At 39.7% G+C, this 72089-nt stretch overlaps 2 long non-coding RNA genes and 1 other non-coding gene across 6 annotated transcripts; 2 read left to right on the forward strand and 1 right to left on the reverse strand.

The window, feature by feature from the left end:
- Positions 1–21987: 21987 nt before the first annotated feature.
- Positions 21988–48796, reverse strand: LOC116860502. Its single transcript, XR_004381318.1, has 3 exons — positions 48621–48796; positions 22252–22938; positions 21988–22048 (listed from the first exon to the last, which is right to left on the reverse strand). It is a non-coding gene; the product is annotated as an uncharacterized LOC116860502 (long non-coding RNA).
- Positions 23616–31004, forward strand: LOC116860485. 4 transcript variants are annotated; one of them, XR_004381317.1, is made up of 5 exons: positions 23616–23746; positions 24101–24183; positions 24612–24730; positions 25609–25727; positions 30819–31004. It is a non-coding gene; the product is annotated as an uncharacterized LOC116860485 (long non-coding RNA). The 4 variants fall into 4 exon arrangements; XR_004381315.1 differs by lacking the exon at positions 23616–23746 and having other exon boundaries at positions 24003–24183; positions 24445–24730; XR_004381314.1 differs by lacking the exon at positions 23616–23746 and having other exon boundaries at positions 24003–24183.
- A 22189-nt stretch (positions 48797–70985) lies between the features above and the next one.
- Positions 70986–71092, forward strand: LOC116864016. The gene has a single exon (XR_004381906.1). It is a non-coding gene; the product is annotated as a U6 spliceosomal RNA (small nuclear RNA).
- Positions 71093–72089: the final 997 nt, after the last annotated feature.

Below are 72089 nucleotides of genomic sequence, written 5' to 3' on the forward strand. Positions count from 1 at the left end.
TCTCAGTCTGACCTAATTCATACCCCAAATGCTTTCTAAGGACATTTGTAACTACTCTCCAATACTGTATATTTGTCAGTGCTGGTCCATTCCATAGCCTGAGGCACTCTGAGTACACTAAATTGACATTACATTAACTTGTCCCCTCAGAACAACAAACTAGTCTCTGATCAAATAAATAAAACAACAGGATAACATCTGAAGAGGCAAAGCAATGGTATCTATTTAGGAAAACTAAAACCCCACTAGGAAGAATCAAGGAACAACCACAAGACAACTGAAAAAAAGCCTGAGTCCCACTTTCCTCAAAGCAGAATCAGAGTCAGCAGTATAAAAACCGTGGAAGACAATTAAGCAGCAGGCAGTCCAGAGCCATATATTTTTGCCATAGTTGAGATAATACACTTTTGCTAAATTCTGTTGCTGGTGCAGAGCCTATTTTTGTTTTTTAATCATTCTCAGTAGGAAAGTCCAAAGAAGAGCTAATGACCACGGATTAAGATCTACGAAGAACAATTTAAAATCAGGATAATAGGGGAGCCTGGGTGGCTCAGTGGGTTAAAGCCTCTGCCTTTGCCCTAAGCCATAATCCCAGGGTCCTGGGATCGAGCCCTGCATTGGGCCCTCTGCTTAGCAGGGAGCCTGCTTCCTCCTCTCTCTCTGCCTGCCTCTCTGCCTACTTGTGATCTCTGTCTGTCAAATAAATAAATAAATAAAAATCTTTAAAAAATTTAAAAATAACAAATAAAAAAATAAAAATAAATACAATCAGGATAATATATATAGCACAGGGATCAGAAAATCAAATGGTTTTAGTGACCAAGCAGGAACTATGTATGAGAAGACTGTGTGTGGTGGGGAGTGGAGAGGACTGAGGATCAGTGCTCTGTCCACAGGGCACGGACAGTACTCAACTCCAGCCGACTGCTGCCTTACAGAAATGTTAGACTCATGTTGTCAGATTTTCCAGTTTTTTTTAAGAGAAACTGGAAATGTGTGCGTATAGACTATGTGTAAAATCAGCTAATCAGGAAAAAAAAAAAAAAAAAGAAAGAAAAAATCACTATTCAGTCCAAAAAGAGAAAAAGAAGAAAAGAAAGTCAGTGAGCAGTTTCTCTGAGTTATTCCATAGGGAAGGCAACTTAAAGGAACCTGGGAGCAGATCATTTGAGCACTGCTTTCCAACTACATTCACTTCTCCTCTCCCCCCACACCCTGAGACTATGGTGTGCAGGACACGTGTAATTAGGCAGAACATAGCCAGCATCATAGCAAGGCTTCTTTACCTTCAGTGGCCACACAAGAAATACCTGGGTATCTTGTTACAAGGCAGATTCCCATGCAGCAAGTCCTAGGGTGGAGTTAGAGTTGGTATTTCTAAGGGGCTCCCAGAGGTTGTGAGGCTTCTTGTTCACTCTTTGAGCAGCAAGAGTTTATGGCAGGTTTTTCTGACCACGACCTAAAATAAAAATACATTTTACTTGAACCTAGAACAAATAAGCCATATAAACATGTAACTGAAATGGAGACAGAAGTTACTCTAAAGGGGACACTTGATGTTTTTTATTTTATTCCATCGCTCTATCTTATCCTATTGTATTATATTTTGTCTTTTTAAATGCTGGTTGTGACTCATTAAATAGATTTTTATGACCCACTAATAGGCTATGACATAAAGTTTGGAAAACACTTCTATTCAATTTTTTTTCAAACCCCTTCTATACATTTTTAAAATGCACCTTTCTGTCTCTTCAAAGAACAAGACAAGATGACAAAAATTTGTAAATGTTGCCTGAGGAAGGTTAGGTCAGCACAGATGACAGTCATAGCTCACGGGGGTTGAACACTTACTATTTAACAGGAGCACGGTTAACCCCATGTGCTCCAGACCACACAGCAGGATTCTAATCCCAACACAGCCACCTACAAGCTGTGAAACCTTAGTCAAGTTACTTAACCACTCTGTGCCCAGTTCCCCCATGTGTAAAAAGGAGGTAACAATTACACAAATGCCTCATGAGGCTTTTGTGATGATTACTGTATGTTTACAGCACTACACGGATAGGACAATGGAGCGCACACAGCAAGTATCATAGAAGATTTTGCCATTGCCATCGTTATTACCAAGTACTTCATAAAAGTTCTATCACTTAGATTTCCAATAATCCTAAGGAAGAGTATAACAGAACTACTTAGTGGGCCAGTGTGCAGCCATTTCCACCTACTCCTCTGTTGACAGAATTCCTCTTTATTCAGAGTGTCCATCCCTCACAGGTCACTCAGGAGGGAATCCTAGTTGGTAAGTGATGACCATAAACCCTCTCCACTTGCCAGTGATGGGTTAAGAAAGATCCTGTCACTTAATTCTAGCCAATGAACCACAAGGGATTTGGGAAATAGTTCCTCTCCCTTAAAGGAAAATGGAAGGAAAACATCCTGTCTTTTTCCACTGAATGTTATGTCTAGAAGTGACCCCGGAAACAGCCTCATACATTCAGCAACCACAAAGGTGGCCAGGAGAGGACAAAGTGAACAGAATGCTCATGCGTACAAATAAGCACAGTTACCACCCCCATTATGGGTGGGGAAGGTGGGGGATAAAACTGGTATAGGAAGATCTCAAAAATCACACTCTGGAAGTTGCCCGCTCTTTATCCACTATGCTACAATAGCCCCATCTTAAAGAACATGATTCTTTTTTTAAACGTCCTGAAGACATGACTTGATAGATACCAAAAGTATTTCCAGAATCAGGTGTCCATCTCAAGACCTTTAAGGTCAGTTAACATTGTCATTTGCTGGGGGTAAGTAGGCTGGCATCCTGGTAACATATACAGCATTGATATATTTTTTATGTCACACTCTGCTACTTTGTACATGTTTATCACTGTGCAACTAGTCTCTTCTCATTACATTCTATAGATATAGTTTCTGTCTTAACTAGACTGTTGATTCTAAAATTATTCTGATAAACAACCTTAAGCTAAGGTGTTATTGACTAATAACAGATTACACACCCCTGTTTCTAGACTATGTTTTTAACATGCATCTTCCCAAAATGAATTTCAGAGAATTTCAGAGACTGACAGGGATGTAAGACATAGTAAGGAAGAAAGGGGACCACTCTGACCCATGAAAATAACACCCCTTGAGGAGCTGCCTTGCTTGGTCTGTGAGTCTGACGTTTTTCTTCTAAAACCTAGCAGACATAATATTCTCCATGGCAATCTCTCTTATTATTCCAGTGAACACAGGAATGCTGAAATTTACAAGTCCTACATAGGCATGATTTTTAAAATGTACTAAGCCATTTTACAAAGTCACAACAACCTCATTTGGTTTTGTGAATCAAGACTTTGACTCTAAGAAACATACTTTTTTTCACATTTTAACATCTGTGAACTGGTTAGTATCTTGCTATCCTTGCCGGCCAGGCAGGAATCACGATGCACTTGCCACTGATGGTGCACAAACTTGTAGTTATTTCTGGTGGCAACACTTAAAACTCTAAACTCATGTCATTTCAGGACCAGCTGAGTTGCAGCTCTTGTCCAGAAGCCTTCTGATGACACCTTTGGAAAAGATGAAAAAAGCCAGAGCTTCAAGACTTGTAAATAGTGTTAGAAGCTTGGGGGCGGGGGGAATGTATAATAATTATAGTAAGGCTGGTTTTTATTTTTTATTTTTTAAAGCTGCATTAACATCCAATATCCAAAGACATTAATAAGTGGGATTCGAAAGTAAATCTGAAAAGCTGCACTCCAGGGAGAATTTCAGAATACCTTAATTGATTATTTGGTTTCTATTTTCCTTTTCTCTATACAAGAGTAAAGCACTGGGTCACCTGGGTGGCGCAGTCAGTTAAGCATATGACTCTTGGTTTCAGCTCAGGTTGTGCTCTCAGGGTCGTGAGATCAAGCCCCGGGTAGGGCTCCATGCTCAGTGCAGAGTCTGCTTGGGTTTCTCTCTTCCTCTCCCTCTGCCCCTTCTCACCCCTCTTTCTCTCTCCCCCTAAAATAAAAAGAGAATTTTAAAAACAGTAAAGTATGACAAAAATTTATATTTAAGTCTAAAAGAACTTTTCAAATATTAAAAGTAGATTTCAGGTCATAAGTTCAAGTCTCACATTGGGCATACAGCTTACTTAATTAAAAAAAAAAGCTAACTTAAAAAACACAAATATCAAACATAAGCAATAATTCTAAGCGATAAAAAGAATTATGTCATACTTTGGCACTTTTTTCTTTTTCTCTTTTTCTTTTATTTTTTGAGTTAAGGGTCATGTTTATTTCTTCCATATAGAAATTCACATATTCCAGGACCATTTAAATTAAAAAAAAAAAAAAAGGCTATCCTGTATTGAATTACCTTCCTGGCTTTGTAAACAAATGAAATCAATTGATGTTTTGAATGTGGGTCTATTTCTGGACTCCTGATCTTATACATTGACCTAGCTGTCTACATCTTTTTTTTTTTTTTACGTTTTTATTTTAATCACCGGGGGCTTATCACAACAAGTGCACTCCTTAATCCCCATTACCTATTTCACCCATCCCTTCACCCACCATTTTTTTTTTGTTGTTTCTTAATAATGCCTAAAGTAATGGCTGATCTTCAAGTCAAAGACATCTTCAAGTGTATGAATACGATGTTATTCACAGACGAGCTATCAGAATCAGAAAGTCTAAATGATTTACACACACACACACACACACACACACACAGATTTCCACAGGACTAGAAGACAGGTCTTCTCTATGCACTGCAATATTCTGCCTCTCTTTTGATGACTATCTGGGCATGAACCAGTATCCTATAGCTCCCTCTCCTCCAAAAATTCAATTTGGAGACAGTATTTGCCACCCATAGACTTGTTATGTATATTGTTTTTCTAAGACATAGTGTGTATGAAATAGAAAATGACACTGCAGGGGTACTGTTTTCTCTTAAGATAAATCACTCTGAAGGAAGAACTTGATTGTCCAGACTGTAGGCTGGGACTACGATCTGAGAGACACAGCTTGTGTATGTTAGAGGAAAAGCCACATTGAGCACACGTGCTCGGTCTGCTGTGACACGTATGCTCCACCGGGGCCTAGCGGCCCCTGGAGAAGGTCGTGTGCTTTTGCTAGGCTGACGTGCAAAACACACAGTGCAAAATGTTCTGATGATCTGACGATTATGTTTTGGAGTTTAGCTTCAGTGATCACTTGTGTAAAGGAAAGATCAAAATCTTCCCAGATTTTAAAATGTGAAAGTGCCTAAAGGGAATTCTAGTGTGATCCCACAGTGTTTGTTAGCTCAGACTCTTACAAGCTCCTGCTGGACTTGCAAGTAAATATTTCTCTGAAAGAAAAATATCCTGGGGGAAAAGCTGGAAACAATATTAAGAGCTCCTGCACTGTGTGATGGTGCTGAAGTGCTTGGAGTTTAAGAAATGGGCCTAGCAAAGACTGTATTTTGTAGTCTACATTCAGAATGCAATGCTTTAAATTAAAAACAATAAATCTTTCTAAACTCCAGTTTTCTGCCAATAATGATTTGGAAACTGAAGCACAGATCATTCAGTTGAACAGATCTATGAAAGGGGAAGGACAAACAAGATCCAAGGCAATTTTTCCTGCCATGAAGCCTTTGGGAGCCATCTGCCAAAAGGACAGTTTATGGTAACACTGACTTAGGGAAGCTGGGAGGTCCTTAGGAGGTGGAGGCAGAGACAAGCGAAAGCCTTATGGACTACAAAGAGACTAACAGATCCACTCTCAGTCAGAGACCTTATTCTAATTTGATTTTACTTTCTTTGAAGCAAGTTAAGAACTACTTAACAAACTAACTTAGGGCTAGATTTTTTTGTCTGCCTGTGATTGCAAACAGCTAGTTAAATTCAGAAGTTTGTTGTTGTTTTTTTAAGATTTTATTTATTTATTTGACAGAGATCACAAGTAGGCGGAGAGGCAGGCAGAGAGAGAGGGGGAAGCAGGCTCCCCACTGAGCAGAGAGCCCCATGCGATGTGGGGCTCAATCCCAGGACCCCAGAATCATGACCTGAGCTGAAGGCAGAGGCTTTAACCACTGAACCACCCAGCTGCCCCCAGAGGTTTTTTGTTTTTGTTTTTGTTTTTAAGATTTTAAGTAATCTCTATACTCGATTTGGGGCTCGAACCCACAACCCCAAGATCAAAAGTCACACATTCCACCGAGTCAGCCAGGCACCCCAAACTTAGAGATTTTTAGATGGTAATTTACTTAACACAATTTTTTGCTAGTCCTCATTTATAAAGCACTTAGTGGAGTCTCTAATAGCCTTAAACATGAATTATTTTTTGTGTGAATCTAAAATATCCAGGCCCTATACCAAAACATCAAGTTAATTTCTTTCATTTGTACCCATCCTTCAAATAAAGTAATTTGGTATCTTCCCCCAAATAAATAAAATTTCAAAAATAAATAAAGTAAAATAAATTCAGGCCCTATGTTCAAGAAGAGGAAAAAAATAATCATCAGCCAAAATGTTTCTAAGTTATTGTCAGTATTTGTTTGCAATCCGCCTGCTTCCTCTTAAGGAAGTGTGTAAATAATCAGGAGCATATCTCACTTGTTCTGGAAGTTTGTGTCAGAGTTAAAAGAAGAAAACCTTGAGAAGTATCTTTTTTAAAAAAAGCTTAGGCAATAAAGGTTTTGGGGCGGGGGTGCCTGGCTGGCTCAGCAGTAGAGCACACTACTCTGGACCTCGGGGTTATGGTCTCAAGCCCCATGTTAGGTGTAGAGATTACTTAAACATAAAATCTTTTTTTTTTTTTAAAGATTTTTCATTGTATTTTCTTTCCTATAGTGATAGAAGGCTTTTAAAAAATTTAGTTTAAAATATTGAAACATAATATTGATAATGGACAAAAACCCCTTTTCCAAATCAGTGTCTTTTTTTCCTTATTACCCACACAACTTGAAATTTCAATGTTCCCAAAACATTCAGTTTTGTCGTGCTTTTCATCTCAATTATTTTCAGAGAAGGCAGTCTGGAAATTTTGAACATTCCTCAGATAATTTCAAACAAATGAGTATCTATGTTTCATATAGGCCAGTTTTCAACTGGGGTGATTCTGCATCTCCCCTACCCTTGCCAAACTCCAGGGGACATTTGGCAATGTCTGGACAGTTTTGGTTGTCATTACTGGGGGAGAGGGGGAGGTGCTATGGGTACCTAGTGGGTAGAGGTCAGTGAGGCTGCTAGCCATCCTATAATACACAGCACAGCTCCTCTAACAAAGAATGGTTCCATCCAAAATGTTCATAGTGCTGAAACTGAGCAACCCTGAAACAGACATATCTTTGTTTCTCTTTATTTGAAGAAGGGGATGTGCCGCAGGTCCCGTGGGGTGCAATTTAGCACACACACAGAGAGAGAGAGAGCAATTTGACACACACCCTTCCTACCATGTGCACTGTTGGCCCCTTAGACTTTTCCACCATAAATTCTTGTTTGGACTTTTCCAACAGGCTCCTCACTGGCTTCCTGTTTCTACTTCTGCTCTTTCTAGTCCATTCCGTCCCCGAACAGCCAGAGTGCCTTAATGAGAGGTGGTTTCCCTTGCTATAGACCACAATCAGGTCAATATTTTCTGAGACCATGAGGATTCACCTTCTGCCTCACTCTCTTGCCTGAAACACACTGGTCTTCTACTTGCACATTTTGTTCTCAGCCTTCAAGTTTTGCTCCCTTTATTCGTTCTTATTTTTCAGATCTCATCTCCGTTGCGGAAGTCTTCTTTACCCATCTGCACTAGATGAGCTCAATCTGCTAGGAACCCTCCCAGCTCCCCGTACTTTTCTGTTAACACTCTTCATAATTTGCAGTACATGCTTGTGTAAATTTCCTTTAAATATCATCTACCTGCACCAGCTGACCGTTAAGTTTGTGTGGGCGAAGTCACTACCTAATTTTCTTGCTGTCACCTCACCTAGGCCCAGCCCAGTACCTGACAGAGGAGTTCAACTAACATTACTGAATGAATAAATCCCAGATTTTCCCTTCGAGGACAGTTGGCTGACACAACTGATGGGGTTGGAATAAATGTCTCTTATGTTTACCAACATACTAATATGATGCTTGCTGTGGAAGGGGAAACACTGAAAGACACAGTTTACAAAGCAAAAGTTGACCTCAAGTTTAAACTGCTCTGCAAGATAAAAGAATTTACAAGGCTTGGAAACACAGACCACTTGGGAGAGAAGAGAATTGAGGCCTCAAAAATTTAACTAGAAGCAACATGCTGAGGAGACACAGAAAGTCTCTATGATAGGAATTAACTGCTAGATTGTAGGAGAGTCACAATAATGATTTTGAAGTTGTTTCCTGCACTGTGCAGCTCTGTAACCCTTTACTGGTAATACAGATTCCACTCCCAAAAGAGCCTTTGTGCACTTGACCTTGTATCAGTGATGTTTTGTGAAATGGGAGTAAACCAGCCTGTGTCCAATGCTGGGAACGGGATGGAAAAAACACATCAGAGAGGGGCGGAGCCTGAGATCTCAAGAGAGAACCACAAATTGGAAAAGAATGAAAAGAAATGTAGTAAGCCCCTCAAGGGTGACTGAAGATATTGAGGTAGACACTGAGGTTTTCCTGTATTTATAAAAAGGGCTTGAGTTGATCTCCTGTCTATATTAGAGGTTGAGTTGCTCCTGAGCAGGCGACACCTGGAAACTGTCATCTAGTACATAACAACGTGGAATGAAGACAGGGTTAAATTAGATGATATCTAAGGTCTCTTTTTTGAACATTTCCCCTCTTTATTCTAACATATTTAAAGGCTGAAGCATAAATCTGAGAATAATTGCTTTTAATGTTAATATTTGAATGTGTGTGTGTTTCCTCTGGGATGTCCAAGTATTACTTCTTTTGTTCCTCTAACACTCATCTGACAAACAGGCAAATGAAAATCACACTTAACCTTTATTCTGGAGTTCCCAGAAAGGTTTACAACTTCCTAACTACAAGTCACCAAGTGACTCACTATGGCCAGAAATGGGAAAAAGAGTCACAATTTCTTCACATCTAGCATAGTGACTGCACACAAGCAGGGGGAGCAGCAGGCAGAGGGAGAAGCAGGCTCCCCGCAGAGCAAGCCCCATGCAGGGCTTGATCACAGGACCCTGAGATCACGACCAGAGCAAAGGCAGACACATAACCAACTGAGTCACCCAGGCGTCCCCTGATCGGCATTGAAAGTGGTACAGTGCTAGGTGAAACCAGGATGACATCTTAGTTAATGCCACCTCTGTCCTTTGTTTGCTCAATCCAGAGACACATCCTTGAAATCTTTCTCTTATATTCCATGTCTAATTTATTAGGAAACTTCCATGGCTCTGCCTTCAGAACCTGCTTCTCCTCCTCTTCACTGCTACTGACTGCCCTGGTCTACCTTAACTTCGGGACCTCCCAAACATCTTCCCTGCTTTCAGCCCTGCCCTCCAGTAAGATCCTCTCAACACCAAAGCCAGAGTGCTCTTTCACAAACAAAAGTGAGATCGAATCACTTCTCTGCTCAAACCCAGTTAATGGTTCCCTATCTCGTTCACAGTGAAAGCCAAAATCGTGACAGTGGTGGATGAGGCTCCGCAGTCTCTGGCCATCACCGCGACTTCCTTCTCCCCCACCAGAGCCATCTGGCCGCATTTCATCACTTACTCTTCCTCTCCATGACTATTCCACACAGGCTCTCTGCCTTAGGGCTTCTGCCCTGGCCAGTCCCTCTGCCTGGAATCCTGCATGGTCATCTGCCTCATTTTCTTCAAGTTTTTATTCAAATGACAGGCCTACTGTGAAACCCGGTGTAAAACTAAAAATGGCTACTGCCCTGGTCCTGGGGAATCCCATCTCTCTGTCTACTTTCCCATGTATGTCTTCCCGTGGGATTTAATACTTTCTGATATAGTATAGAATTTACTATTTATTTATTGTACTTGCTGTTTGTCTGTCTTCTCTACTGGAACATAAGCTTATCAGCACAAAATGTACTTTAAATGCCATACTGAATTGTTGATGAAACAAATTTGATGATGAAATGAATGAAAATGTGGTCACAGTAACCCCAAAGAATGAGCGCAACTAGTTTTTAACATCAGGAAGTTGTCCACGGAAGTATATGAAAGGTATTATGATTGGGCACATCCATTTTTTGGCATGTAGATGTAAGTGTTTAAAATTTTAGGAAGCTAAATTTTCCTTCCCATGAATCACCAACATTAAAGCATAAATTGAAAAGCAATGAATATTATCACTTTAATTGGAGAATTCCTCATGTCAGCACAATACCCACATATCCTCTTTCCACTGGCCTTTGAGGCCCCCAAAGGAACAGGAACAGTTATAGAAAAATTATAGACAGGCAAATTTTTTCAGAAGCCATCATCCTCCCTGTCTGCTCACCACGCCCTTGAAAATTTTCTTCTCCCAGAGAATCACTCCACCAAAGCCTTATATCCTTGGGATAATGCAGAGAAATGTATTCAGCTGAGTGGCAGGAAGGATTCTATGAGCCAGCACCCCAACTCCTCCACGGGGGGCCACGCATACCATCAGCACCTAAAATGTCATCCAGGACACTCTGCATCAGGATTCCTGATACTCCAGCTATTCCGACTCAGAATCCCTGGCAGTTTGCATTTTAGCTTTTTCTAGTATATTTCTTAAATCACTCTGATTTAAGAATCGCTGTTTTATTCTAGACTTTTCCTGATCTTTCTCCCGGGTTCAGATTTGCCCTTCCCAATTCTCACTTCCTTGTGTCTGATTCTCTGCCAAGGCTAATCTTCTGGGAGATGTTTAGGTGATAATTATGGATAATATTTTAATGTGTTAACTCCCAAGATCCCCTTCTCCATAACTATATTCAAAACCTTGCCACAAACTTGAAAACTCACTAACTTGGTAACCAAAGCCAGGGGCTGTCCTCCGGCAGCCTCACAGGGGAGCAGATTTTTGACAACCTCTCTTCCACTCAAGGCAATTCTTGTTCTTTCATGTCCTGCTCTGGGTGTGTGGTTGAGGGGAAGGATGCTTCTCTCTGTGAGAAATGGTTCTTCTTTCCAATGTTTTCTCATTTATGTCATGTATTTAGAAATAAAAGCCATGTTCCTGTATATCCTGTTTATGTTTTATTTTACCACCTACCAGTTTTGATTGAGACTGAACCTGGAGAACCTTAGTTAGAGCAGCATAAATTAAATTTGACCTTGATCCTTAATTATATCAAATACTGACATAGGTAAGTACTTCTGGTATTTCTTGGAATAAAGTGATTCTGAGAATTCCAATAGTCTTGTTTATGTAGCATTCCACTAAGTAGTAGGCGTTTTTAAAGCAAGGCTCCAATACAAATACTGTTGATTCTCATTATTCAGGGTAGCTATGTTCTGTGAAGTTGCCATGAACACTGAATTAGTGAACAGTGAAGCACTGCTTCTAGGGAAAATACAAGGTTAGGTTCCTGCAAGTCTCTGGTCACAGTATTTTTGTCAGCTGATCAATATGTAACTTTATTTACGTATTTTTCTTTTAAAGACGACTTACTTAATAATGTCATGGCTGCCGACACTAGAATTCATGCCTCTTTGACAGATAACACAGAAGGCACATGCCAGCCTTCTTGAGACCAGCACTTCAGGTTACACTTAGGGGCTGTTTGAAATAGTGAAATCGCAAAAAAAAAAAAAGAAAAAAAAGGCACAAAAATGAGAAAAACATGACACTAAGTGGACCACAAAAAGGGCATTTTATACTATAAGAGCTAAAATAAGAAGGCATAGTGTCTCCTTGTTTGATTGCAATTAGAAACATGTCCTTCAGATAACTCAATTTTTCACTACTCTGGGCATACCATGTCTGCAAACGACTGTGGAAGTGCCACAGGTATTGATTTTAGCATTATAAGTAAACTGTAGGAGTAGGCAAATTTGTAAATGTGGAATCCACGAATAATAAGAATTGACTGTATTTCAAGAATAAAACGATAATAATAACAATACAGCTACCACTCACTGAGGGCTTATGTTGTGCCAAGGACACTTATTAACTTACTCAATTCTTCAAACAACCCAAATTTACACCTGCAGAAATTGGAATTTAGTGAGATTATCTTTCTCAAGATCACCGCACTCTAAATATCAAAGCAGAATTCAAGATTTCATTTAAGACCAGGCACCCAACTGGCTCAGTCGATACAGCACACAACTCTTGATCTGACTCTGAGTTTGAGCCCCACATTGGGTATAGAGATTACTTAAAAAAAAAAAAAATTATGATTTTTTATTTATTTATTTGTCAGAGAGAGACAGAGTAAGCACAGTCAGGAGCAGTGGCAGGCAGAGGGAGAAGCAGGCTCCCTGCTAAGCAAAGAACCTGATGTGGAACTCGATCCCAGGACCCTAGGATCATGACCTGAGCCAAAGTTAGATGCTTAACCAACTCAGCCACTCAGGTATCCCTAAATAAAAAAATTTTAAATAATAATAAAATAGAGAAATAAATAATGTTTTTAAAAAAGATTTACTTTAAGACAACTTAAATATTCTAAGACATGAAACAAAAGGAAGGAAGGAAGGAAGGAAGGAAGGAAGGAAGGATTGATTATTCCAAGACATACAAAGTTTTGTTTGGTCTTTTTTTCATATTTAAAACCTTAATTCAAACATTATTAGTCTTTTTTGTAAGCTTTTATTTATTTATTCGACAGAGAGATAGAGAGCACAAGTAGACAGAGTGGCAGACAGAAGGAGAGGGAGAAGCAGGTTTCCCCGCTGAGCAGGGATCCCGATGTAGGGCTCGATTCCAGGACCCCAGGATCATGACCTGAGCCAAAGGTAGGCGTTTAACAAACTGAGCCATCCAGGTGCCCCCAAACATTATTAGTCTTAAGTTAATAGAAGGAATTTTTTGATACCACTTTCTATCAGTGGGAAAATCAAAGCACAAAGACAATTACTAACCAGGCTCACAAATTCAATTTATAAGAACAGGAATTTCAACATCCAGTGACAGAGCCAGGGAATAATAACAATCATACTCTATATATACAAACAAATAGAACTTCTACTAAAATAAGTGGCAGGGCATCTGGCTAGCTCAGTCGGTTGGGCGCCTGACTCTTGATTTTGGTGAAGGTCATGATCTTTGGGTCCTGGGGCAGGCTCCACGCGAACTGGCGAGTTTGCTTGAGGACTCTCTCTCTCCCTCTCCTCTCTCCCCACTTGCACGTGCTCTCTCTCTCTCCAAAATAAATAAATCTTTAAATAAACAAAACTATAAATAAATAAATGGCATATGAGTTCATTTGAATTTGCCAAACTATTCGAAGATCTTACTAGAGTGGTAACACTTTTCTGAGGATATCTGAAGGATCACTGGAATCACAGCAGAACATAAGCTTCACAATTTAGCACTTTTACTATATCGAAGTATTACATAACATATATTGTTAGTGTAATAGCAAATCTAAAGTTTCACTAATTCCTCTGTCACTCCCATAGCACTTTTGCACCAATCTCTATTTTACCATATACTACATGGGACCATAATTATAGTCTCACATGTCCTACTGTCCCACCACAAAAGGGGTGTCTCAATGGCTAGGAGACCATGTTACTCACTTTTGCATTGTCTAGTACAGTGCCTGACTCGTAGGAGGTGCTCAGTGAAAGTAGAATGGATTTGTAAATGAATGGCTGGATATATGGATTAATGACTGACTGAATGAGGTTTGTCTACCATTACATATGCAGTCTCGAAGAGTGAAAGTGGGTTGAATGTTTCTTATTTCTACTCTGTTCGTATATTTAACACACATTTCCTGAGCACTGCTACATGCCAGCCACTGCACTAGACACAGGAGATAACAGTGCAAAAGATAAAAAAAAAAGTCCCTGTCATATGAAAATTAACATTTTAATATCTTTAGTGGAGGAGAGGACACTAAATAAACACATAAATGACTTCAAATAGTAAACAGTGCAATGGAGGGAAAAACCCAACAAGGTCATGTGGGCAGTGTGACTGGGCTGGGGTGAGGGGGCTCCCTGAGTGGGTGACATTTGAACCAAGACCTGAATGGTGATGGACAAATCTGTCTTACAAAAGTCAGAGGGTCCACCAACTCAGCCCAGAACTAACAGATCTCACTTATGCTCACATCATGGCTAGTACAACACATGGCCTCCACTGACTACAAACATGCTGCGTAGTAGTAGAGTCTCCTCTATGCCCAAAAACAAAGGGAAGATAGATCACGGTGAACCAGCTACGTCTACCCAGTGGCTCAAAGGGAATGGCTAAACTATGGCTTTGCTCTCTGAAGATAATCAATATTGAGTATTTTGTATCGCTAAAGGAACACTGGTCCAGGCAGAGGGATCAGCAAGCAGTTGTACATTAAAGGAATGGAAAAGACTGGTGCACAGCTGGGACATGATTACTGAAATGCAGTGTGGTAGGTATGTGGAACTAGATGACAAAAAGCACAAAGCGCGCCATGTCAGGGCTTTCCCTCTAAATGCAGTGAGACGCTGTTACGTGGTTTTAAGAAGGGGAGACAGGTAATCTGATTAAAAATTTTAAAGTATCTCTTTGGCTGTTATGTGCAGAATAGATTTCAAGGAGGAGAAGCATAAGAGGGGACAGTCAGAGGGCTCTGCACTAGGCCAGATGACAGAGGGCGGTCACCAGGCCTGGGGGAGTACACCAAAGAGGATGAAAGATGGTTAATGAAGAACAGATAGAACTTTGTGGTAAACTGGATGTGAGTGGGTAGATATAATGTTCATTCACAGACAGTGCTGGCCCCTTGCTTTTCTTCCCATTCTTACTTTCATCCATAAAGATGTCAGAATATATGCAATACTATGCTCTTCACGGTTAAGTTTTATGAATTGTATGAAATAAAGTAGATGAGACATGATGAGGCAGCAGCAAACAATTTTAAGCTTCAAAGTGAAATAGCTAGCTAGTCCTGGCCAAGCCAACTGTTATCTTTAAAGAATACAGCATATTCTAGAGTTGGGATTTAAAAATATCCCTTATGATTCAGGATGCACAACTGCAGAGCATGAGTTAGTATTGAGAGTTTTCTAGAAATTACTTTATGATCGCCTGATGTAGTCCAAGTATTAGAGTAGCAATTAAATTTTACCAAACCTCTGCATTCAATGGCAATGCCAATTACATGCTACAAATGCAATTTCCTCATTCACTACAATCACTGGTGGCTTTGTAATTACATTTTAAGAGCAACGTTCCTAACCTTATTTTTAGAAATGCTAACCACAGTCTTCTATCCTTTTACATTTTGTATAGAAACATCGAGGTTATTTTTGCATAACATTTTTTAAATGTTCAAAGCTTTTAGTGAATGGAGATGTAGGCAAAAAAAAAAAAATTAGATGTATGCATTGGCTCTTAAGATATACTGAAGTTTGCGTTTGTGTTACGTTCTAGGCAAGAATCAGGTGCAACAGGACTGGCTATTTGCAGTATGAACCACAAATATACGAGGCTGGACTGAAGCAGAGCTACTGAAATATCTGTTTTGTAGTGCAATGTGACTAGAATTGTTTAATATGCAAAAGAAGCTGAGCCATGAGGTCGAGCACCAGGGCTAAGCAGCTGTATGGTGTGATCACAAGACAAGGCTCACAGTAAGTGGCTGCTTGTGATAGTTTACCTGTTCTTCCCTACTTTAAACAAGGATTCCTCCAGTTCTAGATCTATCTATATACATTTTTCTGATGTATATTAAGCGCAATTTGCAGAAACCACTCCAGGAACATAGAGATGGTCCCAGACTGATCCAGAGACCCGCTAACCTTAACCTGTCTTGCTCTTTGCTTGTGAGACTGGCTAATTCTTCAAGTGAGCAGGAATCATTCCATTAAAAGAACATATTACTGCCTTAGTTGCCTGGATGGTACTGGTAAGACTACGCTGCTTTCAGTAATACTGCCTGTGGGAGGAAACCTTTTTTTTTTTTTTTTAATATATAGTGAGGGGGGCGCCTGGGTGGCTCAGTGGGTTAAGCCGCTGCCTTCAGCTCAGGTCACGATCTCAGGGTCCTGGGATCGAGCCCCGCATCGGGCTCTCTGCTCAGCAGGGAGCTTGCTTCCTCCTCTCTCTCTGCCTGCCTCTCTGCCTGCTTGTGATCTCTCTCTGTCAAATAAATAAATAAAATCTTTAAAAAATATATATATATAGTGAGGATCTAAAGGGATTTACCAAGATAAGAGATACAGTGGCTAGAGAAATGGAATGGCCAAAAATGAAGAGGAAAAGAAAATTAGGGAAAAGGGGACATTCCAAGTTTGGAGGACTTTGTTTTGGTTCTTTTAAGAAATGATTTTGCAACTTTGGGTTGGGGGGATTTTATATCTTCCTCTTTTTTATATTTGGAATGGGTCTCTGTGAGGTAAGGACTTACTGTAAATGCATACATCCATTTTCCTCTTTTTGCTAAGAAAATTCCCATTAAACGTGCTGTTGCTGCTCCCTTATTTTGCACCAAGTAAATGTTTAAATATTTTAAAATAAACATGTTTCAGCTGACTGCTGGGTGAGATTCATTACAGCCAGGAGGAACTGAGTGGAACTTTTCAAGGAGATCTGGTTAATATCCCCATGATTTATGCTTGCGGTGGAAATTGCACTAATATTTACATGAAGGGCATGGTTTGGGGGCCAATGGCAAGGCCCGATTGAAGTGGGAATTTGCACAGTCAATGCCCACTAATGAAAATAGCTACAGTTCAGTGCCTTTTCCAAAAGCATAATTAGGCCCTTCAAATGACATGTTATTTTCACATTTTTACTCTTATGCTGCAAGCTTTTTCTTGCCATCCAATGTCTGCATTATTACTTTCCAAAACAAATTAAGCAAGATAATACTAAACTACTAGGCAAGTTTTAAAGAATGTGTCTTGGTTTTTCTTTCTTAAGCTTTACCAATGAGAGAAAAGTCCTATTTTCTTGAGATATATATATAGAGATATATATATATATATTTTTTTAAATGGTCTATGAATTATCTGCATAGTGTCTGAGTAACATTATAGAACTGCATTTCTTGGTATTATAAACACCTGAACAACTTCCATGTGGGTGGAGGAGAAACGACAGATCAAAAATTACACTGAAAATACAGTGATGCTAAGGTCTTTGTGGATGTCCTCATCTAAGTGATGAGTGTTCCAGTGGGAAATCTCTGACACTGAGTTTGCTAGGTTTCTACTTGTTCTTTGTTCTTGCTCTCCAAGTTCAAAAGTTCTCTCGTTTGGGAAGCAGAACATCCTGGAAGTCAAGGTACTCTTCATGCCACATGATAAAACACAGCTATATTTATTCCAATCCAAAAAATCAATTTAGTACAAAAAGACTTCTGTATGTATCTACATCTAGATACAGATAACCAAATAGATACATAATTATTTGTGTTATTTATTTTATGTATTTTTCGAGAATATTCAGTGTTAGTGTTGTAAGTCATACTCCCTGGATCTTATAAATAAAACAAAGCTGCTTCCTGGTTTCCAGTTAAGACTGTTTCCATCTTTTCCTGTTAGTATTTGTTTGCTACTTGTTTGCTCACTTTTGTCCTAGCAGAGAAGATGCAAATATTGATGTCCTAAGAAAAATTCATGAGAGAAAAATCCAAAATTTCAGATTCTATCCACTTATTTGAGATTTTTCTGAGAGCTGAGAAAATTCCTTTTTTTCTGAGAAAATTCCATTCCACTTTGAATCCAACTCAGAGTCCAGCAATAATAGATCAGAGCAAAGCTTGAGAACTATTCTCCTAATCTGCAATTGAAAACCCACTACAATATCTAAGTACTGCTCAGAAGATAGAGAGTACTATCATAGGTGACAGGTAACTGCAAGGCAGCCTCCTTTTTTAAAAAATCTTTGTGAGCTCTAACTGTGTGCCAGGCATGGACTGATGCCCTTCGCTCATACTAGTATTTTTAATACTCAAAACTCAAGAAGCACATTAATATCATTTATTCATTTACTAGTACTTTCATACTAGGCACTATGGTATTCCCTGGGGACAGAATGTGAACAAAGTCCCTGTTCTTGTGCAGAAGTACAATTTTTTTTTTTTTAAGATTTTAGTCATTTATTCGTCAGAGAGAGACCACAAACTGGGGGAACAGCAGGCAGACGGAGAAGCAGGCTCCCCGCTGACAGGGGACCAATTCCATGTTTAAACCTCTGCCCATACTTTTACAAGTTCTGTGACCTTGGGCAGATTACATAACTTCTCTGTGCCTCAGCCTCTTTATCTGTAAAGTGTAGATGATAACAGTTCCCACTTTGGGAAGCTGATATGAAGTGATATGATATGAAACAACTGAGTTACTAGTTGTAAAGCTCTTAGAACAGTGCCTGGCAGATAGTAAGCATTATGTCGTGCATGTTCAATGTCAGGATCATTGTCATCACAAAGTGCTTCCTCTGTGTCAGTCACTTTTTAAAACATGGAACACATCCATGTAGTGGTAATAAGTGATATGAAGAAAAACTAGGTAAAAGAAATAGAGAAAGACTGAAAACAGAAGTTGGGGGAGTTCATTTTATATAGGAGGATGGAAGAAGCCTCACGGTGACAGTGACATTTGAATAGACACCTGACAGAAATGAGAGATCAGATCATGGGAACCATGAAGGGGAGGAGTGGTCTGGGTACAGGGAACTGCATGTACAAAGGAGAGAAGCAAGAGCATGTATCACACATTTAAAGAAAGCAAGGAAGGGGCACCTGGGTGGCTCAGTCAGTTAAGTGTCTGCCTTCAGCTCTGGTCATGATCCCAAAGTCCCAGATTGTGGCGGCACCACACTGGGCTCCCTGCTCAGCAGGGGGTCTGCTTCTCCCTCCCAGTCTCCCTCCCAGTCTCCCTCTGCCTCCTCCACCCTGCTCTTTGTCTCTCTCACATAAATACATAAATAAAAATTTTTTAAAGATTTTTTATTTATTTATTTCACAGAGAGAGAGATCACAAGCAGGCAGAGAAGCAGGCAGAGAGAGGAGGAAGCAGGCAGAGAGAGGGGGAAGCAGGTTCCCTGCTGAGCAGAGAGCCAGACGTGGGGTTCGATCCCAGGACCCTTAGATCATGACCTGAGCCGAAGGCAGAGGCTTAAACCACTGAGCCACCCAGGCGCCCCAATAAAATATTTTTTTAAAAAAGCCAACGAAATGGAGAAAAAGAGTGTGATGGGAGAGGAGGACAGAAAGAGCAAAGACCATGTCATCACCAGCAAGACAGAGAGAGTTTAAGTCTATCAGTTTTACTTCTTAGAAACTAACTAATAAATTTCTGGAACTGGAAAAGAAACAAACTCCTCCTGGCCCAGACAAATTAGAGAGTGACCACCAGGGCAATGCTTGCAAAGCTGAGCCATGAAGTGCCCGACAGTTATCACAACCTCATTAGAATGTTAGGGTCCCTACCCTGGGAGAGGCGCGAGCTTCAGTAATGTAACATACAGCACGTGTACAGGCAGGTTGTCTAAGGGCACACGCGCAAACCTCTGCCTGCCTTTTACACACAATGACAAAAAACTCTCCCTCTGAATATTTTTCACAAACCGCAAATAAAAGGAACCCCTTTATCCCTGCTCAGGGAACCGTGCCTTTAGAAATTACTCCCCATGATCTCCTTATTTGCCGCAAAGAAAGTTGCCTTTGTGTAACAACTCCATCTAGTGTAGTCCGTATCTGCAGCTAAAAAGCGAGCACACATTAGTTTCGTCACAGTATCGGGAAGAGCCGAGATCTGTTTTAATCAGAACTTGACTCTGAATCAAGCTATGAACCTTGGAACAGATTCCCAGTAATTTGTACCCATCTTCCTGATGCAGGTTTTAAGTAACTGGGTGAAATAAAGCAAGACATTTTTATCTGTTTTCCCCCTTCTCCCTCCCTCTCATGAATCCTGAGTAGGAAAACAGTAACAGGTGTAGAGCATTCTCCCAAAAAACACGTGATGAATGAATAAAGTAAGAAATTATGTTCTAAAGTAAAGACGGAAGCCAACACACCAGCTTCATTACATAGTGAGGCAGTCAGTAGCTGCTGCTTTGGGTTCACCAAGTGGACTTGCTAACGTTGTGAACCCCAGCAGCAGGAAGAAAGCAGCAGTGATCAGTGCATCCATGAGCAGGGCCAAGACAGCCTGAGCAAAGACTGAGATGATGACAGAGCAGGAGGGAGCGCCTGCTTTCTGCCGGCTGTCACTCCCCGGGGTGGGGGAAGCGCCACACATGGTTTTCTGTCCCACACTTGTCAATCCGTCTTCCCAGGAGCAGAGTATCTAGAGACAGACAAAAGCTTGGATCCTATTTAGGAATTACTCCTCCCATTCGGAAACCAAGAGGAGAAAAAATGTCTCCCACTAATGAAGGAGACAGGCACACATTCCGGGGTCTGGAGTGGGTAGGACACAGTCTGATTTACATTTTTAAAGGATGCCTTTGATTTGCCCCTCCAGATTCGCTCTTTGCCCTCCTCAGGCTCAGAGCTCCGAGGTGGACAGGACTGGCGGAAAGGAGGGCATCAAAGAGCTCACATAGTCTTATGGGGCGGGAGTCTTCTGGGGTTATAGGAGTAGAGTGAAAGGAGGAGAAGGAGAGTTTAAAACCAGACCAGTAAGGAGTTGGTTGTGAGAATTCAAGTAGATGGTGGTACACTGCACCCCGGAGCCAACAACAGAGATAATGAGACATGGCTGGAGTCAGGATTTCATGTATAGGTAGAGCCGACAGGACTGGCTGATGCAGTGGATATGGGCTCTAAGAGGAAAAAAGTGTCAGGAAAGACTCCTCATTTTACAACTGTGAAGTAGAATGGTGCTGTTTAGAGGCCTGACAGAGAATTGGCTGCGGTGTTTTCAGAGGTGGGAGGATATGCTCCAAGAATCTGCAAGATTACATTAGCAAGTTTTTTCCTCTTAGTATTTTCCTCTCAAAACTGTGATTGCTAGAGCCTGTCCTGTGGCCTTCTGTGGCTTCTCCAGTGATCTCTAGCCTGTTGCAGATTCTTCTGCCATAGGGAATGAATTTTTATCCACTTTAATGAAAAAAAGCAAACCTGTATATATACCATGAAGCCTTTTTAAGAAAAAGAGGGAAAGGAAATATTTTAAGCCAAACTGCCAATGGTTGTTGCAATTGCAAAACTCTTGATAACTACTGACCCACGGAATAAAACCCTGAGTTTCTGAGCACTGTATCTTCTCACTGGACCCACTGGCCATACAAACTTCTGACTATTAGTGTCTTCATATGCTGAGCAAATATGTATAGTACACTCAGCAATACCTTAGTAATATACAGATGCACATGCATGCTTGTGTGTGTGTGTGTGTGTGATGAAACCGAAACCAAAAAGATAGGAGCCAAATTGCTACAACTATAGGTAAGTTTTTATTTTCTCTTTGTACTTGTCCACATTCAGAGTTTTCTAAAACAATCAGGTATCAGTTTAAGAAACTTTTTCTATTTTGATATTAAATCTTTATATCGGGCTTTACCTGACCATCTGTCTAAAACAGTGATACATTTACCCCACCCTACTCTCACACAAATGCATACACACACTGCTTTATTCTTCTTCACAGCATATATCCCAGCCTGAAACGATATTATCTGCTTGTTCACTCAACAGTAAAATTTTTTTTTTAAAGATTTTATTTATTTATTTATTTGACAGACAGAGATCACAAGTAGGCAGAGAGGCAGGCAGAGAGAGAGGGGGAAGCAGGCTCCCCGCTGAGCAGAGAGCCCGATGCAGGGCTCAATCCCAGGACCCTGGGATCATGACCTGAGCCAAAAGCAGAGGCCTCAACCACTGAGCCAGCCAGGCACCCCACTATTATTAAATTTAAAAAAAATAGGTAACAAAGTAACATGTTCAGCAGAATTCCTTAGACACGGAAAAACTCGAAAATATTGTGGTCATTTTTGCATTGGGAGACTATAGAAGTTGCAGAGTTTCTTCTGTGTGCTTACCTACACATTTTTTTTTTTTAAAGATTTTATTTATTTATTTGACAGAGAGAGATCACAAGCAGGCAGAGAGGCAGGCAGAGAGGAGGAAGCAGGCTCCCTGCTGAGCAGAGAGCCCGATGCGGGGCTCGATCCCAGGACCCTGAGATCATGACCTGAGCCGAAGGCAGCGGCTTAACCCACTGAGCCACCCAGGCGCCCCTTACCTACACATTTTTAAACATCTATAATAAACTCATGAAATAAAGTGTTGTTTTTATTTCATTTTTCAATAGTGTTAAAAATCATAAGCAATCCAAAATGGATTTCCTAAGGACTCATAACTACAGCATAGCTCAAAGTGGAAAAAGTAAAATTTGGAAGTGAATTAGAATCACAAATTTTTCTGGAAATTTTCTGTTACCCATTTATCTCAAGTGGAACAATATTTCTCTGGACTCAAAAGGGGACTTGTAGAGTTACCACCATCTGACAACAGAAATTATTATTGTGAATAATAATTAGGGTAACAATAAAAACCCTGGAGGGTAAATACAGAAACCACAATTCACCATTATTCTTGAATCCAATCTACAGAGAGGATGGAAACAAGTGGTGTGGTCCTCTCTCAAATTCAAACTGAATGAACAGTAGTAAGCACCACTACCTGTCCTGGACCCACTGAGCCAAGCTCTGAGGAAAGAGAATGTGTGAGAACATTGCTCACCAAGAACTCTATTTACTGATGCAGCGGAGAGAATCCTCATTGGACAAGCTGTCTGGAGTGCGGGCAGAAGGTGGCATCAGAGGCGAAGAGTGGCGTTATGGACAGTATGGGTTACTTCCTTCATCTGAGCCGTGGGTTGCAAAAATGGGATCTGAAAGTTGGTATCGGTCCCGCAGACATGTAAGCACTTAAAAGAGCGAAGAATAAAGTTTAAAATCTTAATTCGTTCTTTTCAGGCAGAACACTTTGCGGCTGGTCCAATTCACAGATTTTCATTCACGGCCTCCTGCAATTTTTGATTCTTGCATGTGAGCTATTTTCGGATTCCTACTTGTAAGGTGATCAGCATTTGTCAAATAAAAAATCCAGAGAACACTGTTAGTTCATGACCAACATGCCATTAAATTTTAATAATGGCAACTTCCCGCAGTTCTCAGGAAATAGCCACTAGATAGGATTTCCTCTGAGGGCTCTTTCTTAAAGCTTAGCCTTAAACCTGCTGCCGTTTACCTGCTGGGGATGAAAACAAAGAAACAAGAAGTAGCCAGCCAGTGTTAAGGGAAAACAAGAAACAAAGCATAGTTAAGGTCTGTGGGGCCAGGAGAGCAGGTGTAGATCAGTTTCTGCAGGACTTCAGTGGCTAGGATATCAAAATTTGACTTTATTCTGACATTAATCAGATGTCCTTGATGGAGAGATAGAATAAAACTGTACAAGCAGCCTCTACATTTCAGAAACGGAATCCATTGATAAGAGTCCATTTTAAAGAGACGTCTCCAGGCTTGGGGCATGAGATCATGCCTGTCAAATAATTTGTCAGTCTCCAGATTAGTAATGGGTGACTTGGCACCCTGGCTGATGAGCTGGCAAGAGAGGAGCTACCGTGTGTCATATCAGAGACCGCCACAGACACCCAGGGCAATGTGATTTGTCACTTGAAGGAGGAGACAGCCTGAGAGCGCCCCATCCTCCGGCTGCTGAGTCACCCCACTCCGGTAGTTATTTAAACAGAAGCCTCCAGCACACATGCGATCAACACTCCACTGAGACAATGGCCAGACCTCCAGAAGTCATGTCTAGCTCGGACTGCCCACAAGTGCAGTTTTCAAAAATGCTTCTGGCCTCTTTTCCCCATATTCTCACACTGGGGTTCAGACATCTGGCTCTTTTCCTCAAAACTGGCCTATCCAGCCAGTCCTCCTGTGAGACTTCCAGCCCCAGAGGTCATCAGCTCCTATTGGAAGTTTTCCTTTGATGTCAACAAATATTGGTTGAGCATCTGTTATGGGTTAGGGATGGAGCTACAGGTAAGGGCGGTTCAAAAACGAGACACACTGCTTGCCTTTTAGGAGCTCACAGTCCAGGGGAAGGGACAGTCAGGAAACCAGGAAACCAGGCAACCACCATATATATACAAAGGGATGGCTCTAAGGTGAGTACAAAATGATCTTTTGACCTTAATTCTGGGGAGGTACCACTCCTCTTCTCTAAAAGCCATCACCCTCTCCGTATGGCTGTGTGGGAGGAACTGAAGGGATGTGAAAGGATGGCTGTTTTAGAAGGGCGTTTCAAATCCAACAGTGTATTCGTATTTCCACCTCTGCCAGCCTTTGCCCTGTTTGACCTGGGCCTGGCGGCCGCTCTGTCTAGCCATGAGTGCTGCCCACAGTTCTTTTCTCTGCCCATCCTCTAGGTGCTCTCTTCCGTGTGTCAGATGAGGACTCCCTTCACATTTGGCTGTCATCTATCAGCCACAACTGTCCTGTCCCGAAGAGCTGGCTTTGGCTTTAAAGCCTGCTTCCTGGCTGGGCTTCTCCACCACTCCATTAAGGATACCATTTGATACCACATGTGCTACAGGTGCTGTTGATGAAAGTGCTAAAGGAGCTGGATGGGACTGACGTCTTTGGGAAGGGTAAGACTCAGGGTGCGCATGCAGCTGTCCTGTCCAAGTGCTGTTCTTACCTCCCAAGGGAAAGGTATTGTAAATAAAGAGAAAGGGCACTAGCTTATTTTAAAACACCAAATATGAGCTAGGAGCTGTTCTCGGCACTATGTAAAAGCTTTATTTAGTTCTCACAGTAATATTGTTCTTATGCTAGAGTCCCATTTTATGGACTAAGGAAATTACGGCTCAGAGAGGTTAAGAGACCTCCCTAAGGTCACAGAGCTGTGCAATTTTTTGTTGAGCTTGAATCTGAACACAGGTCTATGTGATTTTGAATCTTGTGTTCTTCAAACAACTGGAATAGTTCACAGAAGCAGCTGCAGAATACTAACATGGCAATATCGTTTCTTTTTAAGATTTTATTTATTTTAGAGACATAATGAGCGTGCATGCACACATGAACTGAGTAGAGGGAGAGAGAGAATTCCAAATATACTCTGAGCAGAGCAAGGAGTGTGGAGACCAATGCAGGGCTTGATCTCACAACCCTGAGATCACGACCTGAGCCGAAACCAAATGGGTTGCTTAACCAACTGCGCCACACAGGTTGCCCCCATGGCAGTTAGATTTTTATTCCAGTCCAATTATCAATCTTCCAAGAGTGATATAAACAGGACATATAGCATGAGTTTCTGAATCTTTGTTTTGAGACATGAAGCCAATCAGAAGGAACTGGGGTAGGAGGAAGCAACAAAGATACAATAATACCAAGTTTATCTGATGAAAATATGAATAAGAATGTTTACATTCCCAGAACTATAAATATTGAAAAATAAAAGACACACTGAGAAAATAAGTCTGTTTTTATGACTTGCTGATATCCAGGGGGTTTTTCCTTAAGCCTCAAAACAATTTACAGCATTGCCAGCAGCATTCAGTACATTCAGAACAGGATCGTTTCACCCACAGCTGAACGAGGGCCATGCTTGGGACAACACCAGCAGAGCCTTCCAGCAGACAGGCCAGGGAGGAAGCCAGGGTCAGCGAGTGAAGAAGAGAGCAGCGCCATTTAAAGCAACATGGTTTATGTAAGTGTGATCTAATTGCTTCCACTGGAAATGGGTCAGATTCGAGTCGAGAGAACTAGGGGCCTTGATGACCCCAGTGAAATCAGATTATGGCTTTTCTTTCAATCTCCTTGGAGAATATGGCCCTCCGGTCAAAGAATGATGCTTGGATTCATTTCCATCTGCTTTGTTTCCCAGTCTCTTCTTGCCTCCTTGTAGTTGATTTGCATTTTTTTTTCTTTTCTGGTGAAACACGTTAAACTAAACAGGAAATGTCATATGACAGACTGTGATAAATTTACTATTGGGAATAGGGAAAAAAGTATGGGATAAAGAAGTAGGTCCTTTTTGTCTCTCACGGCCATGATTCAGTTCTGACTCAAAAGGAAGTGTGCCACCTACTGAATCACGGAAACCACTTCCTGTAGCTGTTTGGTTTATTCTGGAGGGGCATTAGGCCAAGTACTGCCCTGCCCTGACCCTGACAGGCTCTTCAGAGCCAAAGTGTTCACGACTTGAGGTGGTTTGGCCTCGGACTCTGAGAACATTACATATTAAATTACAAGTGTTTCGTTTCCTAGCAAAGAGTCTTTAGCAACATGAAAACGAACATGTGGTATTTGCAAACTGAGTGTCTCATTACTCAAGCTGCATATCCTTACTTTTTCGTAAGGTATGTATTCCAGATGACCACTCTCAGGATCCAAGTTCACACTGCTTCTGGTTTTCTTGAGGGCAGTTTGGGCAGTCTGTAGGGTGCCATTAACCAGATGACGTTTCAAGTGTACCCTTTCATTAGTGAGGCAATACTAGACTTGTATTCATTCATGCAATGTATTTTTTGAGCACATGCTTACTGCCATGTCCTGGTCAATGTAGAGGATACATGGCAAACGAGACATACAGCTCCTGACCTCATGCTGCTTATGATCTGCACTGGATGGAAATTCAGTTCTCCTCTCCAGGGGCAAAGACTGTGCCTTCTACACAATTAAAAAGCTAAAGGAAAACTTGTCTCCTCTTTGCCCACAGGACATTTCTGACACCAGATGTGTGGGTTTCTCCACACCAAGGAATTCTCCAATTCTCAGCAGTTACTGACTATCCTACAATTTAACTCAATTCTGAGTCATTGGCCAGAATTAGCACATACTCACAGTTTAAGGGATCAGTCCCACAATACTCCACTTCAGACCTCGACAGTTAAGACCCAGGTTGTCACCTGCACTTCTGATCAACTGCATATAAACTGAACTCTTCTACCATTTCCTCCTTGGGTTTGAAAATTAGCCAGAAGAGCTCAAACAATTCAGAAAATTACTCCATTGACATTTACCAGTTTATAATAAAAGCTAGAACTCAGCAACAGCCAGATGGAAGAGATACATAAAGAAAGTTATGGGTAGACGGGGGCGTGCTGCTCCCATCCCCTCCCTGGATACGCCACCCTTCTAGCATCATGGATGTGGACCCTCTTGGAATTCCATAACTTAAGGTTTTTATGGAGATTCCACTGTGTAGACATGATTGACTAAATCCTTGACCATTGGTGATTAACTCATTCTCCAGTCTCTCTCCTCCCTGGAGGGAAGTTCCAACCCTTAAATCACCTGATTGGAGCCTGTGGCAACCAGCCTCCTCTTTCCAACAGTCATCTCATTACCATAAACTCAAGTATGGTTGAAAGGGACTTATTATGAATAACAAAAGATGCTCCTGCCACCAGTATTACTCAAGAAATTCCAACATTTTTAGTTTTAGGGGCTCTGTGCCAGGAACCAGGGAAGAAGGCCAAAATATGTATTTCTCATTAGACCACAATCATGCTGCCCCAGCGTCTAGCACTTGGCCTGGCATAAAGGAGCCCCTCAACACTTGTTTGAGTATCAGATATGTGAAAGCAAGAACAAAAAACAAAAAGACAGAAAGAAGGGAGGAAAGATGGAAGGAGATAGGAAAGGGAGGGAATTAAAGAAGTCACCTCACAATTATTTCTTATTGTATTTTCAAGGGAAGATGAAAATAGCCAGCTATTTGTTTTCTCTCATAGTGTCAATTCCAAATGGACTAAAGGTTTGTGGCCCTCAGTGCATCTGGAAGTCAGTAGTGCTTCAGGATACATACTGGCTCTTCATCAGGAAAGTTCTAGAACCAAGGAGGCCTATTCTGATAGCAGGTCAACATCAGAAGTCCTGAGAACCCTCTCTGAGAGTAAAAGGCTCTTTGCTGTCCACCAAAGAATAGTCCAGAATCCTGAATGATAGACTGTTTTATTTCCCTGGAGTCCATACCCAAAAGGTGTGTCAAAAATGACTGCAAATCTGACTAACACTGAGCAAGTAATTTACCCACCTCATAGAAGAGTCGTGAGAAATCAATGAAACAAGGGGCAACTGGGTGGTGCATGTGACTTCTGATCATGGCTCAGGTGTCGATCTCAGGGTCGTAAGTTCCAGCCCCACCTTGGACGCCATGATGAACGTAGAGCCTACTTAAAAGAAAAAAAAAATTCAATGAGACAATGTCTAGAATGGTCCTTGGCACATAGGAGGCTCCTTATAAATAGAAGCTATCACTACTACAACTTCTCTTAATCTCATTACTATTACTACTTCGACTACTATTACTTAGGTGATATGTCATAAGGCCAGCAGTGTTTCCTGGGTCTGACCAGAGCCTTTATGTTTAAGGCCAAAAGTGTTTCCAGGGTCTGACCAGTGGCTTTATGTTTAATGATGGAATTCTATGGTTTGGTGTCACAGCCTTTCCAAATCCATGCTCTCCTTGTACATTGTAAAAATTTTAAATTGACCTCCAGTTGAAATTCCCTGTCAGGAAGAGACTGTTTGGGTTACTTTCTTATGTCTAATTTATGAGACTAATATTTCTTCCCCAAATTTAAAATTATATAATGTTGAATGTTTTAACAAATGGTATGTAACCCAAATATAACGAGCATTATAAGATAGAGGCATACTACAAATTTTAGGAGTTTATTTGAGCACAAATTGCATCAAATTGGCCAGGGCCAGACCAGAAGTGGTCAGGAGGACTCTACGGACAAGAGCTAAGAGAAAGACTTTTCTAGAAAAGAGGCGGAAAAGCAAGAGAACTATTTGATTGTCCATAGTTTAAGTGTTTGCCTTGTTTGGGGAAAGCCTATGATTGGTTGTTCTTTGTTTCAATTTCTTAACCTTGAGGCATTAGAGGCTTAGGTTTTGGTTCGTTATTGCAGGCTGCTAAGGCATTAGAATCACCCCAGTCACTCCAGAGTTTCTGGGTGGCTCAGGTGGTTAAGCAACTGCCTTTGGCTCAGGTTATGATACCGGGGTGCTGAGACTGAGTCCCACAGGGGCTCTTCCTGCTCTGTAGGAGTCTGGGTCTCCCTCTCCTTCTATTTGCCACTCACCTTGCTTGTTTTCTCTCTCCCTCCTCTCTCTAAATCTTAAAAAAAAAAAAAAAAAAGGTACCTCACACCACAAAGATAATTCATCATTCAAACCTTGACCAGTTTCCCTCCGAGTTCCCCTTTGTATAGAAATCCAACAACTCCCTTCTCGTAGCTTCTTCCTTACTCTGATGATACTTTCCTTCTGTTTCCTCCAAATTACCCCAGAGTCTGCCCCTGTTTAACCTCTTCTGAGCTTCCCAACCCCCTCCCCCCACCACCCCTGCCGTTCTATCATTTGGCTCAACAAAGAATGGGAAGTTAGACCCTAACTGAAGTTTTCAAAAACAAGGCATTATAAAAAGCTATTTAGCCAAGAATCATAACAATTTCAGCAAACAAATAAATTAGCTCACAGGTCTCAGAAGCACAACAAAATTTTAAACCCTCGGGGCACCTGGGTGGCTCAGTGGGTTAAAGCCTCTGCCTTCGGCTCAGGTCATGATCTCAGCGTCCTGGGATTGAGCCCCGCATTGGGCTCTCTGCTCAGCAGGGAACCTGCTTCCCCCTCTCTCTCTGCCTGCCTCTCTGCCTGCTTGTGATCTCTGTCTGTCAAATAAATAAATAAAATCTTAAAAAAAAAATTTTAAACCCTCAACTCCATGTACAGTTTTGTTACAGTTTTTGGTCTGTTCATTGACATATCCCAAGTGGTTATAACAGTGCCTGGCAAAAATATTAATTGAATAAATAAATTAGCTTAAGAGTTAACATTTCAAATAAAACAAAATGCCATCAGATGATCCTTTCTGCTTCTTCCTCAAATACTCTATGTGAGACCAATAGTCACACATGCATCCATATGAAAGAATACTATTTTCTGTCATTAATTTCATTATGTCACTTAAGGTCAAATGTCACAAAAATTATACTGAACTCTTGACCAATCTATCTATTTTTTCCATTGAAATATTGGCCCAACTAAGAAATAACATCAAGGAAAAATTATTTGTTGGCAGAAAAATATCCTCTCTAAATTCTTGTGTGTTTTGTTTTGATTTTTCCTTAGTGACTAGAGGTCAGTTTCAATCCACTGAAGCACAGATTCCAAATTTTCAATCTGGTTTTCTTGAGTACTGACAAAGTGCCAACAATGAGGCAATGACACAAAATCACTACCAAGACTCACACACACACACACAAACACACACACACACCACACACGAGTCTGGGGCATGTTCTGATGACTTGCAAGGTCCTCTCTAAAATGTACCCTCTAAAATGTACCCTCAAATTCATACTTTTTTGAAATGGATCTACTCCCTCTCTCCCAAGCAAATTCTTACGATTTTTTTTTTTTTTTTTGGTCTAATACACTGGCAGGGTATTCCAGATCCTAGAATTATGATATAATAGCATCATCTATTGACCAAAGGTTATGTGTCCTCTACTTATCCTTTCTTGCTTCCTTTTAAAACTTGAATTTAGGCGCGCCTGGGTGGCTCAGTCGGTTAAGCATCGGCCTTTGGCTCAGGTCATGATTCCAGGGCCCTGGGATGGAGTTGCAGACAGGGCTCCCTGCTCTGTGGGGAGCCTGCTTTTCCCTCTCCCTCTGCTGTTCTCTCTCTCTCAAATATTTTTTTAATGTGAATTTTAATATGCTTGGGGTGGGTCAATGACTATAAATGTAATTATTAAAAAACCATAATTTTATTTTGGCCTAGTAATAACGGAAACTACATGTTATTTGGCAGCCCCAAAGGAATCACATGTCTGATGTAGTGGAAGGACAGTGCCCTAAAAGAAAGGGTGGCATGCTGGACAGCCAAAGGAACAAACGTCCACTACACGTAATGTGAGCACCACGTTTGGATGCGATCCATCTCTGTAGGAGACTGGCGGCAATTCACGCCAAGCAGGTTTTTTTCAGCTATGATTAGACATAGCAATACCTATCCATCCCTTCATTTTGTCAATCTCTTTACTAAAATTAACCTGTTGTTCTGTGATTCTATAAATCTCAGAATAATCTTGTCCTGTTACAGCCAAGTTCTCTATCATGGTCAAAAATACTCACCTGGTTATTTTGGCTTCTCTAATCCTGCTAGTGAAAACACCTCCAAGGAAGCTTTTGGTAGGGAGATGACAAGGGCATTTAAGGCCACTTGTGCTTTTGATAAAGAAGAATTTGAAAGGAAACCAATAATATGTAACATCAATATGTATATATATTTTTTTACTTGGATCTAGTCACTTCCCTGATAAGGATATTTAATTCATACCTGTTACATCCTAATTAATGCCAAGCCCTTTTCATGCATTATGTCATTTAATTCTTACAGGAATCCTTTGAGATAGGTTATCAGCTAGGGTGTTTGACTCTAAGTTACAGGGGAAAAATATCTCCAACTGACTAAAACAATACAGGCACTTGCTGGCTCACATAACTGGTAGTCTAGACAGAAAGCCGCTTCTGAACTGGTTGACAAATCTAGTGGCTTCATACTGTCACCAGGTTCCTATGTCCTATAGCTGCCCTTACAACCAGCGCTGGTTTCCTAACCAATTTTCCGCTATAGCATGGCCATTAGCAGAAAACATGCTTCTTACTGAGATCTAGCAAAGGTGAAAGAGTACTCCACCAACAATGAAAAAAATGAAAAAATTGTCTTCTCCTTATGATCCACCTTTAGTCTGATGCTTATCTCTTAAACAGTAGCTACTGGGGGTAGAGTTGGGGGTGGAGGGGAGTACTATGGTATGATTAACTCATCTTGTGATCCAGAGAATTATAATTATCTTGATTGATTTAGATGAATTATAATTCACTCCTGGTGCTGGGGCAATTCTCTGCACCACAATGCCTACTACATAGTGAAAAAAGAACAGATCGAATATAGGAGAGTCAACTATAATGTGCACTACAGGTAAATATTGCTAATTCCCAATTTACAGATGAGAAAACTGACACACACAGAAGGGTAAATTAATTTGCTCAAGATGATAACTGAACCTGGGCGGTTTATCTCCATTCTAATAGCAATTATCTCTTGCATGCATTTCTTTTTTTTTTTTAAAGTAATCTCTACAGCCAAGGTGAGGCTTGAATTCACAGCCCTGAGAAGAAGAGTAGCTTGCTTCATGGTCAGGTACCCTTTCTGCAGGCATTTCTTCTGATGCATACAAGGAATTCCAAGATAAGGAGAAGGGTGTGTAAAGGAAAGACCACAATACTAGGCATCAAGAGATGAGGCTCCAGTCTTTTCTCTCTCACTGACTGTGTGACTTCTGTGAAAACGAGAATAAAAAAACCTACATACTGGAGTAGCAGCAAATACTCAAATAGTAACCCAGCAGAAGAGTGGCATCATTTGGGAACTTGCTTGAAATGGAAATTCTTCATCTCACCCAGACTCACTTAATCAGAAGTGGGGCTGGCAGGGACAGCAATAAATACTTTAATAAGCACTCCAACTATTTCTGATGCTTGCTAAAATTTGAGAAACGCTGGCCTCGAACATCGCCTGGTGCACAAACTTTTATTTGTTCTTATGTCTTGAAGATAATGAGCATGTTGACTTCTATCTCCAAGAGCTCACAAAGCAGGGAAACAAAAAGTTCCACATTAAATTCTTTAATACAGGACCATACTGAGCGATAAGTGATCGAATACAAGCTGTATGTGCTTTGAAAGCTTATAAGGGGTTGAATTTATTTCTAACAAGGTGAATCTCAGAAGGCTTTATAGATAAAAAAATGTTAAAAGGGTAAAATAGCTATCAACTGTAAAGTAACACAGGTAATTAAACTTCTAGGGATTACTGCAAAGTTGTATCTACAAAGTTAACTTAAAATATACTCCTGAGTGGCTCAGTTGGTTAAGCATCTGACTCAATCTCAGCTCAGGCCTTGCTTTCAGGATCATGAGTTCAAGCCCTGAGTTAAAAAATAATAATTAGGGGCACCTGGGTGGCTCAGTGGGTTAAGAGTCCACCTTCGGCTCAGGTCATGATCTCAGGGTCCTCATTGGGCTCTCTCTCTGCCTGTTCCTTTGCCTACTTGTGATCTCTGTCAAATAAATAAAATCTTTAAAAAATAATAATTATATATATATTAAACTAACAGATTAGATAGCTCATATTGTACGTAAATAAAAACCCATTAGAAGTCAGAAGAGGAGGATTTTAGTCCTGATATTACATTTACCAGCTGACCCTCAATGTTCTCGTTCATAAAAAAAGAGGTTGGTCTGGAACCCTGGTTCTTAATCAAGGGAAAATAAGGTGGGCCCAAGGCATGTGTAGACTCAAAGCTTCCACAGGGAGTGTGGGCATAGCCTGGTTAAAAAGCACTGTACTAAATTATCTCTAATCTCTGACTGTAGATTATTAAATGTAAAGTTAAAGTATTAAGGAAGCATGAAACATTATTTTAAATCTGTAAACCAATCTCTGCTTTTGTTTTCTCTTTCTCTTCTTTTTCTTTGCTTAACATCTCTGAAAGTGCTCCAGTACCTGAACACCCAATTAATCAAAGGGAAACATCTGTAATATGTAGCAACTAAAATATCACCTTCCCTGTGTGGATCACAAAGTCCTTGGCCATACCTCCATACCAGACTAGTGAGTATTGTTGTTCTCATTTTCCAGATGGATAAACAGAGGATAAAGGCCTTGTTCAGTGTCACACATTTCTGTCACCAACTGAGACACAATGGATGTCAGTCTTCTCATTCCTTCAACAATAAAGAGCTTTCAAGCGCTTACAGTCAACAAGAACTTGGAAAGATTACACTGGCTGAAAGGCATATACATGGAGGACATCCACAAACAGGAGGAAATTAACTTGAAGCTGAGTGTCTAACTTCACTGACTCTCAGTGGCAGAGATAGAAGAAAAGTAAAGTTTTAGCAAGGAAGGGTCTGAAAGAAAATAAATCAAATATAGCTAATTATCGAGTACTGTTTTTATATAGTAAGACAAGTATAAAAAATACTCTTCTTTAGGTGGTAATTCCTATCTCTTAACGGAATCATCCATTCATTCAATAAATACTTATTGATAGCCTTTTATGTGCCAAGTCCTCATTTCTGTAGTGGAAATGTAACAATGAGCAGAGCAGATAATAATAGTAATAACAATAATAGCTATGATGGCAGGGACCAATAATATATTAATAATTGATAACTGGTGAATAAAATGTCAAAACTCAGTGTGCACTAGCATTCTCTTTGGGGGTTCATCGACTGACTATAACACAGCTAATCTACTTTGAAATTCACCAGCTCTCGGGCTCTCTATCAAAAAAGCTGTTGTTGCTGAACCTGCCTCTTATGGATCTATGCACCATGAGCATGGACTTACTCACTGTCCTGGGAAAGGCAACCAGAATTGAGAACATTATGACTTCTTCACTGTGATTCTTAAATTACTAGAACCAGTTCTTCTAACTCTTCTTTCTTTCCTACAACTCAAATACTGAAAGAGATCGCAAAATAAATGCCATCTAGGGGCACCTGGGTGGCTCAGTCAGTTAAGCATCTGCCGTCATGATCTCAGGGTCCTGGGATCAAGCCCTCAGAGTCAGGCTCCCTGCTCAGCGGGGCGTCTGCTTCTCCCTCTCCCACTGCCCCTCCCCCTGGCCCGTGTGCTCTCTTTCTCTCAAAACAAATAAATAAAATCTTTAAAAACAAACAAACAAACTAAAACTCTCAAATCACTTGGCTTTAAAAAAATGCCATCTTAATACTGTTTTAACACAAAACTGGTGTTCTTTTCAGTTGTGTTTGCAATGGAATAAAACACAAGCATATATTAATTTCCAGTGGTCAACTCATTGCATTTAAGATTTGTAAAAGTAAATGCTTTGGGGAACTCTAAAAAACACCTCTTCATCTTTTTAAATGTCGGTGTCCTCACAGTGATGGTGCTCTCAGTTGTTAGGAAATCTTTTGAGACAAGTGGGAGGGGAATGTGGGGGGGAGGGGGTAGAGTGATGCAAGATTTCTGAGTGTCATGTGATTTCACAATTTGTTTTTCAATCTGTTTGGACTTCCAAAAAGAAAGACTCTCACATATCAACAGGCACATAAACTGAAGCTTAAAACACAAAAAACAAAAACACAGAGTTTCAAATATATGACATGTATATATTCCTATTATTTCATGGGATGCTCCTGAGAAACATGAATTTTTCTCTGACAGATTTACTAATTTGCTTCACCTGAACATATGAATCATAAACAACACCTAATGAGAAAACTTTCTGTCTTCTCCAAGGTCAAAGTTGGAACAAGTGTAGGGAATTCGGTTTTCCTTACTCGACAGTATTCATCATTCTTGTGCTCAGTAAGCTCAAGAAAAATGCAAGCCTCCTATAGTTAGCACAAAGACGCAGAAAATTTTCAGGGCTAAAATATAAACTCATGAAACCAGGAGGTTGTAAATATATAGTTAACAACCTCTTAGAGTCCCAGATTTAAAGTTGAAACTCTGTGTTCTTCATTGTGAAGAAAAAGTCAATGTAACTGTAAGCAAGAAAATCGATCCTTGTTCTCCCGTTCCACTCTTTTGAGCACCTGTGAGAACTTCTGCTGTTACTTAGCCATTAACCTACTCATACTTTCCAAGTTTCTGTGTTTTTCCACTTTCTGTTGAGCATTTCTGGATGGTACAGATTGCTCAGCAATAATAGGTACGTGAGGAAGGAAAAAAAATTCAAGTTCCAAAATGGGATTTAGAATAGCAACAATAAAACATAATTGTCTGGAAAGGACAGCCTTGGAGGCAGGTGTATCAAATAAAATCCCTGCCTGGTTTGGATCTGGAGATGTTTCAAATTTGTCTCTATTAAGCATTTATTTGGTAAATAATAAGCCAGTTAACTTTTCTGTGACTCTTGATTTTTTTAAAAAGGTTAAAAGCAAATGAGGACATGAGTTTGTTTTTGTAATCTCTACATCCAACGTGGAGTTCTTAACCGCGACTACAAGATCAAGAGTCAAATTCTCTTCCAACTGAGCCAGCCCAGTGCCCTGACATGAGTCTATTTTTTAAAGGAAATTTGGCAATTAAAGATAAAGTGGCATTTATAAATTATATGGCAATAAAATGCAAATGTTTTGTTGCCAGATCCAGAAGCCTGAGACAATCTTTACTAACGTAACTGTAGAGTCCGTCACTACGTATTCTTCCAATACTCTCAGATTTTTCTCTTTACTAAACCACATTGTATTCATGGGTACCACACACACGTTTAGTTTATTCAAGTCCTAGTCAACTTTTCCATACAGGTTAAAGATTATTCTCCCATTCAGCTGTGGCCTTCTCACAGCATTTTAAGTCCTATGCATTTAACACTTCCGTAAAGAAAAAGAACACACCACATTGGAATTGTGATGATGATATGATGAATCACATGTCAGTAGCAAGTTATTATATAAAGTTTGAAGCTTGTCAGAGCAGAAATGGTACCAAAAATAAAATCCCACCGCACCCCCCAAAACTCTTCTAATTCCCAGGGCCATCATTTTTAAATAAATCTTGCATGTATTTCTTCCGTATCTTGCTAGTAGAAGAGTATTAACATTTGCAAAGTGTGCAGCTCATGACCAGGTAGTAACTCAAGCAAAGGAAGAAGTCTGGCTGGATCAGTGATTTGTCAGCAAGGCCTGAATCACAGGAGGTTGGTCTCTGGTGTATCCTCTTTGTCCAAAAAGGAGGTGGTGGTGGTCCACTGAGCCAGGAATTGCCTGGCAGGATCAACACCCTGGCTGTAGTTCAGGGTAGGTTGCAGTTTTTGGCTTTTGCTCTTGAACTAAAAGTTCAAGTGTGAAAACTGGGACTGAAGCCTCTTCTCTGCTGGAACCAGGATACCCCCAGTTCAGCCAGAAGTTAGTTTGAGGGTGTAGTGGCCCAGCATTCCAGGAGTGGCACATGGCATAAGGAGGGGTGCCAGGGCTGGGTCCCAGCTGCAGAGCAGGGCTGGCCACACAGCCTCCACTTCATTAATATCCTGGATTTCTGGGCACCCAGGCAGAGACGCTATTGGGACAGAACCAAAATGTGACTTCCGTGCCGAGTCTATTATCTCCGCTGGGGTAGGCACGGATTTGAGAAGTCAGGCTGTGGCCTGTAGACTGAAGACCTTCTCCACAGCGCACCAGATCCTTTCTCCTTGATGTCTTGTTTCATCCTTCTTAAGAGTAAAGAGCTCCTGTTTCTCCCTTGTTCCTTTTGCATAACCGAACGCTTCTCCAACAGTGCTTTCCAAAGCTGACTTCATCAGAAGGAAGCGGCGCGTTCCAACCTGTGCTTCTGAACCTGTCCCCTTAGAAGATTAACTTTGATGTTTACCTTCATGCAAATCGTGTTTTTAAAATTACAATGTAGACAATAATTAAGGGGAAAAAAATCAGGACAGGACAGAGTCTCTGGCTAACCCCAGTCTCTGAAGGTAATCACTGGTAATAATTTGATGTGCTTTGATAGACCTTTCTCTAAATACATGCAAACATATATGTACGTGTTTCCAAGAATTTGTGCTTTTTTTTTTTTTTGGTTTTGGTTTGTTTTTAAAAAAATAGTCTCTCAATGTTCTCTTTCTTCATTAAAAATGAGTGTGTAGATGCCAGTGGGGGGTGTAAATGAAACATGCCTTTCTCTCTCCCCGCCCCCTTCACTGCATGGGCTGACTCTGTGTGATCTCATAACGGGAGGAAGCTTTCTGGTGTGGCATCCAGGACCTGGGGCATGCTGCAGAGGTGCTGGCCACAGACACATACAACATCTGGTTTTCCGATACAAGTCATGCAGCCAAGACTCAGGTACTTGTGTCTTGGGGGCTAACACAGTCCAGGATCACGCTGATTTTAACCAGCTACGAGGAATATGTGAATAAGTTTGTGATACATTATTTAGCTGAAAATGTCAGTGATTTAAATGCAACAGAATTGGTATGAAATGTGTCAGTGGCTAAAATTTTGTGGTTCAATCCTGCACTGCTATTAGCACAAAAAGCAATTATGATATATGTACAAAATGGAAGCCTGATCAGTTGTTCACACACACACAAAACAGAGTGCTTTCCACACATCCTAATTGCTTCTCTGTTAAGGAAAGTGTTAACGGCAAATCTTAAAAATGTCGTATCCCCTTGTGTGATAGTTCCATTTCATTATCAGGTAATACATGATGAATACTGTTGCGAAATGACTAAAAGAAAGTGACTCAAAGTGACTAAAACTTTCCCTATTAATAGAGAAAGTTAAGGTTAAGACACCACTTTCATAGAAGACAATTGCAAAGACTTAAGAGTTCATACTCCTGCATCTCTGTATGTAAATGAGTTACTATTTTAAAATAATGACTTTTTTTTTTAAGATTTTATTTATTTATTTGAGAAAGAGAATGAGAGAGAGCCTGAGGGGAGAAGGTCAGAGGGGGGAAGCAGACTCCCTGTGGAGCAGAGAGCCCAATGAGGGACTCGATCCCAGGACTCTAGGATCATGACCTGAGCCAAAGGCAATCGCCCAACCAATTGAGCCACCCAGGTGCCCCTGTTTTCCTTTCTTGCATTTCTCATTTGCCCACATCAGCCTGTAGGTTAGAGGAAGGGAATGCCTCTAAGTAGGAAGGATAGAGACTGAAGAAGTAGGGAATGCCTCTGAGTAGGAAGGATAGAGACTGAAGAAGTAAACTGAAGTACTCAGTAACTTTTCAGAAGGCTAAGGTAGATAAAATTGTCTTGAAAGCCAATACTACAAGAGAAGAAAGGATGATTTAAACTTCTTAAGACTTAGAGGCTGAAGGAACCAAAGCACCACAGAGTTTCTTTTTTTAAGCCACAGAGTGGATAAAATGGCTACTATTTCCCCAGCTTGAAGAAGGGAGATATTCAAAGGGAGACCTGGTTAGGGCATATGTGCTGTCCCTGAGTGAGGGTAAGAGAAACCCCCTAAAACTTAGGAGGACTGGAGAGGGAGACTGTGGGGAGTTTTGCCTCTATTCTCAGAGGACAGATAGCCTGAGGAGACTTCAAGCCTTTCACAGTTCACACCAAGCACAGCAGACCAGGGAGGAGCTGGATGCATGGACCTGAGGGGAGCCTCCGCCCCCATGGAGGGAAGGAGAGTGCCCACTGTTCTCAACCCACACTTCTCAAGAGGAGTACTGACTTGGGGAGCCAAGAATAGCCAGGGGGCTCAAAGGGCCTGGGGTAGGATGAGGAGGATAAACACATGAGCAAGACACCTACACATTATGAACCGTGAGCATCAGCAGCAGTGGCCAGCGGGCCCAGTGGGAGTTCTACCTCAAGGCCAACAAGGGCAGAGGATGAAAGAAGACCAAGTGTTCCATTCCCACCTGATGTCAGGGTGATACACATTCCTCACTCTTTCTCCCTTCACTACCTCAGCACGCAGAGAGGAGAGGAGAAGACTGAGAAAGAGCAATTCTGCATTAAGTGAGAATTACTAAAAAAATAAAATGAGCAAAATGCAGTTTTTCATGGGCAAGGCTCATGAGCCAGGCTAAGATCAGAGAGAAACAAAGCTACATATGGGCATATCTGATCCATGTCTGGAATTTTCACACCCACTATCTAGTCACACAGACATCCAGGCACCACTAAACAAGTATTTGTGTCTGTCTTTTTTTAATAATAACATAGACCCTGGAGGCAAAAAGACCTGGGACTGAATCTTGTCTTGTCCACTTAATAGCTGGATGACTGAACAAATTTCCTGATCCAAGATTCTGCTGCAGTAAACCAGGAAACATAGTGTCTTGTAGGCTTGTTGTAAGGATTAAATGAGATACAAAGGTCACCCTAAGACCCGGCATATGGTAAGCCCTGAATAAATGCTACTTACCATGATCATGATAACAACAATAAGTATTATGCATGTGCTCCTTTTGACTCTAAGTCTGCACTTCTGCTTGGCAAGATTTAGTTACCTGTTGTATACAAAGTACGGCACACCCAGCTACTAATACTATAAATGCTTAGAGACTAAGGGGACATTCACGTACAGGTCTTTAATGGCACTATTTAAGGTTAACCCCCTTTTACACGTCTATTTATGTTTATTTAATTTCCACTTTGTTCTCAGGGAGGGATATATGCTTCTAGATTTGGGGAAATCGGAGGTAAAATCCCTTTTAAGCCAAGACAGAAGTCTGAACTTTAGATTTGGGGGAAACATCTATTCCCTTCACTCTGGTGGAAGTATCATGGCCCAAGGTTCATGTTTGGTTTTCTCTTTTCCAAGCTCATCGGAGGCATAGCACTCCTGAGCCTCACCGCAACACCCACTAAAGAGCACTGCCTTGTACATGGCAGCCAGAGTCTCCTCTCAAATATTCAGCCTTGTAGTGGTTTTATTAATGCAAAGCCCTCATACAGCAACCAGGTGTTTCCTGTACTTCAACACCTGTGAGGTGGTTTGCAGCAGTACCTTCAGCACTGTCTCTGGGGCTTCCTTCTGATCTGAGAGACTGCACTAGACAAAGCAACCAAGATGCCTCACCACAATTCTGGCCTAAGCATCCCACACGTGTCACTCAAGGGCGAGTGGGCAATCCTAATTCTATCCAGTAAAGCTATTAAAGTGCAAAGCCCGCAGAAGATCCCATCCCCAGTAATAAAGCAACAACTGGGAAAAAACAGCACAGCCACATAGGCACGAGCAGCCCGTGCTGTACTGTACTCGGCAGAAAAGGCAGCATAAAGTCTTCGCCTGTTTCTTGGGTGGCCTCAAATAAAGCATCTAACTGCTTGACTCAGTTAACTTATCTTTAAGAGGAGGTTCATGATGTTGTGCCAGTTCGCCTCAAAGGGGTATTATCTAAAGCTAAAGACTGCACTGTTGTAGAACCAAGTACTATGTAAATGCTGTGATTATCAGTAACCAGCACTGGTTTCATTCAGATGGTCAATCAGTTTGTTTACTGTCACCATTATCTATATTAATACAAACAGTGGATAACAGCATTTTCACCACCAGCCTCTAGATTTTAAGGTAAGGCAGACCTCTCATTCGTTCACTTTGGTCTCTGAGTCTTTCTCCTAGATCCTGAAATGAACCTTTTCCATCAGAGAGGAGCTTCTGACCTACCAAGTGTGCAGTTTAGAGGCACAGACTTGGCCAGATAAAAGCAGGCAAATTTAAGTTGGCCTGATGTCAGCTGAATTACTGGGCCTCCCCCCTCCCACAGATGTTTTACTTCATCTAATTATATTGTGGAAGAGTCATACATATATATCAACATTTGGCAAATACTTTATTAGCAGAACTGTGGTTTCTTATAATTATTAAGAATAAATGTCCCTTGGCATATGAGCACATTATCTGAGTATCTAGAAGTTCCTGTATGACTCATTCTCCAGTCACACTTAGGAAAACATACGTTGTATATACTTGTGGAATAAATACATACAAAGTTGCGAATTGTCACTTTTAACTCTAAAGGCAACTCATTGACAATGAAGCCACAGGAAAGATTGTTTTTTGCCAATTCTTCAAGTTTCCTCAGGGTCCATGGAATTGCTGAGGAGACTTCAAAGCAAGTCCTGGTCTACTGGGAAAAGAGCCAGCTTTTGGCTCTCAACTGGCTGTGGAAAATCCCAGAGTAGATCTAGGAATATCCTGGTTTGGGACGGGTGTTGAGATCATCACCATCATTATCCAGCTGTGTAGATCCTGCCCTTCTGTGTTGATCCTTTCCCACTGAGGACTCTAGGGAGGGCTTTTATTGTGTTAATGCTGGCCTCACTGACTGTAGACCTGGGAGATAAGAACGCTGAGTGGGTTCCACGTGTGGCCTCACAGTGCACCCAGCAATATCATTTCATGGGGCGTATTCAAGGGACAGAGGATAATCAAAGCCCTAGAATTCCTCTCCTGACTTTGTGTCCCAAAGTACCTTGCAAACCCCTTCACGTGGAGGTCCATGGCTATTCCCATGTGTATTTTGTGGGCTATGCCTTTAGATATTCTCCCTGCCTGAAGAAAAAGCAGGTTGGTTCTGGGATGATTCAAATCACAATTTGAATTAGAGCAGGGTGTCATGTTTTGGAAATAGAAATGAACTGTGTCATATTTCCATATTGTCAGTCTGGTTGAGAAGGAATATACTTTCTATTGTCTACTTTTCTAAGTAAACTGCCTACAAAGACTGGTTCATATATTCTAACAACTGCTACCTCTTGTACCCAGGTATATTTCCACAATTATGTTATTGGAATTTTTATCAGGTACTTGCCCTCCCCCGCTTTTTTTGGCCATTTGATTGTGAAACTAATTGTGGTCTCCTAAACTGTAGACTACTGGTGTTAAATACTGACAAAGTTCAGGACACACTATCCCAAAATAGGACACTGAGGCATGTTGAATTTGAAAAACATGTAGGAAGGACTCTCTGACCTTCCCCTAAGGCAGGTCATAAAACCTTTCTGTGAAGGATGACCTCCTCATCCCCAGAGGAAAGATCCTTATCTTCAAGATGGGGAGAGGAATCCCAATGAACAGGTCTTGCTGTTTTCCCCAATTTACCACACAAAGCTCATGCCCCTTTTTGTCCTATCCCATTTTCCCATGACCTTCCATCCTTTGTCAAACCTAACCTAAAATCACCCAGGTATGCTGTTTTCAGGCCTGATCATTTCCTTATGAAGGCTCCCAAGTCACATGAAGCTTATAATAAATAAATGTGTCTGGAGTTTTCTCTTCTTCATCACTCTTTTGTTACAGGGTCCCCAGCTGAGAACTTAGAAGTGAAGTAAAAGCTATTTTTCCTCCTTACATCAACAAAGTGGTAAGCAGGTAACAAGTTGTGAACAGCAGCCAAGAACGGGGTAATTTCTGGAGGATGAGAACAGTAGTCAACACTGGGTTAAATATTAATTGTCAAGGAGTTCATAGCAGAGAGATGGACAGTACTACTACTCTCAGAAGTAAAACCTCTCCCATCTCAGAAGTCTCCCAGCAGTTGCTCTTACACATTAGAATTGGCCCCATGGTGTTTATTGTTTCTCCTATATTGATTCTCCTATTGTTTCACCAATATATGTGGAGGTATTGGCGCATTATAGCTAGAAAGTTTTTAATAATCAGTGAGTAATAAGTAAGGTTTAATGAAGCCTTTTATCATCACATTACTAATCACAATGGCAGAGGTTTTCATGTTCTTGTTAGGTTTAATCTTTCTGTATTCAACTTTTATTTATTTTTTTGAGATTTATTTTTTAACATAGAGAGAGATATAGCTAGAGAGGGAACACAGCAGGGGAGTGGGAGAGAAAGAAGCAGGCTTCCCATCTAGCAGGGAGCCTGATGCGGGGCTCCATCCCAGGACCCTGGGATCATGACCCGATGACCCGTTAAGGCAGATGCTTAATGACTGAGCCACCCAGGTGCCCCTGTATCCAACTTTTAAAGATGCATATTTTTTTTTAAGAGGAAAAAATTTTCAAAGTCTGTTACTCTGTGGACTATCACAGATCTCTAAATCAGAGCACTATCTATTAGGAAATGTTCTCTCTATCCCCACATTCATGGGTAATCTCATGCTAACTGTTAGCATGGTAAAATGAGGAAGCCATCTGTGGTGTGTATGTTGTTGTTGTTGTTGTTTTAGACATAGCTGACATACAGTGTTTATATTAGTTTCAGGTGTACAGCATAATGATTCTGTTTGTTGGTACCTGCTTTTTCACTGACTTCTGCTTAAAGCTGATGAAGCACAGAAAGGAAGACCTTTCCAAACAAGAAGATAAACTCATTTCTTTATTCAGCAAACACAACCAACTATATTCATTACTAAATTCTTTCCGGTACTGTATACTCATTGATATAAGCTAGAACAACCCCGTCCTGAATATTCTTTGATAAAATAGACACAGCATTATCATAAGGAAAAGAGAGCTGGTATTGGAATCCAGACCTACCTCTACCAATTCCTAGATTATCAAGTTCTGGGCAAAATATCTAAACTTTCCTCATTCATGGCCTCCCTGTACAAATGAAGGGTGTAGAAATGAGGCAGAGTAGCGATGTGATTAAGATCTCAGGCTTTGCAGGACAGGCCTGCATTCCAATCCAGTTCTATTCTGGGGCTTGTTAGTTGAGTACCCTTGGGCAAGTTACTTAAACTTCTTATATCTTAGTTTCCTTATCTATGAAAGAGGAATAACACTACCTCACCTCATGAAGTTGTTGCTACAAAAATTAAATAAAAGGATGTCAACAGTGCTTACTTAGTTCAGTAACTGGTTCTTAACAATATTCAGTAACTCTGGTTTTACAAAAGAAACGGTGCAATAACTTTTGGGATCATGAGGCATAAAGCTCTTCATTTTTTACTTGAGAAATGGAGACCCAGACATCAAGGAACTTGTCCAAGGTCACTGAACCCACATGCTTGTGATGCATATTTCCAAAGCTTTTATGAGTTCTGTGATGTGGTCAGAGTACTATCTCTTTGTGACCTAATCTCCTATTTACTAAATATATGGACTATTAAACTAGGTGATCAAGTTACCGTCCGTGTAAAATCACCAGTAATTACACTGCTGTTTGTTGAGGCCCTTCTGTGTTCAGGGCATGCTGCTGGAGAGCGTGGGTGTTATAATGGGCATATGAAAATCTGTCTCTGGTCTCAAAAGTGTTTACAGTTGAGTTGGAGAGACATTTATGAGACATGTAAACTACTGGGATAGCCACAAGTGTTCTAAGAGTTGGACATGGGCCGTGAACACACATTACAAGGTCCTACAGACAGTGAGCTCCATTTTGACCTGGCTGTCAATGGTGGCGTCACAGAAAAAATGGCACTTTTCCTCTATGTTAAGATTAAACTGGATTGGAATACACAGAGAGGAGAGGGAAGGACATCACGTTTCTTGCAAAGCCTGCATAAAAGTACAGAGGTAGAAAAGGGCACCGTTAAGTGCGGGGCATTCAGCGAAATGCACTCACTCAATCACTTCTTATTCTGACCTTGTCTTCTCAGTGTGTTCTATTTCTACAAATGGCAGTGGGTGTTTTCACAAGTGTGTGTGTGTGTGTGTGTGTGTGTGTACACACGTTAACACATGAGTCTTGAACTCCTGACTTTAAACATTAGCCAGGAAAGCACCGAGTGCTTCTGATTCCCCTTAGTTCAACACCAAGAAAAGCAGAGGTCATCTTTGAACTTGCTTGCTCTTGACTCTCACTCCAATCTATCAGCTCATTCTGGCTCTTCTACCTCCAGCGTATTTCTCAGATTCCTCCCCTTTCTCTTTCTTTCACCCATCCCAGTATCAGCCTTCATTACCCATTGTTGTACCAATGCTACAGGTGCCCCCATTCCATTCCTGTCCCCTGCGACACACTCTCCACATGGCAGTTTTCTAGCAATGCAAATCTTACCATGGAAGCCCCAGCTGAAAACCTTTCAGTGACCGCCAATTTTACTAAGCATATAATCCAAACTGCTTGCTTCAGCCTTCAAGGCTCTGCACGATGTGGCTTCCTTATTCTTCGGACTTCACATCATGCGACCCATCCCCTCCTTGGCTTGCTGTTCTTTGAACCAGCCAAGGTGCTTCCCAAATCAAGGTCTCTGTGCTTGCTCTGTCTGCCCTTCTCTTGAAACATTACTCCCCCACTTTGTGAAACCTGCTTACCTTTCACACTTCAGCTTAAATGTTACCTAGGTAGAGAGGCTTTCTTTGATCTAACTATGTAAACAAATCCCCTCTGCTATTCTCTCAGACTGCACCTTAGGAGTTTCCTTTTCTAGCACTTACCAATTTCTTTAGAAATACATAGCAAAATTTTCTCGTTGCTTAACTTTTTAAATGTCCGTTTTCCCTACCAGAACATAACCTCTATGATCAGGCCTGGTCTGCCTTGTTCATTTTTCAGCCTCCAGAATCTCCTACTGAAAATTTCAGAGATTAGTGAATGGATTTACAAAAGGAAATAAATGGAAAGCCATTATAGCAAGTAAGTCTCATAGAAGGCAGCTGCTTTAGTAGTGATAGCATTCACCCTGGAGTCTGTAAACAGGAGACTGCAGGTGTTTACAAAGCAGTTGCTGTATTTGGGGGGCAATTCTAAAAGAAATATACCATTATTGCAAGAGAATGACTATCACCTTTTATGAGGAGGGGACTCAGAGGTGCTTGGAAAGGCTGATGGGAGACTGGTCACTAACCGCTAAGCTCATTGGGTTTATATCTGGAAAGAAACAAATTTCTGTTTTCAGAAACTAACAAAATGGGGCGCCTGGGTGGCTCAGTGGGTTAAGCCTCTGCCTTCAGCTCAGGTCGTGATCTCAGGGTCCTGGAATCCAGCCCTGCATCAGGCTCTCTGCTCAGCGGGGAGCCTTCTTCCCCCTCTCTCTCTGCCTGCCTCTCTGCCTACTTGTGATCTCTCTCTGTCAAATAAATAAATAAAATCTTTAAAAAAATTACTAACATATTACTACATGGCGAGGGAATTTCTCTATATATTAAAGGACAAATGTTATGTTCTCTCCATCTAGTGACTGCTATCCTCTTGTTTAGTTGCTCTCTCTGAGGACAGAAGAAAAGAGCTCTCGCCTAGCTACTTTACATCACTTACCATTTACCTGGCCAACTGATGATTACAGGCATTCCCTTGATTTCAACTTCCCTTATTTCTCTTCCAGCTTTCCTCTTGTAATCAAAAGCCATTAAATACTTGCCCAGAAGTTTTACAATCTTACCCAAGGCTCTTGCCCAAGGTCAGTGAACCAATGTGTCTGTAATATATATTCCCAAAGCTTTTATTAGAGCTGTGATCTGGACAAAATACTATATCCTTGTGACCTAATCAATCAAGTTCAATAACAGTGACAACAGGATACAATATTCATTTACTGAGGGATTTTTTCAAATGTGCCTGGCATTACGCTAAACCTGTTACAGGCATCATCTCTTCTAATCCTGCTTGCATGGATTTAGTAATTATAATCTCCTTTTCACAGAGGAGGAAACTGAGGCCTAGTGAAGCTAAGAAACTAGCCCAAGTTCACACTATTATAAAGGAACTTGGGTTTCAAACTCAACTTTGAACCTGTAAAGTGCCAAAGCAGTATCAACATGCATCAGCTAATAAAGCAAATCAGAATCAAGCACATTTTTTAACATCAAGTGATGTATACAATTAGCTAAGCTTTTAAATATTTTATACAGGAATATTCTGCCATGTCCTTTTCTTAAAGGGTTGCACATAAGCATGTTTCTGGTTATCAACAGTTCAAGTGTATTAGGTTCCATTTCTGCTCTATAGAACTCATTTTGCTTTTCTGGCCTCTCGGCATCTATTTTCATGTTTCCTTATTTTATTTGATTGGTTGCTTTTCCCTTCTTACAAAAAATTGGGCAGCCATGCTTCTCTGTAACTTTAGTGGGTCAGTGCAACCTCTAATTCCTTCAGTCTCCTGCTCTACAAGAAAAGCTGTCAAAATACAGGAATTCTCAAATGTCTTGCATCATCTCACACAAACACAGGGATGAAGAGGGATATAATTCTCCTGAAGAAGCAGAGCAACTGGCAACAGCTGGCACAACTCTAAAGACCCCCTCTGACTCCATCTTGAAAGTCAGCCTCAAAATCAGAATTACCCCACCTATACCAGGACCATCTCACTAACTAGCCACACTTCATGACATTAACACCTGCTATCACCCGTTCAGCAAAGATAGGATCCTTACCCTTAATATTTTGTAAGGAAGACCAACAAAGTATCCTTTGTACCTCAGGACAACTGGGTATTAGTTAAGGTACAAGGCCCACAAAGACATGGCTCCCCTGTTCTTTGGTAACCCACACCTCATGATTATCCAACATGTTTCCAGTGTTTAGAATAGTTGTAAGAAAAGGTGACTGGACACAACAGCAAGAATCTGGAGATTTGTTTTGTATTGTTACTAACAACAGGCAAATCAGAACAGAGTTAACACACCTCCCCCCACCCCCAGTTACCCAGCATTCAAAGCTACAACTGGAACCACATTATAATTTTAGACCCCAAAGCAGTGTGATGACTTGATGCATAATTTTTAACACATGGCTTATTAATCCATTCTTCCTGTGCTTTGTTTCAAATACTGGAAACTATAAAAAGATCTGCGTGTCACTCCCCTGCCAAGGGAAAAAAAAGGAAAGAAAGAAAAGAAACGAAAAGCCTAACAAACACGGGAAAAAAAAGCAAGAGCAACTGGAAGCTGTTTTGAGGAAACACATGGGATTGAAGCATCCGACGCAACTCTGTAACCAACCATCACATGTGACTCCCCCCCTCCCCCGCCCCGCGCAATCCTGGTCGTCACCAGGCTGGGGAGAGGAGGCCGTGCTCGCAGGCGAGTGTGCGGCGGCTGGGGCCCTGCGGGGCGGAGGAGCTGACGCCACTCACGGAGCGGGGAGGGTCTTCCAGGAAGCCGCGGGTCGGGACCGGGCCGCGCCGCCTGGGCCGGCACGTAGCGCCCAGCGTGACTCAGCGCTGACTCACCGCGCTCGCTGCCAGTGGATTTCCCCGTCAGCGGCTCCCGCTTGCCTGTCCTCGCCGCCGCCTGCTCCGCGAGCCCTTTCCTGCACGCCAGGCCAGTCCCTGCGATTTCGGCAGAGCAGCGGGGCCGACTTTACCGCCTTTGAATCCCGACCAAAGCAGGGAAGTGACTGGCTTTGTTTTCTTTAAGAGCTCAATGGCCCACTAATCAAATTCTTTCATCAAAGGCCTGTTGGAGCAGATCCCTAACATCGTCCTTCCTCGGTGATTTAAAGATGACCTCCGCTCAGAGTTTGCTCCTGTCGTCCTAGGCCTGCATCTTATTTTTATACCACATTTTCTTGGGTTATCTTTTCAATATGTTTGGTAGCTAGTCTTGGCACAAACCCACAAGGGCAGTGACGCAAATCAGGTTGGAACTTGGCATGATGTGTGAGCTTGAGTGACTTTACTGTAAAAACCAGGGAACGCTTCATAAAGACGTTACTATGGGCCATCTCAGTTGCTGATTAGATGCCCTGCTCAGTTTCAGTCTGTCACTACCATCTCTGCAAGGTACCAGGACAGACTGTTAAAAATGCAGACTCTTGAGCAGTCATACTTATTCTTCCTCTCCAGGATTCCACAAGGAAAGCAACAGTACGGCACGATTTCTCCAACTGCAGCTCTTGGACCATGGCATGGAGTGTGGCTGGGGGGGATGTGGTCACAGTGCAGGTTCTTAGACCCCTGCTCCAAACTACAGACTGGAAACCATTTGTTTGTTTGGGGGTTTTTTGGAAAGATTTTTATTCATTTATTTGTGAAAAAGTGAGAGAGAGAGTAAGTGTGAGCACAAGCAGGGGGAATGGCAGGCAGAGGGAGAAGCAGGCTCCAAGCAGGCTCTGCACTGAGCAAGGAGCCTGATGGAGGACGGGATCCCAGGACCCTGGGATCATGACCTGAGCCTAAGGCAGATGCTTAAGCAACTGAGCCACCCAGGTGTCCCTGGAAATCGATCTCATCAGAGATGCCTATGTACGCTGAAGTTCAAAAACTACTAGCCAGAGGATGATGGTGTGAGACATTATCCTGTGAAGATGCTAGGAAACATTCTCTCAGTGGAGAACACCTTGTTCTAAAGTTGATTTTGAAGTTCTGATACTAGGCAACCCGATTTCTAAAACTGGTTTTACATACAATTTTGCTTAATTGTATATTAATATAGATACATTCTTTTTCTTTTTAATTAGACATTTGGCTATGCAATGAAATGTAGTACCTACAGAGTAAATTTTATTACAGACCTGTTATTTCCTAAACCTGACTTTGCATCAATCAGAATTAGCTACAGAGCCCTTTAACACTAATTCCTGGACCACACCTCATGCCTAAAGAAACATCATCTCTGAAGATGAGACCTAAGAACAGGCAATTTGAAAAACTGAAAGTTAGGTCTCTGGACCTTAGCAAATGACCACTCTTCCCAAGTACAGGAGAAACTTCATTAATTTCATGATAATTGACTTGTATTATTCTTTTATGGTGCCCACTCAGCTCTGCCTGCACTGTTTCCTTCTGAAATCACAACTGAAAAAATAAAATGAAAAGTGACTACATAAGACACCAACTTAGTATTATACTGCTAAATGTATGTCTTTAGAAACCAAACTTGAAACCTTTATATTCTATTTTTTTGTTTGTTTGTTTTTGGACGGGAGCTGTTGGGAGATTGGAGAATAATCTAGGAATCTATTTTGAAAATTTCCCTATACTTCTTTCCTGGGATATTTTACTTGTTTACCATTTTCTTTTCATCTCATTGGTAAGTTTCCCCCACTTTATCCCTGTTAGCATTGTGGCAGAAAACCTAGATGTGACACATATCTGACAAGAGACCTCTCCTTGCTGACTCTTCTCCAAGTATGGTCTTTGAACCAGAAGCATGGACATCACCTGGAAACTTCTAAGAAATGCAGACTCCCGGGCTCCACCAGAACTACCATATTAGAATCAACAATTTAGCAAGATCTCCAGGTGATTTTGTGTATATAAAATAATATTGGAACTACTGGTTTGTAGTAATGGTAACAATCTGAGGCTGATGGAATTAAAAAAAGAGGAAACAGGAAGTGGGCGTGAGTTAGTTTCCTGGGGCTGCCAGAGCAGAGGTCCACAAACTAGATGTCTTACAACAGAAATTTTCTTCCACAAGTTTTGGAGGCTAGTAGTCCACCAAAATCAAAATAGATAGAACCATTTGTTCTATCAATGGTACTGGTTAAGACAAAATTCTACCACGATATTACCATAAAAGCCCTTAAAATTTAAAAAAATATATATATAGCTTAAACTATAAGCACAATGAGAGGCAAACTGATAATATCTTGGGATCAGGGTAAGAAAATGAAGGGAATCCTTAAAACATCAGGAAGATTTAAGAACAGGACCAGCGAGGCAGCTCCAAGATAGTAATGTCTTTTTAAAAACTCTTGACTGTAGCAGACATGGGTTTCTGTTAGCTCAGGATCGGTTCTCCCTCTTTCCTCTAAAGAAAACTCTCATCATCCTCACTAGCATTTTAGTGCAGGACATCAACAAGTTTCCCTTCCCCCTTCCTCCCAAGGGTGAAACACATGACTCTTTAATTTCTGTCCTGCACATCTAAATCTGGGTGAGTCCCAAAAATGCAGAGTGGCTGAACTAGTCATTTCAGTCGTCATGCTGGAAGACACTAACCAGATGTGTCAGTCTGTCCACTGAGAATACCACAGCAACCCTAGCTGCTGTCCTCCCCAAGTCCCACTTGTTTAACTTCTTTTGTTCTCAGAGCTACCCAGTGACTTTCCAAATGGTTTTCATTAGTTTCAAAGTCTAACATTTTTAATGTTTATTTTTAACTTACTATTTTAAACTATTTCTTATTATTTATTATAATTTAGTGTTAGTTATTTTAATGGAGCCAAGAGTTTGCCCCAGTTGGTTTCTATTGCTTATAACAAAGGAGCCTGACTGTTAGGAAATTATTGATGGGGAGAACACATATTGCCCACAGCCACCCCACTAAAACTTAAAAAACTTTAATCTGCATCCATGACAAACAGGACTCTTGAAATATAGCAAAGGCCTTTTCAGTTTGTTTTTTCAATTGATTTTACCAGCTATTATTGCCCTATACTTCAAGCTGAGTCATTCTTCCCTTCTGAGCCACCCAAACTGCCAGGGGGCGCACAAGAGAGAATCACTTTTGTTATGCTGCTTGTGGACACCAATAATCATCTTTATGTTGCCTCCAATTCCTCATTGTGGTTTTCATGATATTTGCAATATTAAGGAGACTAAAGGAAAGTACTCCGAAGTTTCTCTTTAGAGCTATTTTACCAGGGGGCTAATTGACAAAAAGAAAGTCCCTATGATGCCACACTAAGTGTGATTTTTTCTTTTCAAGCAAAGATTAGCCTAAAGCCTTCATCCTGGCCAACATGAAAATGTTGTCTTTTGAACTCCACTGATAAAATTTAATGTGATCAAGGTATATCAGCTTCTCAAAATCCATATTCCCTATTCTCCTCAATATCCCTTCACATTAATTTCCTTAATTTTATCTTCTGCCAGTGGTTGCATGGTGGATATGGTTTCATTTGGCTAGAGCAGGAAGCATATAAGGAAGAGTAAACCCAAAAAAGTGGTTGTTTTGAAATTATAGTGAATCATGAATGTCATAGTGAGGACTTTCTACTTAAATTCCTTTTTTTTTTTTTTTTAGATTTACTTATTTCAGAGAGACAGAGAGAGAAAGAGCAGGCCCACCCAAGTAGACTCCTGACTGAGCGTCAAGCCAGAAGGGGAGCTCCATCCCGTAACCATCAGATCATGACCTGAGCCTAAATCAAGAGTCAAACCCTTAACCTAATGAGACACCCAGGTGCCCCTTAAATGTAATTCTTTAATTTTTTTTTTAAGATTTATTTATTTGAGGGAGAGAGAGCTTGCCCAGGTGAGAACGGGGAGAGGGTTGCAGGAAGGAGCAGAGGGAGAGGCAGATAAAGTCTTAAGTAGACTCCATGCTGAGCACGACCCTTACTGGGGACTCAGTCTCACAACCCTGAGATCAGAACCTGAGCCAAAACCAAGAGTCCGACACTCAACCAACTGCACTGCCCCGGTGCCCCTCTTGAATGTTTCTGATCGAGATAAAGAAGTGACACTTATCAACTGCTTATTACATACCTGGAACTATATTATCCATTAATAGGTGGAGATTTAGCCTTCTGAAATGCACCTAAGACTTTAAGTAAAATATTTAAGCCTCAGGAGATTTTTTTTTTTTTTAAATAGGGGACTTTTTTAAAGGTTTTATTTATTTATTTGACAGAGACACAGTGAGAGAAGGAACACAAGCAGGGGGAGTGGGAGACAGAGAAGCAGGCTTCCCACCGATCAGGGAGCCCGATGTGGGGCTCAATCCCGGGACCTCTCAACAACTGAGCCACCCAGGTGCCCCAGATATTTTTTTTAATCAGTGACAGAGAATATGAATATCTACTTTGTTAAAAGAGGATATATGCTCCCTGTCATTCTCCTCACTTTCTTTCTCTTTGTATCTGTCAAATTCTGTCATCTGAGTATTACCCTTTTAACCTTACTGGGATTGGTAATATTCGTATATATCTCAACTGTTCTGGGGTTTGTCTACAGGTTTAACACTGAAATAAAAAAAATAAACAACTGGTATTACTAAGACTATATGAATACTCTTCATGGCAGAATGTAGTATAGTCATGATTACATGTCTTTTTTCTATACTCTGTTTTTCATAAAGTTTTTAATTGTCTTTTTTTTTCATTATCTCCCATAATTTCTTCCAAAATTCTCATACTACCTGGTCATGAAGACTTCTTTTTCTAGATCTCCAGTCCCTGCTACCCCTCCAGCCTCTGAACCAACTGCACTCCAGGCCTGTGGAGCAGCTATCACTGAGACTGCCTGCACTGCAATACTAGGTGAGAGACTGTTTCTCAATCTCCTTGTCCCTAACATATTCCCTCATGCTCCAGCATCTTTTAAAGACTGAATACCTGGGAAATAAATGCACTAATTCTTACATTCCTGGAAATGTTTTTATTCTGCTTTTACATTTATTTGATATTTAAGCTGGGTATAGAATTCTTGGTTGAAAATCACTTTCTTTCAAAAGATCTGACAGCATTCCTCCATTGTCTTTTGCCAGTACTGAAGAAGAAAAATGAGATAAAAGCCTGAATCTCAATCTTTTATTTCCTTCTCACTCATCTTGAATTTCTTCTAAGCTTTCTATATTTTGACAGTGTTGTTTCTAGATGTAGGCATTTTTTCATTTATTCTACTTATCACTTAGCAGAAAACTTTCTGAGAACTCAAGGCTTCCTTAAGCTCTCTAAGTATTTCCTTTCTCCATTTTCTCTGACTTCTTCTGGAAATGTGGGTAATCAGATCTTCGATATCTAGGACAACTGTTTTTCTTATAGCTCTTCTACCTTGTTGTTTTGATTCTTTGCACTATATTTTGAGCAATTTCCTTAATTTTATCTTCTCATCCTTCTATTTACATTTTCATATTGGGATTCTTACTTAGTGTCTGATTATTCTTTTATTATAACTAATCTTATCTGCTTGAATTTCTCTTGACAAACTTATTAGGACTTCCCGTTTGTTTAAGAATTCTTTGTTCTGGGGCACCTGGGTGGCTCAGTGGGTTAAGCCTCTGCCTTTGGCTCAGGTCATGATCTCAGGGTCCTGGGATTGAGCCCCACATTGGGCTCTCTGCTCAGCATGGAGCCTGCTTCCCCCTCTCTCTTTGCCTGCCTCTCTGCCTACTTGTGATCTCTGCCTGTCAAATAAATAAATAAAATCTTTTAAAAAAAATTCTTTGTTCCTTGAATTATTTGTATTTCCTTATTCCATGCTTATATGTATTTCCTGATGCATTTCAAGTGTCTAGGTTGTGTTTTTATATTTAGAAAGAGGGCATCAGTTTAAAATATGTAAGCTTCTGGGTCCTTAATGCCGGAATAATTTTATTTTAGGACATCAGCAACCCACTGTGCTATTAGGCTGCCATAGTTTACCCTAGGCAGTGTTTTCATTACCTCTGGATGAACATCTTGTGTTTTTGTTTTGGAATAGGGCAAAAGCCTAATTATTAGATGTTCTGAACTAGGAGGCCAGAAGGAGGGAAAGGGCAAACATGGTCCACTATGGCTCAGTATTCTCTGGAGGACCTTTAATTTACCTGGTGTCTTAGTACCACTTCTCACATTACTCTTTCTTAATTTCTCAGTTTTTTTAGAACAGATGTTATCTAGGTACTGCAGTTAGCAGCTTTCTGCATTTTCCTTAGGAAGCTGTCAAGAAGTACAGCTCCCTGGGATGCAGCTGGGTGGCTCAGTTAAGCAGCTGCCTTCCGGGTCAGGTCATGATCCCAGAATCCTGAGACTGAGTCAAGCTCCCTGCTTAGCTAGCAGGGAGTCTGCTTCTCCTTCTGACACTTACCCACTTGCACGCTCTTATGCTCTCTCTCTCTCAAATAAATAAAATCTTTAAAAACAATTACTTAAAAAAAAAAAAAGCACAGATGCCTGGATTCTACCTAGGGATTGTGATTTAGCACCTCTAGGATGGACCTAGATATCTCTATTTCTTTTTCTAATACCTTCCCCAGCTTTTGCACACAACCGGTACTGAGCACCACCAAGTTACTAGGACTTAGGGAAGAGGTAACTTTATAAGACAAAGCAGAGGTAGGAACCTCATGACCTGGCAAATGCCTGGTTATGGGGAGAAGAAAAAGAATGGAATCAAAAACAATTGCCAGTTTTCAACCCTGTGACTTCAAAAGTGACAGTGAAATTACCATTAAGTGGGGAAGTGATAAGTAGTACTTCTTGATTTGTCCTTAACAGATACTGTACTAAATGCCACCCCTATGATTATTACCAAGGAGCTCCTTATGTGGAAAAATCACTAATAAGGATATTAGATTACAATAAAATAATGAATAAATAGATGTGTAAATATATTCTCAGGCTGGAGAACTAGTATTTATATGTACAACATAAACAATCTATCCACTTTTGACCATTTATGAAGGTATTAAAAGATTTGCATAGAGCATTCCAAACTGAATGTGAGTTATCTACTAGTAGAGAATTCCTGTTTTTCTTTCAACAGTGTCTTAGTTTCTCAAATGTAAAAGAGCAAAATTCAAATATACCTCTTATGCTTAATGTATCTGAACACAAAAGTGCAAAAAAACTCAATAATATCTACAACTCTTCATAGGGCTTATATTCTTATAAAATATTGTTCACACAAGTTCAATTTCTATTAATAGTATAGCATGATGACTCATTTTGTACATTTAGAGTCTCTTGAGGATTTTTAAATCTGTAATACCTGTGGTGAAATAGCTCCTTCACATTACAACACCTATTTGGGGGGGAAATAGTTCTTTGAAAATACTGATTTTTTTTCTTTTTTTAAATTAAGGTGTAATTTATATACAGTAATTTTAGTCTTTTCAATGCAAAATTCTGTAAATTTTGACAAACATATACTCATATAACCACAATCAAATAAAAGTAATTTTACCACTCCTCAAATTCCCCCTATACTCATTTGAAGTCAGATCCTAATCTCCCAAACCTCTGGCAACATCTGATCTCTTTCCTCTTTATTTTCCCCTCTCCAGATTGCCATATAAATGTTATCAAGGAGTATATAGCCCTTTAAATTTGGTTTCTTTCATTTAGCATAATGTATGTAAGATTCATCCATTTTCTTGCATGTACCATGAGTTTGTTCCTTTCATTGCTCATAATATTCTATTATATAGATGTACCACAGTTAATTTATCCAAATAATGATATTTAACCATTGACCAATAACTTTATTTGGTTGAAGAAATGGTTTCATTACTATTAATTAAGCTATTTATCACAAAAAGGAAAAAATTAGATAAATCCCCTTTTGCCTTGAATTCTTTAGTTTTGACTGTATGTTAGGTACAGCTATTTCAACTATATTTTTTATATAACTGAAAAAAAGCAGACATTTATTCTATCTTTAATTGTGGGTATACATTTGAAGCAGGTGTTATAATTTGAAGGGTTTTATCTTTTTTTATTTGACAAATAAAAATATAAATATTTATTACTATAAACTTCCAGATATACAGCTTTGGCTACTGCTTATAAGTTTTGTTATTAGCAGAGTTTTTGTTAATTTACAAATCATTTGTATTAGCCATTTTTCTCTTTTTTTTCTATTTATGTTTTTTTATTAACATATATTATTTGCCCCAAGGGTACAGTGTGAATCATCAGGGTTACACATTTCACAGCACTCACCATAGCACATACCCTCACCAATGTCCATATTGAGGGGTTTTCCTTTCCTAGAATGGAAATGACAACATATACTATTACTATTGCTGATAACACCAGAGAATGTTTTGCTTAAACTTCTGAAAGCAAATACTACATGAAGGCCCTAATCAACCCAGATCTCTGAAATGGCTCACTTCCCACTGCAACCCTGTTAATCTTTTAGCCCATGCAGGCAACAGGTGGGTTAGCTAACAGCTAATAGAAGGACAACTGTTGTCCTTCAGGATCAGTGCCAATGGAAAAAAAGTGACCTGAAATACAGATCTCAGGCCTGACATGATGAAAATCTAATGCCACAGCTGCTGTCTCTCACAACTGTCACTCATCATGTTTTTTTTTAATGTTTTTTAATTGAAATATAATTGGCATACACCATTAATTTCAGGGGTACAGCATAATGATTCAATATTTGTATGTATTATAAAATGATCACTGCAGTAAGTCTTGTTACCATCTGTCACCATAGTTACACAGGTTTTTTTTTTTCTATGAGAACTTTCTAGACCCATTCAGCAACTTTCAAGTATGTAACACATTAATGGCTATAGTCACAATGCTGTACATTACACCCCCATGACTTACTAACTGGAAGTTGGTACCTCATGATCCCCTTACCCATTTCACTCATACCCTTCCCAATCTGCTCTCTGTATCAGTGAAGTTTGTTTTGGTTTTTCGTTTTATGTTCCATATATAGTTAAATCATATGGTACTGGTCTTTGTTTGATTTTGTTTCACTTAGCATGATACACTCAAGGTCCATCGGTGTTATCACAAACAGCAAAATTACATTCTTTTTTTATGACTGGGTAGTATTCCACTATATATATGTATACCACAACCTCTTTATCCATTCATCCATTGACAGACACTTGGGTTGTTTCTATATATTGGCAACTGCAATAATGCTACCATGAACACAGGGGTGCATATATTTTATTGGATTGGTGTTTTGGGGTCTTGTTTTGTTTTGGTGTTTTTGTTTTCTTTTGGATAAATACCCAGAAGTGGAATTACTTGATCATATGATAGTTCTATTTTAAGTATTTCAAGGCACCTGCATATTGTATTCCATAGCGACTGCAATAGTTTACATTCTCATCAAGAGTGCACAAGGGTTCCCTTTTCTCTACATCCTTGCCAATACTTATTATTTCTTGTCTTCTCAATAACAGCCGTTCTGACAGGTGTAATGTGTATCTCATTATGGTTCTGATTTGCATTTCTCTGATGATGAGTGATGTTGAGCATCTTTTCATATGCTTGTCAGCCATCTGTAGGTCTTCTTCAGAAAAATGTCTACTCAGATCCTCTACCCATTTTTTAATAAGTCTCTTTTTTGGTAATATTAATCCTGTATTGGATATATAATTTGCAAATATCATCTCTCACTTAGTACGTAGCCTTTCATTTTGCTGATAGTTCCCCTAGCTGTGCAGAAGCTTTTTAGTTTGATGTACTGCCATTTGTTTCTTTTGCCTTTAGAGTCAGGTCCCAAAAATCATCAACAAGACCAATGTCAAGGAGCTTACCCCCTATGTTTCTTCTAGGATTCTCATGGTTTCAGGTCTCACATTTAAGTCTTTGATCTATTTTGAGTTATTTTTTGTGTATGGTGTAAGTTAGTGATCCAGTTTTATTCTTTTGCATGTGGCTGTCCAGTCTTCCCAACACCATTTATTGAAGAAAGTGTCCTTTCCCATGGAACATTCTTGCCTTCTTTGTTATAAATTAATCGACTCTATATGCATGGGTTTATTTGGGGGCTCTTTATTCTGTTCCATTGATGCAGGTGTCTGTTTTTATGCCAATAATACCATGCTATTTTGATTATAACAGCTTTATAACATAATTTGAAATCAGGGTCTGTGATGCCTTGTTATTTTTGTCAAGATTGCTTTGGCTATTTGCAATCTTTTGTGTTTCCATACAAGTTTAGAATTTAGTATTTTTTTTTTGTTCTAGTTCTGTCAAAAATGTTGTATTTTGATAGGGATTTCATTTAAACTGCAGATTGCTTTGAGTAATATGGATATTTTGATAATATTAATTCTTCAATCCATGAGCATGGAGTATGTTTGCATTTATTTGTCTTTTTTAATTTCTTTCATCAATATTTTGGTATTCAGTGTACAGGTCTTTCACCTCCTTGATTAAATTTATTCCTAGGTATTTTATTCTCTCTTAATGCAATTATAAATGGGATTATTTCTTAGTTTCTCTTTCTTAAAATTTACTTATTTCTATTTAAATTCAATTAACAGGTGATGAATTATTGGTAGAGGTCAGTGATTCATCAGTCTTAAATAATTCCCACTGCTCAATATATCCTATGCCCTCCTTAATGCACATCACCCAGTTACACCATTCCCCACCCTTTTCCACTCCGCCAACCCTCAAATTTGTTTCCTATGCTTAAGAGTCTCTTATGGCGGATGCCTGGGTGGCTCAGTCCGTTAAGCATCTGCCTTGCTCAGGTCATGATCCCAGGGTCCTGGGTCAAGTCCCACATCTGGCTCCTGGCTCAGTGGGGAGCCTGCTTCTCCCTCTGTCTGCCACTCCTCCCATTTGTATACACTGTCTCTTTTTCTCTCTGACAATAAATAAAATCTTAAAAAAAAAAAAAAGTCTCTTATGGTTTGTCTCCCTCTCTGACTGTCTTGTTTTTTCCTCTCTTCCCCTATGATCCTGTTTTGTTTCTTAAATTTCACATTATCAGCAAGACTTAATTTCTCTGTTTGTTAGTATATAAAAATACAACAGGTTTTGCATATTTATTTTTTAGCCTGAAATTTACTGAACTGATTTATTGGTTTTAACCAGTTTTGGTGGAGTCTGTAAGGCTTTCAATATGTAAAATCATGTTGTTCATGAATAGTGACAGTTTTACTTTTTCCTTTCCAATTTGGACATCTTTTATTTCTTTTCCTCCTTAACTACTCTGGTTAGGACTTCCAGTACTATGCTAAATAAAAGTGGTGATAGTACACAACCTTGTCTTCTTCCTGTTCTTAAAAGCTTTTAGGGGCACCTTAGTGGCTCAGTTAAGTTTCTGACTCTTGATTTTGGCTCAGGGCATGATCCTGGGGTCCTGGGATCGAGCCCCACACTGGACTCTACAATGAGCACAGAGTGTGCTTGTCTTTCACCTTCCCCCAACTTGTGCTCTCTCTCTAAAATAAATAAAATCAGAAAGAAAGAAAGAAAGAAAGAAAGAAAGAAAGAAAGAAAGAAAGAAAGAAAGAAAGAAAGAAAGAAAGAAAGAAAGAGAAAGCAAGCAGGCAGGCTTTTAACTTTCCACTGTTGAGCAGTGTTAGCTGTGGTCTCCTCATATATGGCCTTTACTGTGCTGAGGTATGCTCCATCTAAACACACTCTGTGAACATTTTTTTTTTAATCTAAAAGTATGCTAAGTTTTGTCAACTACTTTTTCTGCATTTCTTGAGATCATTTTTATTCGTTCACATTTTTAATGTGGTATATCATAGTTACTGATTTGTGGATTGTAAAACATCCTATCATCCCTGAAATAAATCACACTCAATCGTGGTGAATGGTTCTTTTAATGTATTTTGAATTCAGTTTGCTTGTATTTTGTTGAGGATATTTTTCATCTATGTTCATCAGGAACACCAGTCTGTGGTTTTCTTTTTTACAGGGTCTTTGACCAGTTTTGGCATGAGGGTATTGCTGGCTTTTGAAAATGAGTTCAGAAGTGTGCCTTCCTCTTCAAGATTTTTGGAAGAGTCTGAGAATTGGTATTAAAATCTTCAGATGTTTGGTGAAATTCATAAGTGAAGCTCTCTCCTCCTGGACTTTTGTTTCTTGGGAGGTTTTTGATTACTGATTCAATATTGTGGCTGTTTTGTAATTCTTCTTTGTTCCTTTCTTCCCTTGTGCTTTGATGACTTTATGTAATATTCTGCTCAGATTCCTTTCTTATCTTTTATGTATCTACTATAGGTTTTCTTTTTATGGCATCACAAGGCTCACATGTAATGACCTATTTGTATAACCAACTATTTTAAGATGATAGCAAGTTATGCTCCACAAATAAGTGAAACCATATGATAATTGACTCTCTGCTTGACTTATTTCACTCAGGAGAATCTCTTCCAGTCCTGTCCATGTTGCTACAAAAAGTTGGGTATTCATGGAGAGCTGGAGTGGAGAAGGGAGTTGAGGGAAACTGGAAAGGGGAGATGAACCATGAGAGACTATGGACTCTGAAAAACAACCTAAAGGTCATGAAGGGGCAGGGGGTGGGAGGTTGGGGGAACAAGGTGGTGGGTATTAGGGAGGGCATGTATTGCATGGAGCACTGGGTGTGGTGCAAAAACAATGAATACTGTTATGCTGAAAACAAATAAAAAATTTAAAAAAAGACAAAATAAATAAGACCAAAAAAATTAAAAAAAAAAAGATGATAGCAAGTTAAGTCTGAACACATTTTTAAAACTCTGCATTTTTACTGCCCCACCCCCAATTTTATGTCTTTGATGTCACATTTTACATCTTTTTATTTTGTATGTCCCTTACCCAATTATTGTAGTTGTATTTATTTTTACTATTTTCTTTTAACCTTCATACTAGCATTATAAATGATTAACCCACTATCTTTTCTATAGATTGACATTTACCAATGAGATTTTTACTTTCTTATGTTTTCTTGTTGCAAGTTAGTGCTCTTTTCTTTCAGCTTAAACAATTCCCTTTAGTATTTCTTGGATAAGGCTGGTTAAGTAGTGCCAAACTCCTTTAGCTTTTGCTTGTCTGGGAAACTCTCTCTCTCTCCTTCAGTTCTGAATGATAACCTTGCTGGGTAAAGTATTCTTGGTTGGAATTCTTTCCTTTCAGCACCTGAAAGTATCATGCTGTTCCCTTTGGGGCCTTAAAAAGTTTCTGCTGGGAAATTTGTTGGCAGCCTTGTGGAGGGAAGAAGTTCCCTTGTATATAACAAGTTGTTGTTGTTTTTTTTGTGTTTTTTTTTTTGCTGCTTTTAATCACTCATCATGTTTTAATTTCATAGTTTTGATTTACTCTTTTCTAAATACAGCACTGGATAAATACAGAACAAGAGAACAAGAGTCCCCAGCAAAGGAGCCAGATTGGTATTAGCACCATCCCCCTTTCACCACCTCCCCAACACTTTGAGTTTTATTTTTTGGGGATGATGGCATCTCTAAGACACCACTTTATGTTCATGAAGGCCAGAGCTTTTGCACTAGCTCATAAGCCCAACAGAAATCACAGAGTTTTTATTTCATGGTGACTTCTTAACCTTTCTTTCCCTGCTAACCAGGGTGCTTTTACCAGACATTCTGAGCTGTAACACATAGTGGAGTTAGGTCTACAGAAAAACATCAGATTTTTCAATGATGTGCACTAAGATTTCACCCTTCTCTAAGATTTTTAATTTAAAAAACTATCTTCAGCCATGGGTTACATTCTTTTACTTATGAAGCCATCTTTTAAAAAAATAAACCCTAGGCATGCCTGGGTGTCTGAGTCGGTTAAGTGTCCTACTCTTGGTTGCAGCTCAGGTCATGATCTCAGGGTCATGGGATCAAACCCCTCATCAGGCTCAGCACAGAGTCTGCTTGATATTCTTTCCCTCTCCCTCTGTCCCTTCCTCCACTCATGCTTTCTAAAATAAATAAATAAAATCTTTGAAAAACCCTATATTGAATTATAGCTTTACATATAATAAAATGTACCCATTCTAAGTGTACAGTTTTAACAAATGTATATACTTAGTGAGTATTCCAACACCCTTCCCGCAACCAAAGCCTCCCTAATGCCCTTTTTAGTCAGTTCTCTCTCTACACCCACCCTCAGCCAACTGATCTGCTTTCTCTCAGTTTTACTTTTTCAAGAATATTCTGTGAACAGTATGTATCCTTTTGGGGTCTGGATTTTTTACTTAGCATAAACCTTTTGAGGTTCATCAATGTTGTTGTATGCATGTATAACCAGTTCTTTCTTTCCTGAGTAGTATCCCGTTTTATGGATAGAACACCATTTGTCGATCCTTTCGCCTGCTGATGGGCATTTGGATGATGTCCCTATAGGGACTGTTATGAGTAAAGCTGCCATGGATATTTGTGAATAAGTTTCTGTGCAGTATTAATTTCTCCCAGAAAAATAACTAAAAGCAAATGCCTGCGTTATATAATTAAGTATGTGTTTAGTTTTTAAGAAACTACAAGCTACTTTCCAGAATGGTTGTATCATTTTGAATTGCCACGAGTAATAGAGCTGACCCTGGAACAATGTGGTTGTTAAACCCAAACCCCAAATGCCCAGTTGAAAATCTGAGTATAACTTTTGATCCCCCAAAACCTCACTACTAATAGCCTATGGTTAATAGCCTATGGTTAACCAGAATCCTTACCAATAACAAACCGTCAACCAATACATATTTTTATATGGATTATATACTGTATTCTTATAATAAAGATTAAAAAAATATATTTATAGTACTATACTATACTTACTGAAAAAAATCCACATATGAGTGGACTAGCATAGTTCAAACCCATGTTGTTCAAGGGTCAACTGTATAATACATTCACAGAGCGTTAAGTGCTACAGAGAAAAGTAAAAAAAAAAAAAAATATATATATATATATATATATATATGGCAAGTAGGTGTTATGTTGCTATTTACAGAAGATGGTAAGTAAAGGTTCCCTAGAAAAGAAGACATCTGAGCCAAAGCCTGAAGGAAGTAAAGGAGAATGCCATGAAAACATCTGGAGGAACAACATTCCGAAGGCAAAAAGAACAGCACAGGCAGAAAGGTATTCCTTGATGTGTTTAAGGAATATCAAAGAGGCCAAGGGATCTGCAACAGAGTGAGAGAGAAGGAAAACAAGAAAAGAGGTCAGAAAGGTAGGGAGCTCAGCTCACGTAGGGCCTTATAGGCCAATGAACTTTAGAATGAATGAAATGGGAAGTCACTAGATGATTTTGAGCATTAAAGGGACACAATTTATCTTATATTTTAGAAGGATCACTTTGATGTGGGAAACAGACTACAGCAAGCAAGCATGAAAGTAGATAGACCAGCAAGGATGTTATTATAATTGCCCAGACAGAAGACTAGACTAGTAGATAGTGAACCTGGAGAAAAGTGGTGGAATTCTGGACATGTTCTAAAGATAGAGCTGGCAATGTTGCCAATGAAGGAAAGAGTCCTGGTGAAAGCAGTCAAACCGAATCAGGTCAATCTAATTCTAATTCCATACTTCCTTTAAGTACAGGAAAAAGAAAAAGAGAGGTAAAAAATACAGTCTGTGTGGTTAACAACTGGCAACTAAGTTGAAACTCATGGTCACTGACAAAGTCAAACTGTTTTAATCACCCAAAATATCCTCAATCTAAATAGCTCAATGTGTCTGCCTGAAATAAGTTTAATGTTATGAAAAAAAAAATGTAATATACCAATTATAATACCAATTTATGAACATTGCAGAATTTGGGGCATATAAAAATACTTCTCTCAAGGTTTGGAAATAATAATAAAGTAAAACAAGAATCACAGCAATCCTATGAAATATGAGATGAACAACTATTAATCCTACTATTTCATAGGTTACAAATTTTAAGTCCAGATAAATATATGGGCCCTTTGGGCCAAATTCTAATGCACTGAGAAGTAGGATCAGTCTGCTGATTCTAAGTCTGGCCCAGATGCACTCCTTGATCAATTTCCGATGCCTACTTAAGACTGCCAATCTTTTCTGCCTGTTTTAAAGACATCAAATACCAATACCTTTAGTACCCAAGATACACATCCTGAAACACCAGTAGACGACTGTAAGATATTCTACAAGGCATTAGCAGATTTCAGAGAGCCCACCAAATGATAGCTCAACAAATCATAAAGAACTTAGAACTTGATGATCTTTATCAGCCACCCTAAGTATTCTGAAACATCTCATGCGCTTTAGCTGTATGGATTTCCTTTCCGTATATTATTCAATAGCAAAATCTGTTCAAATATATGTGTGTATTGCAGGTGGGGAGTTGAAAGGGATGGTTTCCAAATTCACAAAGAAAGAATATCTGTAAACACATTTAAACAAATCATGTTTGGAACTGTACTTTTTACTTCTCTGATGGTGACCATATAATTATATTCCCCCTAAAATAAAAAATAAAAACAAAAAAGAGAGGGCTATAGAATTAAATCTACCAAACATTTGGGTTGTGTGGATTCTTTTATTACACTGTAAATATTTTGCATATGTCTGGAGCAAGCACCAGTAATTAGGCCATAATGGCAATTTGTCACTCTTAAATACAACAGCTGTGTGTATTTGGAAAGATTAAGAACTAGATTGTTCAGTAATTCTGGGAGCCTTGTTTACCAAGCTAAGATGGCTAGCAAGAGTCTTACTGTTTACTTGGTATGATTTACTTGTTATTTTATTAAATATTTAAGACTGCATAGTTTAAAATTTTACACAGAAAGCTTTTTACCTAATTTTGAAGAGAATTAAAGGAGAACTATAAAGCTATAATTTAATTCTTTATAGTACCCCAAAACATGTCACATACAATTTGATATGTGATCATTTCTTTTTGTAATCAATTATGACCCATTACATCTACACACACACATATTTTAGTATTAAAATTTATCTTCTTGGTTATTCCTTGTAATTTTTCAGGAGGTAATATTTCTGTTTTATACACAAAGGTATAAATATTCAAGCTAAAAATCACATGAGAGTAGAATGAGTAGCAGAACATGATTGATTTTGTATTTACAGATCAGTGAGCCCCAAACATCTTTGTTTCTGGGCTGTTTTTCTGGTGAGCTGTTTGCTGTGTTTCCTGATGGAGAGACTCCAAATGCACATTTTATACAAATTTAAGTTCAGAGCAGAATAAATTGTTAGTGAGAATGAGCACCCCTTCCAAATAAAATCCAGGATTCAAAAACAAACATAACTGAGATTCACTGAAGATTTTGGAACATCAGCATAGACAGAATAAACTGATAAAATAATAAAGTTTGTTGGTGACTTTTCTGATTTTTGTTGTTCCAGTGTACATCATGTTCATTTTGCTAAAAAAAAAAAACCTCTGGAAAACTTACTAACCAGCAGAAATGTAAATTACAGATCTTAGTCATTGAAGTAACATAAATTAACATCACCCAGGTAGTAAATTTTAATAAAACCCATTTTAAATTGGAACAGATAAGCCCATTTGGAAACTGCTGTCAGTTATTCAACTAGCAAAGGCACTGAACATCTATTCTATGTCCATCAGTGGTCTAGGCTGATGAAGAGATATGAGAGAGTACATAAAACGTTCTCTGCTTTCAAACGACTTATAATCTAGCTCTTAGTGACAATTCTGTTTCACAATGGTAGATAAAAGCTTTAGATGTTCCTTGATATTCTTAAGAGAACCAAAATCTGTCAGAATCACATGACTTTTCTGTGAAATACCATGTACATACTGAAAACATCTGCTGTAAACAGCTTCCTTATTATACTGTATTCAGTGAGTAAAGATTCCATATACCTGTTCGAAACACCTCACTGTGGAAGAAGCCTAGACCAACTAGGTGAGAACTACTCCACCCTCAGAAAAGAAAAATAATATTGGTTCTGCCTCCTGGTGCTGGCAAGGAACACATGAGATAATGAATATGCAAGGGCACACTGAAGATTTCCAGTCTATTTCTAAACAGACTGCTAAAGCATCAAAGAGCCAAGCATATAATTGAAGCAATTAAGCTTTAGGAAAACAACTTAAAAATAAAATTCGACTAAAAAAATTAAATTTGAGTAATTATTCAACCTTGTTGGACACTCTGCCCAATCATCTCTCCTCTTTTCTACCCAATCTAACTGCTTTCTCTTTATCTTTTTCTTTTATTAAGATTTTATTTGGGGGGCACCTGGTGGCTCAGTGGGTTAAGCCTCTGCCTTCAGCTCTGGTCATGATCTCAGGGTCCTGGGATGCAGCCTGGCATCGGACTCTCTGTTCAGCAGGGAACCTGCTTCCCTCTCTCTCTCTGCCTGCCTACTTGCAATCTCTCTCTCAAATAGATAAATAAAATCTTTAAAAAGAATTTATTTTTAAATAATCTCTACACCCAATGAGCCAAAGGCAGACACTTAACTAAGCTTCTAACTAACCAAGTGTCTAACTAATTAAGTGTCTAACTGACTAAGCCACCCCAGGCATCTCTTAGCAGAGATAATTTCATAAATTCTATAAAGTTAAATTTATATTATTGTGATGTACTTGAAAGTTGCCCTTTTGAAGAAGTAACTGTCAAGGTAAATGAACTAATATTTTTATCATCAAAAATAGAATGTGATCTATAAGAAAAATAGTTTTTAGAGCTTGTTCATTGTTTATATGCCATGAAAAAGCAATTTATGAAACACAGAGAAAAACATTTTAGTCAAAATAGATGTAAAAATAAAGTAGCCTACATTAGTGAAACAATCTATTGAATTCAAAATATGAAGAAACTATGTGCAAAATAATAGGAACTTTCTAGGGAGGAGAGCTTTTTCTGAGTCGGTTTAAAAATCGCATAAACCTCTATAAAAGTTAATAACAGCTGAGTAAAATTATGAGAGCCAAACAGGAGTTAACTGTGGTTTGCTCAATCTTAACCATTTTAAAAGATATCTATCTTCAGATATTTCATATAAACCCAATACCTATAGCTTTAGAGTACTTGCTGTAATAGCTAAAATAATGACAAAGATTACACTTCTAAGTAAAAACAAAGGTCAAGGGATGCCTGGGTGGCTCAGTCGATTAAGCATCTTCCTTCAGCTCAGGTCATGAACCCAGGTTCCTGGGATCAAGTGCTGCATCTAGCTCCCTGCTCATTGGGGAGTCGGCCTCGCCCCCTGCCCCTCCCCCCACTTGTGCTACTATGTGCGCGCGCATGCGTGTGCAATCTCAAAAGTTCAAAATACGGTACTCATGTTTGCTTGCATTCTATAATCTCATCAAAATGAGAGAAAAGTGATTTTAAAAGAATTCATAAGAACAAAGGACAGAAGAAAAGTCAATACAAGAAAATTTTAAGAAAGTGAAAAGCAGACACAGGAGTATGAACTATTAATACTTTAGAAAGCAACCATTGGAAAAGTCAAGAAACTAATTTACATTTCACATTTCCTAAAGCCTCCAAATTGTTGGCAATGGGTACTTTTGAACTGTGAGGCTACGAGCAGGCGAATGAGGGAAAGTGTTTATAGGGAGCAATTTGACATCTCCCCACCTCAGAGCTCTTCCCCTACTCTGTATGATGGATCTACTGTGCAAGTGGATATATAATGGCAGGTTTATACTAGAGAGGATCTGTGAAACCGAGGATACTAGACAAAATCAAAGCTACATGTGCCATGCTAAAAACAGTGGAATTCAGTGAACTTTAATTTATGGAATCCTAAGTGCAGCTATCTTGTCTTCCTGCACTTGGTTCCTGTAATGCCTGCTTCCAGCCTCTACCTCCTATGCCTAGGAATGTGAAGTCATGTCTGGGGAGTCTGATCCAAGAAAACCTAGAAATCCTGACAATCAGGGTTCCGTCAGTGAAGAAGACCACCCAAATCAACAATCAAGGGCCAAGCCCCCGTCACCATAGTACACCTATGCCTAGAGGTACCCAGAGCTTCCCAGAGCCATCTAATCTCCCCAGTCTTAGAAAACCAAAGGTCATTGGGTATCTGAGGACAGCTTCTGTGTGAAAGACAAAGATAGAAACAAGCAGAGAGAGGTAACCCTGAAGAGATGAACATAGGAGAGGGGGAAAAATGGAAACACTATCTTCCATATCCCAGAGACCAGAGAGTGTGGTATCCACAGCATTAGAACAGCATGATTATCTACCACCTATCTAAAGAGAACAAAAAGAGATCCTAAAAATTCAAAAATGAGAGTAGAAATTTTTTGAAATAAAAAATAAAAATAAAAGGGCTGAAAGATAAATAGCTGAGAGGTGCCTGGGTAGCTCAGTCGGTTAAGCACTTGACTCTTGGTTTTGGCTAGGGCAGTGTCAGGCTCCATGTTCAGCATGAAGTCTGCTCAAGATTATGTTTCCCACTCCCTCTGCCTCTGTCCCACCCCCCTTTTTGTGCATGCATGCTCTCTCTCTAAAATAAATAAACACATCTTTAAAAAAATAGTTAAGCTGAGGAAATCTCTCTGAAAGTAGAGCAAAAAGATAATGAGAGGATAACAATACAGAAACGATTCAGAAATCAAAGGACTAAGAGGATCAGTCCAAGAGGCCTCATATCTGAGTAATTGTAGAAAGGGAGATAAGCAGAAATGGAAAGAAGAAAATAATCAAATAAGTAAATCAAGAACATTTGGCATTAAAAGATAAGAGTTTCTACATTAAAAGGGACTGCACCAAGTGCCCATAGCAAAGATTTCTAAATATTCCAGTGCTTTTGGGAGGGCAGGAGGAAAGGGCAATTTCAGGCACTATTTCTGGATAATATTTATATTGCTGCTTCTTGATTTTGCAGAATTAGGCATTACCTACTGACTTCCAAACTTGGTAGATGTAGATTTAGTATTGCTTTGCCATTACCCCTCCATAGGTCTCTCTCTTATTATCCTCACACATCCACCTCATATAGTTATACCACAATTTTGGTTAAATCAATTTTCAATATTTACATTGTTATGACAATGTACAACTATTCACAGCAGAGCTATGTAATATTTTATGACTTTTTCCCCCTTCCTGCACGGTCCTGGAGCTTTTTCTCAACAGCTCCAGGAAAAGAATCAGTCTCTTGCTCAGGAGAATGTGCTACCCTTTCTGTTCTCCTGAGTCATCACTTTAGCTAGGGGTGAAGTCAAGTTTTACCTGAGCGTCAACGCTCCAGAAGAGGGCAAAGAGTCTCCGCAAACAAATAAGACAAGCTGAGAAAAATTTTAATGCATTTTACATTGACATCTGTAACAACAGCGTAGTTCAAACTCAAAACATACTAGAATTCTGCAGGCTAGAAAGGACAAGAATAAATGACACCTCTGGGTGGAGGAAACATTATATGAACCATGTATGTTTCATATGATGAAACATTATATGAAAGCATAAAACTGTCCAGGGGTAATAGTATTATGATTTTAGAGCTAATTCAGGGATGTTGTACTGATATTCGAGCAGCAGAAATGAACATATTAATCAAAATTAAGACAAAATGAATTTATGGCATCTTTTAATATCACCAAACATGTTTATTTTTGTTTTTAAGTAAGCTCCATGCGCAGCGTGGAGCCCAACACAAGGCCTGAACTCACAACCCTGAAATCAAAACCTGGGGTGAGATCAAGAGTTGGATGCTTAACCTACTGAGCCACCCAGGTGCCCCACAAACATGTTTTTACTCAGTTCAGCTGATTTTTAAATGTTATTTAATATTATTTATTGATAATATTATATATTATATTAATATAAATATTAATTACTTAATATTATTTTTATGAGTATTGTGAACCTACAAACCTATTAAGTGAGGCAACCAGTGACTATATGAATTAGTGTTTAGGTTATTCTATCACTGTGTGAGACTTTATCTAAACAATTTTGGTCTCTCTCTCTCTTTTTTCGCTTCTGGGGCAGAGGGAGATGAAGAGGAAGAATCTTAAGCAGGCTCCAGGCCCACTGCAGGGCCTGACCTGGGTTTACTTTCATGACCCTGAGAGCATGACCTGAGCCGAAATCAAGAGTCGGACACTTAACCGACTGAGCCATCTAGGTGCCCCAAAAACAATTTTGGTTTCTAAGGAGGCAAGACATCTTCATTTTCCCTTCTTTTTTGGTAATATACGTCTTTTAGCAAATTAAAAGTTCTTAGCTGTACATCAAAGTTTTTGCACTATAATAGGATCAAGAGTGTTAACTGAAGGAAAAAAAAAAAAGTACCAGCAGAATTTCAAAAGTAATGAACAGGTGCTTGCTTCAGCAGCACAGATACTAAAATTGGAACAATACAGAGAAGGTTAGCATGGCCCCTGCACAAGGATGACACACAAATTCATGAAATGTTCTCTGTAAAAATAAAAATATATATAAATAAAATGAACAGCTCCACAGTTCAGATACCCTCTTAGTAGTGTTTTCCACCAATCCTTAGTGTTGCCATATTTATATTTGTTTTATGATTCTTTTATTGGTTTCTCTGCAGTGTGGCTATATTTATCTAAGCTTACAACTAAAAATGTTCATGATGCATTTATTTACCAGTCTTATGAGGACTATGATGACCACTTTTAGTTTATGAAAATACAACCTTGCCATTTGCAAATAATGATAATGACAATAGTTAACAGTAAGTCTCACAAAAGCTTTACGAGTTAGACACTATGATTATTACCAGTATACTGATGAGGACACTGAAAAAGAAGATTTAGAAACTTAAGCCAATACTACTAGGTAAGAAGCCAGCTGGTCTGAACCCAAAGTCTACACAAGGTAATAAACTGTAAGACAGCATCGGTCGGGGTGTGACAGCCTGCCTACTTCTAATAATACCTGAAAAATAAGGACACCAAGATGCACTTGGTACAGCATACAGAACAAGCCAAGAGGTCTATAATTTGACAGAAAAGGTCATGTTGTGGTGATTTGTAAGTGAAAGAGACAACTTGAGTCCGCCTGCTTAGTACTATAAGTATGATAAACTATAAGTAAGTTGGTAGGGATCAGAGGCCCCCCACCCCATGGAGAACATTTCTTACAAATCTGGAGGAAGAGACTGTTCTATTAGTGTGCTGTCACTCATTCTCTTCTGCCCTACCACCTGCCCTCCCAACTTTCACTGTTTAAAAAGTTTTCTTAAAATATTTTATCATAATATGCATGAAGTATGCAAAAGATATAGAGAATAACAAAACATGTACGTACCCATTGTTCAACTCCTAAGTTCTGACATTTTGCCCTATTGGCTACTTTTTTGGGTCATTTAAATTCTGTGACAGGTTGGAGTTTAAAGAGTATATAGAACAGAACTGTATGGCTTAAAGAGTAATAACATGCATACTTAGATACCTTCCA

The sequence above is a fragment of the Lontra canadensis genome, unplaced genomic scaffold, assembly GCF_010015895.1.
Source record: "Lontra canadensis isolate GAN:19392208 unplaced genomic scaffold, GSC_riverotter_1.0 scaffold4, whole genome shotgun sequence".
Lineage (NCBI taxonomy): Eukaryota > Metazoa > Chordata > Mammalia > Carnivora > Mustelidae > Lontra > Lontra canadensis.